This window comes from Tripterygium wilfordii, chromosome 3 (assembly GCF_013401445.1).
Source record: "Tripterygium wilfordii isolate XIE 37 chromosome 3, ASM1340144v1, whole genome shotgun sequence".
Taxonomy (NCBI): Eukaryota; Viridiplantae; Streptophyta; class Magnoliopsida; order Celastrales; family Celastraceae; genus Tripterygium; species Tripterygium wilfordii.
The window spans coordinates 7,965,877-8,026,824 of NC_052234.1; the positions used below are offsets into that span (position 1 = coordinate 7,965,877).

Here is a 60,948-nt window from a genome sequence, read left to right on the forward strand (position 1 = left end):
TCTTCTTCCTTTTTGAAACCTCGCAAACATGTATTTCACGAGATCTAGAATTCTCGTCGTTGCAACAACCGAATCGAAAAGAACCCAGAGGATAGAAAAATATCTCGAAGGAGTCTGATGGTGAAAAGAAGAAGAAATCGAGTAAGAGCAAAGCCATGGGAATCATGAACATATGTACACGACTAGCATAAGGATTTACCAGATTTACATCTTCAAGGTGGGGTCGGTGGGGATCATGAGCAAATGCTATCTTATACGACTAGCGTTGAGGCTTACCATATCTAAATCTTCTGGGTGAACTCGTGAAGCTCAATGTTTCTGAGTGGACCAAGGCAATAATCAAATTTTTGTAGACTTGCTTTAGGAAATTTCTGTGGTTGGCTATTGCTTGTAAAGTTTGGCATTTCTTTTGTTTTTTTTTCTTATTACATTGACAGTGTAATTAATTATATTCAAAGTGTAATAAGACTCTGACAAACTTACTACGCCACCAATGACAAGTTTAATCACAAGTGTCTTATTTCATTGACAGAGTAACATTTACATATAAAGTGTAATAAGCCTTTGTCAAACTGAATAAGCCAACACTGTCAAGTTTACTCACCAATGGCTTTTACAATGACAGTGACAATGTAATTAGCCACTGCAAGGTTTGATTACATCGTACAAAATGAAGAAAGTGCCTTGATTCGAGATCTCTTTTGAAAAATGTTGATTATTCCTATTGTTTGCAACTAGCTCAAATGGATATAGTTCCTTATTACATTGTCCTAATGGACAATGTAACTAATTATATTAACAGTGTAATTAATTAAATTCGATGTGTAATAAGAAGTCAGCATAAAATCCCATAAAATTTCATCTAAAATGAATTTCAATCCATACCAATGGGTTCACAATGACATTATTACAACACACATGAAAACCCAAACGAAGATCTGAAAGACCCATAAAAACCCAGACGAAGATATGAAAGACCCATGAATAGAGCTCTTCAATTCTTGCAACTATAAGCACCAACATGAATTAAAACTATTTAGTCCCTCTTTGGAGGTGAAGAAGTCATTTACAGAAAACCTAGGAAGAGTTTTGGGTGATTGATCCAAGAAGAACCCAGATTGTTGTAAATGGAGAGGAGTCACTTTTGGGAGGAACTAGGTGGATGGAACAATGGGAGTAGTGAGTCACTTGCGGCCGAACTCGGTGGTTTCAAGAACCACCTTGATCTTTTCTTGAACGGTCTCACTAGTCTCATTCCAACAACTTTGTCTAACATTTCTTCATTGGAATCTTTGCTTCTATTCTCTAACCAAATCACTAGGTCCATCCCAACTCAGCTTAGCTCGTTTCCATTGGCGTCAGTGGCGGTCAGATTGGTGGTTGGAGGTGGAGATCCGACGATGGCCATAAGAGAGGAAGAGAGAATGTCGTTGGTTGTGAGAGAGAGAGAGAGATAAGAGTGGTTTTACTTTTAAGAATAAGTGGTGGCTGATTTTTGTATTTTTTGAAAAACGATGAATTTGAAATTGCCTTGTTGGCATGCTTATGTGGCATGACACATGGTTATGTAAGTTTATGGATGTGTAGTGCTTCCGAAAGAAATTATAGTGAATCTACTGAAATAAAATTTTGATTTGAGAGACCTATTGCTAATTAACTCAAAAAAAAAATGTAGATCACACATCTTGCATATGTAAGGAAACAATATTAATTTGAAGCATTGACTAAGCTCTTGATGTAACTAAAATTCCTGAAAATTTACTCTTGCCAACTTGACACTTTCCATAAATAATTCAAGCTTCTCGAAAATTTACTTGTAAGCTCATTTGAGCTTCATGCTTGAACCATAGGTTAGTTAAATGATCAAAATTTAAGAATAGAATATCATGATACATATAGACTAATGTAAATGTAAATTTCCAATTCAAACAAATGTCATTTGTTCGCGTAAGTATTTATTTTAAGACAATTAAACACCGAACTCGGACAACATATAGGGCATAGCTTTTTAGTGATTAAACGTCAAAATTTGTCATTCTTTCCTTCGTGAAAAATGTTCATGATGATGTAAATACTGACTCTGTAAAATTCCAGCTTAATCGGAATTCATTTAATACAAAAATGATCAGTAAATTCACAACTAGGTTTAAACACTTCTAATGAAAACCGATTTTGCGCATGTTTCCAATTCAATCATGATGTAATTATATTCATCACATAGTACATATAATCAAATACCATAAATGATGTTTGATCATCAAAATCAAAATATAGAACCTATGGTCGATCAAAGTCCTCCAATACAGAATTCAGTACAGGCTGTGTGGCATATATAGACCGATATTTTGGGACTGACCTTTCAAAGTTTGATAGATATGACATTACCAAATAACAACCCTAACATCAAGTTTCAACAACAGTCAATAGTAGCATTCTTTCATATTGGTTAGTATTCTCCCTAGCCTAGTGGTCAGCAAGCCCTAATCGCTTTTAGATCTTGAATCAACTTCTCCCTGAAGGAGCTCTTGAGAATACATAGCCTGTTATCACAAAATAGGCAACTATCATGTATATAAACCTAAACTTCGTTTTGCTGCAGCGCACATTTGGCCCAAATATGCTTGGAATTCTCATCTTCTACATACAAATCCTTCAAGTAGTCGAACCCCGCAACTTCATGCGGTTGGTTTTTTTTTTTTTTTTTTTTAATTTCTTGTGTTGGGTTTACATATTAAATGACAACTGTATTATGGGCTATCTAATTCTATAGGGCCGAATAAGTAATCTATTAATTGGGCTCTAGAGATATCTATTGGGTATGGGCTATAATGTGTAGAAACCTAATACTAATTAGATTAGGGTTTGATGGGATTCTAGTCTAAATTAGTATATAAAGGTCAAGCCAAGGGTTGTGGTCCCCAAGCCAAATCACAAACGCCACTTGCGTCTTATCCTCTTCTCCCATTCAAGAGTGAGAGTTCTTTGTGTTTTCAAGAATATAAGGTGATTTGTCTGTGGAAGACTCCATCCATCTTTGTTTTGGAAACATGGATTCAGGTTTGTCTTCTCAACATGTATTCTTGATGATACAGCATGTTCCTTATTATATATAAAAGGTCTAACAATTGGTATCGGAGCGGGTTATGTTGTATTATTGAGTGATATTTTTCAATTTTTTTTTGATGATCTATGATTATGTGCATGGATTTAGAAGTCTGATATTTCAGAATAAATTGATTGAGATTATATGTTGCCAAAGTAACCTCTATGATGTAGATTAGTTTATTTTTTGGAATATTTAGATGTGTGTGTCATTGTTCATGCGGATGATAATCAGCCCAAAGGAAGGTTGTTGTTTGGCCAAATAATAGACATGCCTGTGGTAATAAATATCAGACAACTATTAGGATTTCCATGTGAATAATGAGTCAGTCCAAAGAAAGGCTTGTTAGTTGACAGGATTGGTTGTTAATATTTGATTACTGCACTGAGATTACCACTTGCAATTGATATTTCTGTCCAAAGACTAAATGTCAATGTTGTGCTAGGTATTTTTGAATTGTTTAATCATGTCAATGAATTTATTTGATTACTTATTCATGTACTGTGACATGATTGTGAGCTTGCTATTTTGTCTTGTTCTCAATTCAGTTAACACTTCCGCATCAACAATATCTGCCAATATCAATTCCATTCCTGTGCTTAATGGTACAAACTTTAAGAATTGGAAAGAGAACGTTATGATTGTTCTTGGTTGCATGGATCTTGACCTTGCGCTTTGGGAAGAACATCCTACACCTCTCAGTGAAAATAGTTCCACTGAAGAAAAAGTGAACATGGAGAGGTGGAACCGTTCTAATCGCACGAGTCCTATGATCATGAAACGTTCCATTCCGGAAGCTTTTCGGGGCTCTATGTCCGAAGGGGAAATTGCTAAGAAGTTCCTTGGGAAAATTGAACAACGTTTTGTGAAAAACGAGAAGGCTGAAACAAGTACCCTTTTGGCTAACCTTGTTTCAATGAAGTATAAAGGTGAAGGGAACATAAGGTAGTACATCATGGAGATGTCCAATATCTCTTCCAAACTAAAGGCACTAAAGTTAGAGTTGTCGGAAGACTTGCTCGTGCATTTGGTTCTTATCTCGCTTCCTGCACAATATAGTCAATTAAAAGTGAGTTACAACACCAAAAAGGATAAGTGGACTCTTAATGAGCTCACATCTCACTGTGTGCAAGAAGAAGATAGGATTAAACGAGAGAGGGTTGAAAGTGCTCACTTAGCAACTACCTTTAAGGACAACAAAAGGAAAAGGGGAAAAGAAGCTGCAGCTGGGACATCTAAACATAAGGGCCAAAAGAAACAGGATAAGGAGTTTACTTGTTTCTTTTGCAAGAAATCTGGACACATGAAGAAAGAATGTCCCAAGTATGCTAACTGGCGTGTCAAGAAAGGGTTGCCTGTGTAGCCGAAAGCCAAGTGATGCTGAAAGATTCATCTATGTGGGTGATGGCAAAACAGTTGAAGTAGAGGCTATTGGAACTTTTAGGTTATCATTGAAGACTAGCTATCTTTTGAATTTAGAAGAGACTTTTGTAGTACCATCATTTAGATGGAATTTGGTTTCAGTTTCAGTTTTGGACAAATTAGGGTATCTTTGTTCTTTTGGAAACAATAAATTTAGTCTTTTTCAAAATTCAAATCTTATTGCTACTGGTTCTTTATCTTTGTCTGATAACCTATATTTGTTGGATATTGTTGCCTCATTCAATGAAACCTTGCATATAAGTTCACATGGTACAAAACGAAAATTAACTGACAGGGCTTCCGTCTCTTTATGGCACAAGCGTTTGGGCCATATCTCCAAACAGAGAATTCAAAGACTTGTGTCTGACGGGATTCTTGATCCTCTTGATTTGATAGATTTCCAAGTCTGTATTGAGTGTATTAAGGGGAAACAAACAAACGTTGGGAGATTGGGTGCGAATAGATGTTCGGATGTATTAGAACTAATTCATACTGATATATGTGGGCCATTTTCTACAGCTTCTTGGAATGGTCAGCAGTATTTTATTACCTTCATAGATGACTATTCGAGATACGAGTATCTATATCTAATTCATGAGAAGTCTCAATCCCTGGATGTGTTTAAGGTTTTTAAAGCCCAAGTTGAAAATCAACTCAACAAGAAAATTAAAGCAGTCAAATCTTATCGTGGTGGTGAATACTATGGTAGATTTGATGGCTCAGGTGAACAACGTCCAGGACCTTTTGCAAAATTCCTAGAGGAATGTGGTATCGTCCCGCAATACACAATGCCAGGCAAACCTTGCATGAATGGTGTTGCTGAAAGATGAAACAGAACGCTTAAGGACATGGTAAGAAGCATGATTAGTCATTCTTCCTTGCCAGAATCCCTCTGGGGAGAAGCTCTAAAGACTGTAGTATATATCCTCAACAGAGTTCCAAGCAAAGCGGTAGCAAAAACTCCTTAGGAATTATGGACAGGAAAGAAACCTAGTATTAGGCACCTACACATTTGGGGTTGTCCAGCCAAGGCTAGGCCTTACAAGCCTAATGAAAGGAAACTGGACTCAAGAACTACAAGCTGCTACTTTGTAGGGTACTCCGAACGATCAAGGGGTTTCAAATTTTATGATCCCACTACTAGGACTTTTTTTGAGACTGGAAATGCAAGATTTCTTGAGGAGGTTGAGTTTGGTGGAGGAGATAAAGTTAAAGACATTGTCTTTGAAGAGGACTTTATTACTCTTCCTATTGCTGTTGATAATGTTCAGGCTATTATTCCTGACATTGTCATAAATGCAAATCCGGAATATCAAGACAATGTCAAAGAGCTCCCTGTACAAAATGAAGAAATTGTACCTGAAGTGCAAACTCAATAACCTCAGGTAGATGTGCCATTGAGAAGATCCACAAGAGAAAGGAAAAAATGCGATTTCGGATGATTACATCGTATTCCTCCAAGAGCATGAGTTTGACATAGGGGTAGTGGAAGATGATCCAATCAATTTCCACCAAGTCAAACAAAGTTCTAACTCTCAAAAGTGGATTGATGCCATGAACGATGGATGAAATCTATGAAAGACAATGACGTTTGGGAACTCATTGAGTTGCCTGCAGGTGCGAAGCCCATTGGTTGTAAGTGGGTCTTCAAAACCAAAAGGGATTCAAAGGGCAAAATTGAGAAATATAAAGCGCGTCTTGTTGCTAAGAGATTTACTCAAAAGGAAGGCATTGACTATAAAGAGACTTTCTCTCCAGTTTCTTCAAAAGACTCTTTTAGGACTATAATGGCACTTGTGGCTCATTATGATTAAGAGCTACATCAGATGGATGTAAAGACTGCGTTTCTAAATGGAGACATTAAAGAGACAATTTATATGGTACAACCAGAAAACTTTGTATTCAGTGATTCAAAGGACATGGTTTGCAAATTAAAGAAATCCATTTATGGTCTCAAACAGACTTCTCGTCAATGGTACCACAAGTTTCATCAGACAATTATCTCTTTTGATTTTGAGGTAAATAAGGTTGAAGATTGTGTGTATCACAAGTTTAGTGGGAGTAAGTTTATTTTTCTAGTGTTGTATGTCGATGATATACTGCTTGCAAGCAGTGATATAGGCTTATTGCACAAAACCAAGAGATTTCTGACTAAGAATTTTGAGATGAAAGATCTTGGTGACGCCTCTTTTGTGTTAGGAATACAAATATATCGAGATCGCTCTCGCGGTACTCTTGGGTTATCACAAAAGAACTATATCGAAAGAGTTCTTAATAGATTCGACTTGAAATTTTGTGCACCAGGAGATAACCCTATTGCTAAAAGAGATAAACTCAGTCTCAAACAATGCCCTAAGAATGATTTGGAACATGAAGAAATGCAAAAGATTCCTTATGCATCAGCTGTAGGAAGTCTTATGTATGCTCAAGTATGCACACGCCCGGACATTGCGTTCATTGTAGGGATGTTGGGCAGATTTTTAAGTAACCCAGGGATGGATCATTGGAGAGCAGCCAAACGGGTCATGCGTTATTTGCAGAGAACAAAAGACTACATGCTCACCTATCAGAAGTCAGATAATTTGGAGATCATTGGGTATTCTGACTCTGATTTTTCTGGATGCCAAGATAGTTTAAGATCCACATCAGGCTATATTTACCTGCATGCTGGGGGAGCTATTTCCTGGACGAGCGCTAAGCAGTCATTCACAGCTGTCTACTATGGCAGCTGAGATTATAGCTTGCTATGAGGCATCCAATCATGGATTATGGCTACGCAACTTTGTCACTGGGCTGCGTGTTGTGGTTGGCATTGAAAGACCACTTAAATTGTTTTGTGACAATAAGTCTGCTGTGCTATATTCCAATAATGACAGAAGCGATACGAAGTCGAAGCACGTAGACATTAAGTTTATCGTTCTTAAAGAAAGAGTTCAGAGTCAACAATTGTCTATGGAACATATTGGGTCAAACTCCATGATTGCGGATCCGCTCACCAAGGGTTTACCACCCAAAGTGTTTCATGAGCATGCAGCTTTAGTGGGGGTTTGCATTTATTTTTATTTAATTTTTTTTTGGGCACATTTCTATTTATTTTCTACAGAATAAAGTATGTTGCTCATATTATTGACTCTGGATGTTGTTCATGTTTGATCTCATAAAGAATAAAGTCGGACCAATTGGGAATAGGCATGTTTAAGATCATATTACATGTAATTTCCATGCTATGCATCCATACTCGATCTATGTCATTGAATGTGTTGGTATGGTGACCATTGATGGGTCTAGTTACGAATATATGTGTCCAAGGCCGCTTTGATCTCATACTGATATAGGAGATGGACCAGATTGTTACTAAAGAGATATTTCAAGGTAGATAGTTTATGGTGCGCACTCAAGACTACATGTGATACAATTGTCTCAGGAAACATATGTAAACCCAAGTGGGAGATTGTTGGTTTTTTTTTTTTTTTTATTTCTTGTGTTGGGTTTACATATTAAATGACAACTGTATTATGGGCTATTTAATTCTTTAGGGCCGAATAAGTGATCTATTAATTGGGCTCTAGAGATATCTATTGGGTATGGGCTATAATGTGTAGAAACCTAATACTAATTAGATTAGGGTTTGATGGGATTCTAGTCTAAATTAGTATATAAAGGTCAAGCCAAGGGTTGTGGTCCCCAAGCCAAATCATAAACGCCACTTGTGTTTTCTCCTCTTCTCCCATTCAAGAGTGAGAGTTCTTTGTGTTTTCAAGAACATAAGGTGATTTGTCTGTGGAAGACTCCATCCTTCTTTGTTTTGGAAACAAGGATTCAGGTTTGTCTTCTCAACATGTATTCTTGATGATACAGCATGATCCTTATTATATATAAAAGGTCTAACACATGCTACATTGATCGTCACAAGCGTATTGGTCCTCGTACTCAGAGCCTCCACTACTTTATTCAGCGCTCTAGACTTGTGTTTAATCACGAAATCATGAAAGATAATTTCTACAAGAAAGTTGACCATCGAACATGAATGGCACCCAAGTTTTTCTGATTTTTGATGAATTTTAGGGCTTGATGATCAGTAAAGAAGATGAACTCCTTTTGAATTAATTAATTTTCTCAATGCTTTAACTCCCCTATTACTGCATAAAACTCCTGATCATAGGGACTCTACTTACGTCTGGCATCACTCAGCTTCTCACTAGTAACTTCTCTTGAGATAAAACAGCATTTACGCCTACCCTACTAAAACCATATTCCACCTCGAATAATTTCTCAAAGCTAGGCAAAGCTAAAAATTGCACAACTTCTCTTTAATCTGCGTACAGCTAAGGTTGTACAAAAAATATCAATGTAACCGAATTGACAGATAAACGAACCGATTGATCGGTTATTTTCAAAAAAAATTACATATTCTTTATAGAACAGACCGATAAACGAAAATAACTAACCGTTTTTATCCCTACGTAAAGCTATGCTATGCTTCTCCACCTTAGACGCTATTGTTTATGGTGGGATCATGTCGAGGTAATCTAACTTAGGGTTTGGGATACCCTCCTCTTCCAAGCCCCTCATTTTTCTTACTTTTTGATACTAACAATTTTAATTTAAAGTATCAATGATTTTAAATTTAATATTGTATTTTATGTTGAAAAAAAAGAACTAAGTTCATTAAAGAAATGCATGAAAAGCCTGAATGGTTCTAAGTCGTTGGATGCAAAGTTGGTAACATATTATCATTTTTTAAAGTTCTAATAGCTAGTTTAATACATGATCCAGCAGGCAAAATTGGGTGGCTGGGACCTGCTCTAAAAAACTTATAGCAGGTCCTGCTGTAATGGTTGTAAAGCCATAAAAAAAAATTTATTAAAAATTATGAATGCGATTGGATCGAGTTTACGAATCCAACGACATATTTTTTGTCTCAAACAAAAATCAAATCGAACATGAAAAATATATGAAAATTTTGGGACCATTGAATATAAACCTAAAATATTATGTCTATCTTGTTATGAATTTGATTTTTGTTTGAGATAACAGATATACCGTTGGCTTCATAAACTTGATCAAAACACATTTATAATTTTATTAAATTGTTATAAAAATCTTAACCACCTCATTATTACTACAGCGGGGTACACTGTAAAAACTAGTACCCCTGAATCCGCAAAATTTTGCCTACTTTCTTCTTCTTTTTTTGAGATTTTTTAAAAATTATTGTACACCTAAGAGAGGTGTGTGTATGTATCTATCTATCTATCTATCTATCTATATATATATATATATATATATAGATAGATACATATATATATATATTAATTGATGAAATGTTAATGAATTAGTCAAGGATTAGGTTTAGGTGACATAATAATCAAATTTTATAGGGACTGCAGCAGCGGACTCTAAGTAGAAGTTAAACCAGCTGACACCATTAGAGATAACAAGCGTCATGAAGATATGTATAGACATGTTATTCCTTATAAAAGATTCCAAGAGCTAACACCATTAGAGAAATAAGCAGCCATGAAGATAGACATGTTATCCCTTATAAAAGATTCCAAACATTCTTAAAATACTAAAGTTATGCACCATAACCACATTTAATTAGAATGATTACTGATCATTAATTACATATATTATATGCTAAAAATTGCAAAGGAGAACAGCAATATTGTCCTAAAAATATAATTGGAATACTCTAAACAATCTTATTTAGGTTCTGCAGAACTTGTTTCTTAATATATATTTTCATCTAATTTTATTTGCGGGTGAAAATACTTATAACATTAATTATCACTTTCCTTACCACCAATTTAGCCATTAGATCCTACCGTTTTTCATTTTTATCTCTAAAATATCTTTTTTAATTCGTTATCTATTAATATACCTATATTATAAGATGTGTTTTCAATCTCTCTAGATTTTTTTACTAAGTGGAAACATTATGTTAATCTTAGGTCTAATTACGGTGTCACTAGTTCAATTAATCTCTTTGTAAGTGACCATTTGTTTCAAGTGTCTATTTTAATTTTATAATCATGAACTAGCTTTTTTCGCCTCACCGGTGCATAACAAAGAAACCCTTTGTCTATGTATTACCATATTGTCGATGCAGCGCGACGCATGCGGGGATGCCCTATAGGTGCTTACTCATTTATCACTACACTCAAATCCGATGTAGAGCGTCGCTATAGAGGTATGCAAGGGCCAACCCCCCTTTCTCATTTATCATTGCACCTAAGTTTCGATGCAACGTGTCGCTATTGAGGTATGCCTATACCAATCCTCGCTCATTTATCATCGTTACACCCAAGTTTCGATACAAGTCGCAAACTAAAAATGGACATCATAAAAAAAATAAAAACTTCAACCATGCATATAGAAGTGAAAACGGATATTTGTCGTCAGAATTTGGAATTGCAGGAATTTAGTTGTAACTCTCCAATAATTAGTTGCGTTTGGTGAGGCGTTTATAGGGTAGACTAGTTTTGCCAAATCTCCCCACCAAACATCTAATAAAGTGGGGCATTACTGCCCACAAAATGAAGCAGTAAGAGCAACCACAATGGGTTATTTTTAATGGCCCAACAAAAATCAATATTAAATCTCGCTTCTATTACATAAAATATCAAGCCAAGTATGTCTCCCAATACAACAAAATCAGCAAAATACATCTCCCAACACAGCTAAATTAGTAAAACACAAATTCCTATACATTATTCCTTCTTACCTAACATGGAGGCCAACAATATTCTATACCTCTATATTATCCACAACAAAACTACATCAAAACATAAAATCGTAATACAGTCACATCAACAAAACATTATCTCTCAATACAATCACATCAACAAAACACATATTTCAATATACAAAATCATATACATTTTTGTTGGCCCAGCAAAAAACTATCATTGTAGTTGCTACACCCCAAAAAGTTTGAGTTTTTTTTTTCTAATTTCTTTTGGCGTGGGTTCCATGCCTATATATAAATATAGTATTTATATTATATATTTATTTTAAAATTATATATAAATATTTATATTATTTAAATATATAATATAAATATATTTGTATTCATATTTATATTACAAAAAATATATCTACAATATAAAACTTTTTATTAGATATAATTTTTATATTTATATCATACATAGTATTTATGTACAAATATTGTATGCAAATATTATAAATTTTTAAATAAAAATTGTGCTTAAAAAATATTGTAAATTAAAAATACAACCAAAATTGATTTTACACCGTTTAACCGCTAACTACAGTAAAAGTTTCGCCAAAACTCACAGCTTATTTCACAGTTTTAAGCTCAATTTTTTTTCAACAGCTTAATAGTTAGCGTTGAAAATCAACACAAACGTCTTACCAAATGGGCACAATGTTGGTAACTGTAATTGGTGCCTCAATAATGGGTTGCTCCAGTGAATATATATTAGAAGCAGACATACACATACTTCCTAAAGTGGCTTGGTCACGCAATAAACAAATTGAACTTTCAGGAGCTTATTAGCTCTCATGGTACGTCACACACTCACACCAGCCTAGCCCAATCCGGCACTCCCGCCCACTAGTTATTAGCTCACCATGTACGTCACTGTATAACTGCCCCCTCTCCGACTCTGTGTGTATATACATGTAAACGAGCAGACGTAGCAGCCACACTCCCAAATCCCTAACCCAAATCGCAATTATAGACAAAACCTTTTTCTCACCTCATAACTCTTTCAATTTTTCTGCTAAAATGGCAATTTCACCGGAGAAAGAACATCCAAGAGAGACGTTTGGATGGGCAGCAAGAGACGCATCCGCTGTCCTCTCTCCTTTCAAATTCTCCAGAAGGTTATAATCTCTCTTCACTTAAAATGGCATTGCAATGTCGTTTGCTTAAAATCCCATTACAACTCGTCATGTTTGATTCACTGGAATTCATGCATAAAAACATATGGGCTCGGATATGATTCGGTATTCTCCTTATGTTGATAGGTTTGGTTTTGTGTATGTGCAGGGCCACAGGAAAGAAGGATGTGACCTTCAAAGTGTTATATTGTGGGATCTGCCACTCTGATCTCCACATGATCAAGAACGAATGGGGTTCCTCTATCTACCCACTCGTTCCTGGGTATGCATATATGTGTGTGTATGCGTGTATGTATACATATAAGTAACATCATCAAAAGATAATTACTCGATTAAATTGGTTAACTTTGTAGGCACGAGATTGTGGGAGTGGTGACAGAAGTGGGTAGCGAAGTAGAAAATTTCAAAATTGGAGAGAAAGTGGGGGTAGGTTGCATGGTGGGATCATGTCGTTCTTGCAGTAACTGCAATGAAAATCTGGAAAACTACTGTCCAAAAATGATACTGACTTACGCCGCCAAGTACTACGACAGAACCACCACATACGGTGGCTACTCCAACCTTATGGTGGCCGATGAACACTTTGTTGTGCATATTCCGGACAACTTGCCACTCGATGCTGGGGCTCCTCTGTTGTGCGCTGGAATCACAGTTTATAGCCCACTGAAATATTATGGACTTGACAAACCGGGCATGCATGTGGGTGTGGTGGGCCTTGGTGGGCTGGGCCATCTAGCAGTCAAGTTTGCAAAGGCTATGGGGGTTAAGGTCACAGTGATCAGCACCTCCCCTAATAAGAAAAAGGAAGCCACTGAAATACTTGGTGCTGATGCATTTTTGGCCAGCCGTGACGAAGACGAAATGCAGGTACTAATATTTAATTTATCACATATGAGTTATTGATTAAATGCATAATTTTTTTTTTTAAAACAAAAATGATCTTGGGTTGGTGTTGAAAATGTAGGCTGGCCTGGGAACAATGGATGGGATCATCGACACAGTGTCTGCAATGCACCCTTTGCTGCCATTGATAGGTCTATTAAAGTCTCATGGAAAGCTTGTTATGGTAGGTGCTCCAGAGAAGCCACTTGAGCTGCCTGTTTCTCCCTTGATATTGGGTAAGTGCATGTGATTAAGAATATATATGATTTAACTAATTAATAAATCATGTGAAAAATGTGGATAATTAGAAAGGTGGGTTGATTGGATTGGATTGACAGGGAGGAAGATGTTGGGAGGCAGTGGCATTGGTGGAATGAAAGAAACGCAAGAAATGCTTGAGTTTGCAGCAAAACACAGTATAACTTCGGAAGTTGAAGTGATTCCAATCGATTATGTGAACACTGCCATGGAACGTCTTCTGAAAGCAGATGTTAAGTATCGGTTTGTGATTGACATCGCAAACACATTGAAACCCATCCCCTAAATATATTTTGTTTTGTGAGGATAAAGAAGAAGGTCATTCTCCAGTTTTTGTTTGTGCACAAGATCGTCTGTGTTGCTGTATGGTACGACCCAATCATTTTGTTGGTCGAAGAATTTGTAAGGAATAAATAAATGTCTTCGTTTTATAATTCTGTTTGATAAGTAGTTTGATTTTATTTTTTTCTTAACTAGTTTAGGTTTTTTTTAATTTTTGTTGCAATTACCAATAGCTTCACGATTTGAAAGACTTATCCCAATAAGGACAGTTAGGAAAAAAAATTATTTAATTATAAGGCCACAAAACGTTGAATTATATATATGCACGTCTACTTTTATTTAGATTACAAAATTTAATGAATCCACATATTTTCATTGTAAGCTCTCCCACATTTCCTTCATACATGACATCATCAGTTTTGACTTTTTTTTAAAGTTCTCTCATACTTTCTCCATGCATAACATCATCAGTTTTGATTTTTTTTATTTTCTTTTAAACGAAACTTCAAAATAGTTTATTTTTCAAAATACAACAACCAATTTTTTGATAGTTCTATATTGGATTGGACATTGGGGTGAACGGTAATGTGCCTAAATTTTCTTCTCTCTTTGTTTGTTGACTACCCTTGGAGACAAGGGAATGATCCTCCGATCTCTAATTACACCAAATTTCAAGATGAGAACTATTTGCACCCTCATTTTTAATTAATTATATCCAAATCTAAATAATCCCGCAATTCAAAACATAAGAATATTGAGTACACCTCTTTTTGTGTTTTTTGAAAAATCACAATCTACACCCCACCTGTTTCCTGTTTTCCTATGCCATCTCTCTTCACTCTTCTTTGTCAATTTCACCGGTCCGGCGACTGGAATCTTTATCAGTTGCGGCAATTGGTCTAGGAAATGATGGGTCTCATGATCTGACAAAGAGAGATACTTACGTGTTTCAATAATGAGTTTCCTCCACCGCTCAAAGCCTTGGTTGGGCCATGACTTTGGCGTGTTGCGACAGTGTTGATTCTCTCCAGAGTTCCTTTCATGTGTGACATATGGAGCAGGTACCCTCTTCTTTTGGCAATTGTAATCTTTTTCACTAAATCAGTTTGGTTCGGCAAAAGACCATTTAGGGCTTTTCATAATATGAGATTCAATCTTGCTCTTGTCTTTGTGTGACATTGATCGTGCTCCTGTGTTGCTTGAGATCCAAATTGGCAAGATACGATTCACCTCAGTCCAAGGTGCTAATGCGTCACTCCATCGAAGCTGTTGTGGGTCGTTTCTGTCGAAGGTTAAGAACGGGTCTCCGACTTCAGGTAGGGGAAGAAGAACAAGAAATGATTTTATGATTGAAAATAGTAAGGTCAATGAGTTGTTGAAAGATTAGGTTTTTTACAAGGGTAATAGAGTGTACTTAGGGCTTGTCCGTTTGAGGTGTTTAGAGATGTTGGGTTGGGAGAGGTTGGAGAGTGTTGAGATTTTTAAATATAACCTTTGTTTTGGGATGTAGAGAGGTTTTGTTCCAACAATCTCGAACACCTGAAACAATCAAGGGTTGGGAGGTGTTCGGGATAAATAACTCCTAACCCAACACCCCTAATACCTTAAACGGGCAAACCCTTAATAAAATGAGGGGTGAAAATATTTCGTCAATTTTCAAAGACATTCTAAAGACAAGGGAATGTTCCTTTGAGATAAAAGGTTGAGTTGATGATGATGATTCTAAAAACAAAAATAACCAAAAATGTTTTGGTTTTCAATTTTTGATTTTGTTTTTACGATTTTGCCCTCGCATAGACTTGCTCTTTGCCTATCCGGCTAACCCCCAAATTGCGAAATAACAACCAGTCCTCGAGATCTCTTCCTCCAACGCCAACTGCACCTTTGTTTGGTTCTTTCTGAGCTCGCAAGGTCAACCTGAGAAAATTCTCAACTTTCTCTTTCTACTTTTCGGAAACACCTTTTGCAGATTCGTCAATATTTCTTTACCGATTTCTCGTCAATTCAAAAATCAATTCTTTTTATCAATACTAATTGATCATTGCATAAACTTCTAGTGGTCTTTCTTTGATTCTTCTTGCTTGAGTTTGTTTGCTTCGCTGTTTGGGAGTAATGGATGACATGAAAGATAAGATGAAGGGGTTCATGAAGAAAGTGAACACCCAATTCACATCTTCCTCATCTGGTAAATTCAAGGGCCAAGGTAGAGTCTTGGGATCCTCTGCTTCTCCATCACCATCAGGTCCCAATCACCCACTGCTCGCACACCAATCCCAGAAACCCGGGAATGCGAGACCGAGTCAATCATCTGCTTCAACCGCTACATCAAATCCAAGGCCGTTGCCGCAGAAAGCCGCGGATTCTGATCATCATAGCAGGCCCGGTTCTGTTGGGAGCTCAATTCCGAGCCGTCAACCTGAAAATGTGTTCGATCCATATGGCTCGCTGATCACTTCTGGAAAGAGATCAAAAAATGGGTATTCTTTGAACGTCTTCGAGTGCCCAATTTGTGGGGGATCGTTTAGGTCCGAAGAGGATGTTTCTGCACATGTGGAGGGCTGTGTCAATAACAACAGCTCAGCTGAGGAAAGTAATGCTGGTGTTGTTAGTAATGGGTCGGAGGCTAGAAGTGAATTGGAGGCTTGTGTGGGTGCTTTCTTATCAGGGAAGCCCCCAGTGGATTCAGTGGGGGTTGTGATTAGATTGCTGAGGAATATAGTGAGAGAGCCAGAAAATGTGAAGTTTAGAAAAATAAGGATGAGTAATCCAAAGATAAGGGAGGCCGTGGGGGAGGTTGTAGGAGGGATTGAGTTGTTGGAATTTGTTGGGTTTCAATTGAGAGAGGAGGGTGGAGAGATGTGGGCAGCAATGGAGGTTCCTACAGAGGAGAGAATTGGCTTGATTAATAAGGTAATACCTTTACTGGAACCAAAGAAAGAAGAAGAGCAACACAAGGTTGAGAGCTCACCTTCTGCTTCTCCAATTGGGACAGAGGAGTTAATTGAAACAAAGAAGGTCGACAGGCAGGTATGTTAATTGTTGGTTGCTTCTGTTACTTACATTATATTGCAATATTGCATCATTGGTTGATTCAATATTGTTATGATATACTTTTGTGAACTCGTCGAATTATTCTGTAATGTCATATGAATAGCATTTGAAGATGTGAACAATGCCCACAACTTTTGAATTGATGATATAGATCAAGGATTGCTTTTCATTATTAGATGTTGCTTGATGACCATGTAAAGTGAATGTTCATCTGTTTTACGTCATTGGCATGCACGCAAATTTTGGGAATAGGGTAGTTCCTGAGGAAATGATGTTTCTTCTATTTTTCAAGTCTCACATGTGTCTGTATCCCCAACAAGCCTAGAGGAAGGGCAATGTTGGTCTACTCCTGCAGTGGGCTCAAATTGATGCCTCGTCATGTAGGTGTTTGTGTGTCTAATTTCATTCAAGTTTGTAAGTTGTAATTTTTGTTTCTTGTTCCCCTCGGTATCCCTTTTGGGTGGCACCCGCATGGTGCCTCGCAATGAAATTCTTTCTTGTTCAAAAAGGAAAATCTCATTAAGCCTATCAATGTAAATGAGTTATTGCAGGTGATATTCGGATTAAATCAAGTATTCTATTATTACAAAAATGGAAATTAGTGGAATCCAAGTAGGAATCTAGATAAAGTCAATTAGAGAATATTGGTAAAGATCAGCAACTTATGCGAATCTAACTACCAGAATAGGAAATTTAAAACCTTTACCGATCAGGATGCCTCAAAACTGTTACTTCAGTTAATTTTTTCCTAATATCATTGAAAGCCCTAGCATCCACAAAAGTCCATTCCAACTCCCTTGAATAGTGTTGCTAGAAGACGAACCATCATTATTAGGAGTTGCTTCATGTTGTTCTCGTCTATCACTGTTCGATTCACCTTCTTCATCCTTGTTTCTTTCAAATTTACAACAATCCTGAAATTCTGTACGTTTTCTTAGTTTTCTTTCTGGTTGTGACTTGTGAGTCTTGTGACTTAGCTATGGTTATCCAACTGGCTGTATGAGAAAGTATTATTTTTATCATCCAAGGAATATATCAGTGAGATTTATGTTCCTTAATGAGTTCTTTCTGTGGCCTTGTTGAGTTCAATTTTTTTCATTAACCTGAGTTTTCTGCTTGTTTCTTTCTTCGAGTTGTGTTTCTCTGATGTACATTTTTGTTTATATATTCTAAAATGAGTGTTGCTATTGCCCACCCGTTCGCCAATATTTTCTTCCTGTTTCTGCTTTGATCCTCATCTGTGGTTATTGCATTTACTCTTATTAGTTATTGGTCAAATATGCACTGTTCTTTATATGTTTCACCTAAAGTTTACGTTAGAACTTCGTTATTGTGCTATGTATGTCATTTTGGTCTTTCCTTTTGGTTTTGTTAGACTCGGGTCTTCTTCTCTGTACCTGAGAGTGTAGCAGCTAAAATCGAGCTGCCAGATTCTTTCTATAAGCTTTCGTTAGAAGAGGTTAAAAGAGAAGCCGAGATGAGAAAGAAGAAGATGGCTGAATCTCAACTTTTGATTCCCAAGTCACTCAAGGAAAAGCAGGCAAAAGCTGCCAAGAAGAAATATACTAGAACTGTTATCCGTGTCCAATTTCCTGATGGGGTGGTGCTTCAAGGTTGTTTTTCACCATGGGAGCCAACTACTGCTCTCTATGAGGTCAGTTCTCTAGCGTCACATGTTATTTAATTTTCTTCTCTCGTGCTTGCTTTTCTGATGCTTAGAACCACTGAAGTAGCTCCAATCAATGCAATATGTTATTTGCTAGGAGGTATTATTCATTGATAAACTTTTCAGCAGTTGGTAATTGTCAGAAATGGTTTGATCCCTCGTCACAAATTATTCTCTCATTTTGTATTAATTGATTTCGTCTCACATTTCATACAAATATTCTCAATGTATATCTAATCTTAATTTTGACAGACACCTGGGTGCCGTTGGATTGAGAATCTCTAAATGTGGATTTGCTGTCACAGTTCATGATAAATACGCTGTTGTGCAACTGAAGATGCAAGGATGCATCTCATTGAGATTGCCCCCTATCTGCAAGCTAATCTGACCTAGATTTTGAGCCTTATTTAATTTAAAGTCGATAAAAAAAAAATCTTAGTTGATGCTATCAATTATTCTTGCCAAATGTCTTTTGGTGCTCAGTAGCTAGCACATGACCTTGCATTAAATAGACCATTTCAACTCATTGTCATTTTACTTTCACGTAGTGGCTTTTTCTCTTTCTCATTCACAAATAACAGTAAATACCCCCGCGTCATTGATTTTTTTCTTTTGTCCATCATTAAAGAGTTTTGAACTTCTTAATCTCTTTTACATTAGGTTTGTGTGTTATGCCTACTTGTGGAAAGAAAATTACGTTCATACTCTTTGAGGCGTACTACAATACTAGATCTTGTGAACACAGGTGGTTAGCTTATACATTTTTCTGTCAACGAATTGATTTGAGTCTTTTTGTTCTCTTCAGTTTGTGAGCTTGGCACTCAAAGAACCTTGTTTGGAGTTTGAGCTGTTACATCCTGTAGCAGTCAAACGGCGCGTGATACCTCATTTTCCTGCAAATGGGGAGAAAGCCACAACACTAGACGAAGAAGATTTGGTTCCTTCAGCACTGATTAAGTTCAGTCCCATTGAAACAGATTTGATCGTCTTCACCGGACTTTGTAATGAGCTCCTTGAGATAAGTGAACCACTTGTGAGTAGTTCAGCAGTTGGTCCAGTGTAAGTGCCTTTGTTTGGGGAGTCCATTAAAGTCTTCTGCTCATGCCTCCTATTCTTGTTATAGTGTTCAACAGAACCATAATTAGGTCTGGTTTATACACATTTTTTACCTTTTTTTATTCTAGTAAACAGATGTACACCAAAAGAAGATTAAACCTCTCTACCTTTACTGGGCACCTCATCAGGGCTCAAAGGAGAACTCACATTTATTTTTTCCGAGTGAACGGTTATGAAATTGTTGGTTGGAATAAATGAAGCGGGGTAATTGCTTCCTTTCCACGGTTGTGGTTGTTTTGATAGAATGCTTCTTGTTTTGAGCATGCTTGTTTTGTACGGACAGGATTTTATGGAAAACACCACCAAGGGCAGGGCCATGGTTATGTATGGATTTGTGGTATTGTTTCTTTGATGATTGTGATTTGAATTTTGATAGTTCGGGAAAACCGAACGTACAAATATTGGTCACGGTCAGTTTGGATGGCTCAGCAAAGTTAGCTCAGATGATCTGGATCTACTAAGATGACACTCATGTGTATGGTATCTCAAAGAGTTCTCGAGTTCGAGTCTTCCCATCCTTTTCCCCTATATTAAAAAAAAAAAAAAAACTAATGCAAAAAAACCACAGCTTATGTGATAAAGACGCACATGGGCTGACAAACCCCGTGCCAAATGGGGAAGAATCTTATTGGATTGGTGACGAAGATCCAAATGAAGCCCAGCTCTCCATGTGATTAAAAAAAATAGAGCATGTGATGATCCAAAAAAGAAAATCCTCGTGAATTTTCTTTTTTGAAAATGACACGTAGTCCATCAATTTGGTAGCCCATGGGAGTCTAACAGGTTAATTCCATTGATTTAATCAATGAAATAGTTTTATTTTCCATCTTTTATTCTAAAATTCATTGTCCAAAATTTATTGTTTTAATATAGATTTTATTGTTTTTTAAAGCATCATCTAGAATTCATTGTTTTAGTTTTGAATTGATTTGTTTTTGAAATTCCATTGAAAAAAACAACGGACTTAAGATTTACCAGATAAAACTCATCGATAATGGATGTTGTTAGAAAGAGTTTTACGTGCTGATTCTGAATATGTAATTTTTTTTAAAATCTAACATGTATTTTGAGAATTAAATCGTTTTAAAATTTCGTTTAAAATATTTGGGCTACCATGTGATACCTAGCACTACTGTTTTTTTTAAGCATGTAACATCATCTCATCTGCTGGACCTAATTCAACCAGCTCTCTCTCTCTCTCTCGTGCTATCCTAATGTCTGTTGATAAAGAAAGAGTGAAACAGACTTACCAAAAAAAGAGTGCAACAGACATCTCACCAAGCGCCAGGTCGACAGTAACTGCTTGGCGAGTTGATTATCTTTCTGGATTTAGATCGTAAAGAATTTCGTCTAAGGTTTGAAGTTCGATTTAAACTGACGCAACTATTTCTAAGTGTTTTGCTCTAGACCTCCAACCAATTAACTTGTCGGACATGTTTACGCGTGCCTAAACTAACCAAAATTTGAATTTAAAAGATTGTCCAAAGAACATGCCTACCTCTCGATTTTTTTTATAAAAAAGGCAAAGTTGACGATAGCTCTTTATGTTCACAGATGTTTAATGCTATAATAATATAATTCAATGACACTTATTAATCTAATCATGTTTCAATGGGATAGGGGAGGCTGGAATTAGTCCAGCCAATTCCATCAAATCTCCACCATTCAATGCATGATTGCATTGGATTTGACAATACAATACCCCACCATTCAATGGTGTAGATTTGATGAAATTGGTGGAATAATTCCAGACAATCTTTTTCCTGTTTCAACAATATTGTACAATTAATGTTTGTGCTCTCGTGTTGTCGACCCACCTGTCGTTAACTATCACTAAAGCCAGTCACCAGTGCTACACATTAATGCATATATTACTGTGCATTTGTTGTAAGAGTGCTCCATGCCACCCACTACAAATTGGATGATTTGAAACATGTTTGAATCATTTATGCCATTTTTAAAATTTTTTTTTTCTATCAAAATTTTAAATTCATGTGGGTCCAACATTAAAAATAGTTATTTTTTAAGTTATATACACCAATCAATATGACACTACAGAATCCCTGTAATGTTTTTGCCACTACGAAACTTATGAGTTCGGGGCTCTGCAAGAGACCATCTACTGCAGGAGTAGCCGTAGATCTAATTGGGACTTGATTAAATTTTAATAAATTATAAACAAACAATAGATGTAAAGTATTTAGTGTGTAGATCAAAACATCATGTGGTTTTTTAAAGAAAAAAAAAACTAAATTCATTGACAAATAAAAATAAATAAAATAGGTTTTGATCCAACGATAAAAAATGTTTCATATTTGTATCAATCTTTTGTCAACGAATTTTTTTTCCCAAATAAATACACAATGATGATCTAAACACCATATAAACTTTATATTTATCATTTTTATACAATTTTTAAAAAAATATTGGTGGCCAAAATTGGCCTACTGTCGGCCCTGCAATAGATTGTCTAAATGCATATATGACCCCTCTTTTCCGACACTTAACCTAAGGTTCTTTTTTAGTTTCGTTTAGGTGTCGAGTATGGATGGCAACGGGGAGGGGTGGGGTTGGATCATGGTCGCCCTGCATGTTGGGGTGACTTTTACGCTTCACCCTTGTCCCTGATTCAACATCTTTGAAAGTTGAAAAATTAAATGCACTGATTCAACATCTTTGAAAATTTGTTGCTTCATGTTGAGTGTTCCAAGGACAACGGTTAAGGATTCACCATAAATGTCATGTGTAATAAATACTTTCTCACTTAATTTTTTAAACTTAAAATAAAAAATTTTCAAACTCCAAAATACATTTATATCATTTATCCAATGCCCTAAGACCATTAAATAACATTTTCGTTTATGCCCTAAGAGCACTAAATAACATTTCCCCTTTTTTTTCATGTTAAGGAGGTGCTCTTAGGGCACTGCTTAATCATTTATTTTAGTATTTAAGATTTTTAAATTTACGGTTTAAAGTTTAAGGTTTCAAATTTAGAGTTTAGGGTTTAGATTTGGGATAACTAATAGGGTGATAATATAGTGGGGAATCTCTCTGAGTCCAAACCATATGGATTCAGAAGTTTTTGAGTTCGATTTTCACTGACAGCAATACCTTTGTGATCACACGTTGGGCTTTAACCCAATTTATCATTTTGTCAAGTGGAAAATTTCCGTACGCCCTGACAATTTGAGTTTAAGCCCGTAGCATATGTCCAAAGGACAAACTATAGTATGGTATCGTTCTCAGTTAAAAAATTTAGATTTGAAATCTAGGATTTAAATATCTATTTTTTATAATTGTAAATTAAGAAATTAAGGGTAGTTGTTGAAATTAAAAATAAGAATTTTAAATATTAAAAGGTATTTGTTTACAATTTCTAGTACAAGATTATTAATGAATTATTATATTTGAAAAGTTGTTATGCCATGTGTTAGTTGGAAAAAAAAAAACATGCCATTGATGGTTGATTTATTGTTTTAATTTATTTTTGCAACTTTCAAAATCCATAGGAGAAGCTCTGATGTCTAATTAATTTGCATCTTAATCAAGAGAAATTTTATTTACACCACATAAACTACTAAGTTTACACAACTTTTTGATTTTTTGATTTATATATATATATATATCCTTATTTGGAATTACAAATATACCCTTTATTAAAAATAAATATTAAATATGTATTTACATATTATACTAGAAACTCATAAGTTTACACACAAATTCTCTCAAAAAAGAATTCTATAGGCCAAAAACTTTTCAACGCAAGATTTATTAAAGAAGTGTTGAAGATGAAAGATAACGATTCACAGAAGGATTATACGAATGACTATTAGCTTCAACAACTTGAAAAGAACATTGTCGACTATACAAAGAATGGTGATGGCGTAGAGGTAAGTTTTTTAGGGTTTGTCTCATATACGAAACGATCAACAAATACCCTCTGATTATTTGTCTAATCCAATTTTATGAGTCTAAATCAATACAAGTTACCAATATATTTGAGAAAAAGGTTTTAAGTTGGATTTGAGTTTGGGTTATTGTGGTTTTTTGTTCGTCTAGAACTCTGTCTGTGTTGTGACATATATGCTCGAGCATGGGTTGAGCAGTTGTTAAGCGTAAGGAGCTGAAAAAGCACAAAAAATATAATTTATTCATAATCCGATCTTATTTCGATAAACAAAACGTCAATTCGACCTAAAAACATAAGCAAAAAGGTGTATAATAATAATATGCGCATCACATATCAATATCATCTTACCAATTTCAAAGTCAATTATACCCGTTTTCTAGGTATAATGTTATCAAGTTTGAAGTAAATATATTAGTTTCAATTAAGGATGGTTTAAGGGACTTCTGTTTTAGCAGTGTTGTCATGAAATTTTATGATTAATTATTGATATCTTTCTTGGAATAATGTTAGATTGGATGTGGGTATAGTAGCAACTTGTTCCTGTAAGTTTTATGGTAAAAAATTCTAAACAGCAATAATGTGGATGAGAGCTTTGTGCAGTGATTTGGCTTAACTAAATCTAACATTTTGAATTTTTCTGATTCATCTTGTTGCATAGCAGTTCAATTTTGACGAAACAATCATTGTCAAATACTTGACTGAAATACAGAATATAATTTTAATTCAATTGATTAGATGTGTAAACTTAACACTTTGTTAATCATAATTTTATAAATTAAGGGTAGTTTAGGATATCCATTAAATATTTGATGTGAACTTATCAAATATGGATGTAAACTTATAAAGTAAAAAAATGATATAAATTTAATACTTTAAGTGGTGTAAATAAAATTTCCCCTTAATCAATTGCAAATTGCTCATAAGCACTTTTTGGACCACGTCGATTGCCCACACACACACAATATATATATATATCGTCTTTGTCATATTCATATACCTTTTAAATGTGATCTTTTAACTTTTCCTTTTACTCTTGTGTGTCTTCTTTCCTTAGAGTATTTACATTGGTATCTCTTAATAGATTGTCTATTTTATCTACAAAATGTCACTTTTTAATAATTTACAGATTCTCTATACAACAACCACTGCATCGTTATCTCTATTCTAAAACTCTACAGCATTAAAATATTAGTTTCTTCTTATTTTATTATTCCTTATGTATATTATATCATTTCAAGTAAGAATTAAAATGTTTACGAAATATATTATAGTTTATATATTAATTTTAGACAAAATAATTAATATTAATTATAAATAAAAATATATTAGTACAAATAATTAATGTATCTCTTAATGCTTGAATATTTTAATGAAGAATGAATATTTTAATGAAATGATATCCGAATAAAAAATTGTTATGTAGAAAACCATCTGGGCAATTTTTTACCAAAAACGAGCCAATATAATAGTATTTTTTTAATCCTGCGCCAGAGTTATTGACAAAAGTCGGATGTATGAATTTTATGTATTTTGGACAGATACCAATACAAGTGCGATTGGATGAAAATCTGTACCGATCTCTCGCTAGTCGCTATTGTAGCAACAGACAGTGTTTTAGAGTAACCAATGCAAGTGCTCTTAGCAAGTTTGTTATTCGAGTGTTTGATTTTGTTACTTTAAATATTTGAATTCATTTTTAGAATTAAATTTCATCATTAGTTTTTAGAGGGTTCGCATTAGTGTCTCTTTATCAATTCTCTACTTTACGTCTCTATCTATTCATGAAATACCACATTTTCACAATTTACAACATCTCTAATCAACAACAACTATATCAGAGTTTTTTGTTGTGCCATAAAAAAATTATATTAGAGTTTCTATTATAATCACTAGAACATTAAAATATTACTTTTTATGTTTTCATTGTTCTTTCTTTATCTTTTACAATTTCACATAAAAAAATTATTGAAGAATAATAATAATATTAGTAATATATTACTTTTAGAAAAAATAAAATTAATTAAATAAAAATCAACATCTTTAAAGTCTTGAAATTTGGGTTGTAAACAAGCAAAACTTTCGACATTTTACATGTGTTGGAGCTACTTAAAAGTTCATTTAAGGATCTTAATAAACGAGTTTGAAGTTTGAACAAGATATTTGAGCTCGTTTATATTGTTCATGTATATTGCAGTAGACAAAATTTATATTGTTCGAAAGATCCAAAATGGACTTCTAGTATGATCGGTTGGAGCTCCTTTGGATATTCGATGTTTTAATTCTGAAAAACAAAAGTTAGTTTGATTGCAAATACTCCGACGCTTAAATTAATCTCAAGATTAATTATCAACAAATAATCACAAAATAGTGTTTAAAAAATTACCTTCATCACCACTTTTCTTTTTATAGTACTGAATGATCTGAATGTTTATTCCGCTTAATCTTACCAATCTGTTGGGATTGTCATGAGCCTACTGACCTAAGCTTGGTCAACACGCCTTTACACCTAGTGAGATTTTGACATGTGTTTGCAGTCAAATGATTTCTTATTGTGCAACATCACTAGACCGAGAGACTATACATCAAATGATTGACTAAATCAAACAACCCAAGTTAGCAAATGCAGAGAAAACAAGCAACAAAATGATAAAGGACGCAAGATTTACGTAATTTAGCTAAAGCCTACGTCCATAGGAAGCAGAGATCTATTTCATTATTTTTGAAGAAGATTACAAGTTGAGAGACTCACCCAATATAAGGAGAAACAAGCTCGATCCCTCTGGATACTATCTTACTCTCTCAAGCGCTCTCTCTCACAAGAAACAATACGGAGAATATTACAAAGACAAGAACTCACCTCACTCAAGACAATCAGAACCCAAGAGCTGCTCTGTCAACTATTTATCTCCAGGATCCTCTCACTCTCTTTTGGAATTTTCTCTTGTGTGGTGAGCGCGCTCTCTCCTTTCTCTCAATTTTGGACTGTCACTCAATTGGGTTTGTCTGTCCGGACAACATATATCATATTAGACCTACAATTGCAAATTGAGCTAAAATACCACACTCCTCGCATATATCTTTCTTGAAATAGCTTAAAAAAAAAAAGACAATAAGTTTTGTATGATTTATGATTTTTTTTTTGTGAAAAACATTTTTTCTGCAAAGCTCAAACATATAATAGAAGAGAGACAAATATTTTTATATGAAAATAATATATATTTTACCTTTCTTTGCAAATGAGTCGCTGATTGAACGACAATCACAGTACATGTAAGGGATCATCCACCAATTAAATCGTGAGTTCGAATCCTACTCCTTCTCAAACCCCTGTTTCAAAAAAAAAAAAATAATGTCAAGTTGGTAGAGAATATTTGTATTTTTGTCGTGCTTTTATGTGTGATAACAAAACTGTCACTTTATTTGAAAATAGATGATGTATTGACAAGGAGCATCATATAAAATGTGAATTAACTCTAAGTGAATAATGATATCATTGTAGATAAACCACTAATGATGGAACCTAGATTTTCATATCCTTTTGGGTCCCATAAACACCTCCTCAATGTAATATGGTAGACTTAATGTGGAACATATGAAATAAAATATTAGATGCACATGTTTTGTTTAATAAAGTAATGAGGAATTCTAAAATGGGGTCCTAATTTTTAGGATTCATAACATTTTTTAAAAAAAAATAGAAAAAATATATTTGTATTTTGACTGGTTTTATGAATTCAAAGTTATATTTTTTATTTGAAACAAAAATCAAATTCAACATGAAAAGTGGATGATAATTATGAATTATTAGATATAAAATGAAAAAAATATTTCATACACTTTTCAGGTTATATTCGATTTTTGTTTCAAACAAAAAAAATATCGTTGAGTTCGTAAAACCGATCAAAATATAATTATATTTTTTAAAAAATATATTTTGAACCCTAAAAATTAAGAACTCATTTTAAGATCTCATAAAAAATTTCTCATAAAGTAACATTGGTTACTGCAGGATATTATATGGAGGACATTGAATTTTTTACTTAAATTCTTAATCCTATTGTTATGTACATGACACCACAATAAATATGGGGCGGTGGGGTGTCTTATCTCCCCAAACGACTTTTGTTTTTTGGGCTTTTATCTCCACCACCAAATTTATTTATTTATTTATTTTAATTTTGTGCACCATTCCATTCATTTGTATTTTTTTTTAAAAAATAGTAGATATAAAATACAAGTGATTTTAAATTTATTTCTGCTCAAAATTTTTTAAAATTTTATTACAGAAAATTAAAAATTGTTATTTAATATTCATCCGACGGTCCATATTTATTACTAACTTATTTGCAAAAATGCACCGAACTTACCCCAATTATCCGCGGACATGTTTTCAACAAATGTAGATGCAGATGGAGCCAAGGTAGGTACAGCAACATCCATTAATTGATCTTCTATCTCGTGTGTCATAACCCTTCGCCCGTGTGGGATGCATTATAATTTATTTATATTTTGAGGTTTTAGTAGAGATTGAGATTTTATTTTATTTTTTTTGCGCAAGGCCCCACACAGACACAGGTAATCCTTAAATAATCTCATCTCTCTTGCAAGAATTGAAGGTCGTGTCGTATGTGGGTCAGCCAACGCCAATTCTCTAGTTTTCTTTTTATTTCAATCTATGAGATATTTTGTCTAAACATTTTTCAAAACAAAAATAAACATAAAATCTAAAGTTATATGGTAAGAAACCGTGCGGAATCGTACAATGTTACGTGGCATTTACTGAGTGGAACACTGCACCTCGTGACTCACCTTCTTGTTGTGCGTGACAGCTTTATTGACAGCTCAATTTTTTCAAATTATTTAACACGTTCCCAATTGTTTTCCTTCGTGGATCTAGTCAAAATAGTGATATATATATATATAATAACATATTATGTTGGTTCACGACTTTTGGAAGAACATACTGAAATTTATTCAATTCTAATGCCAAGAACATAACAAAAATTAAATACGTAAGATAATAGAAATCAACTCTTAACATAGTTTAAAAAAAAATCTATCAACTCCTCCTGTTGTTTGGAGGAGGAGGTGAGAATCCTTTTTCTCCACTTCCTTCTCCCCTGTTAATGTTTCCGTCTCCTTCTTAATGTATTTTTCTCATGTTTTGAGTTTGAATAAGCTTTTATTCAAGATTTATTTTCTCCAACTTTAAATCTCCTCTATACGTTGTTGATCTTCAATCATCAGCATTTCCAGTATGTTCTGGCAACATATATTTGACCAATAGAGATGAACTCTCAAATTTGAGGGAGATCGGCCTCTCTTGTTGAAGGAAAAACCAAAATCCTTGATCTTGAACCATGGTATTGTTTGTTTGATGTTTTTTTTTTAGTCAATGTAACCCAACGTAGTCCAATAGTACAATGTTGTTCTATAGTTTTTCGGTGTAATACGGTGTTGTCGTCTGATGTAATACAATGTCGTCTAAGAGTGTTCATTGTTTGTCTTTTTTTTGTTAGTTCTCATGTAATCCATCTTTATGGTAACTCGAGTATCTTCAAACCTCAAATTCTCTTATTTTTTGGGTAAATAAGTGTAATTCAGTACATAACCTTAAAAAAAAACTCTTAACCTAGTTGATTAGGATTAAGCCTTCACTTTACTATTTAGAGATCATAAATTCGATTTTACTCAATTTGTACGTGTATCTGAGTGTCTAAGCAAGTACAAGGAAATAATAAAATTTTGATTTTGTTGCATAAAATTAGGGGTAGCACAAATCGGTTCGATTCTGGTTTGATTTTAAGTTGAACAAAAATACGTGTTTACGAAATATTTATATATCCAGACTCTAACCTGTATTGAATTTTGGACATACTTAATTGACCAAACCCGGATTGATTTAAATTCGAATAAGTAAATTGAATGATAACTTAATCCGAGCGAGGGTTCGGACAAGTAAATCAAACTTGAAGGATCGATCACTTTATTACACATGGTTAGTCAAAGTATATGATACTTTCTTCTCATCTTTCCTTTTCTTTTAATGTTTGGAAATGAGGAGATAGATCCCTAACCATCACATGATCTCTTAGACTTATAGAACCACAATTATTTTGCACATGGCAAATAATTGGACCCTTGTGGGTCAATAATCCTTTTGTGGCTATTAATTAATCTCCAAATCCGTGTGCCAAAAGGTTTAAACCAAGAGATATGAGAAGGTTAGTTGCTTCATTATTTTATATGTTAGGGTTAATTAATTAATTAGCACAAAATAAAGAGAGATTAACAATGCATAAACTAATGTATAAATGCTCAATATATTAGTGGAAATTTTTGTGTTTAGACCCGGACCCGTTTTTAAAACAAACAAGATTTTTATGTTTGGATTCAGACTCATTTTAAACTAGGCAAAAATTCTTTGTTTGGATCAAATTGTCGTACATATAATTTATATTCAAACTTATTTTAATCTGAATTGAACAAATTCGATCATCCGCACAGAATAAAATTTTGTCCGTCCTACATAAAATTATTAAAATATCAAGAAACGAAACGAAGCATGTTAATATGTTATCATCAAGCTCGTGGTCTCGTATCAAATATCACGAGCCGAAGCCGTGATGTGAGAGTACACGTGTCGGGCGATAAATAGATAGACAGTACACTTTGCTCGGTACCACCGACAGGTGGGTACGGAGTCGAGGTAACGTCTGAACCGTTAATTAAAACGCTAACGGAAGCGGACAGTTACGGGCCCAGCGGGTCGTCACTCGTCGGAAAGGATATATTAAAGCAATTGACGGTCAAGATCTTATAAACTCCACATTCCATAAACGCATATCTCCTCCTCCTCTCCTGCCATTGTTGAAAGCTTTTTTGGTCTCTCTCTCTATAGCTTTTGGTGGTGGGTTTGGGGGAAGAAATTTATCTTGTTAATTTATTGCTTGAGGTGGGTTTTGTTTGAATTTGGGGTTTGAAAGAGAGATTGGAAGGTGAAAAATGGAGAGAGATTTCTTGGGTTTGAGCTCCAAAGAGCCCCAGGCTGTGGTGAAAGAAGAGGTTCATACTGATGGGTACAAGGAGATAGGTAATCATCAAGCTCTTCTCATTAAGTGTGTATATATATGTGCGCGTGTGTGTGTGTGTATGAAATTGCTTGGCTCTAGTAATGCAAATTAACTTGGATAACTTTTTAGTTGAATAGGTTTTGGAGACTTGCGGATTTTAATAGATCAGTTCAGTATTATAATTTTAGTAAAATTTTCTTCATAGTTATCTTAGCCCGCATAATTGGCTTTTGTTTGGTTGAAATGGAAATTATTTGATAATGGTTATCTTCATTTATCTTTACTAATAGTTAATAACTTAATATAATCCAATTGTTATTTTCTGCGCATTAGACGTGTCTACTTTTTACTTCCGTAATTGGGCTAATGATGTTTCTTATGAAAAGTATTTTTTTTTTGTTTTATATTTAGTCATTTAATAAGAATATAGCTTTAGGATTCAATTTCCATATGGATGTGAGAATCTCTATTTGGGTGCATGCAATTGCTTTATCTTTGGTAATTCTGTTGATTATGTGTCAGCTGGTTTTGGAAATTACTTTTAGGGTAACCAATAAGAAAAATTTTCATATGTGTTTGTGGTTCAAGGGCTTCAGCGAAAGAAAGTTTTTTTCTCCCCTTATTTTTATTACTTGAGCTTAAAATTTAAGAAAATTTCCCCTATTTGGTAGTTCTTAGACTTAAAATTTGATTGTATTACTAAATTGATTTTTATCAGTTTCTCTGAGTTAGTTTCCAACTAAAATCAGATGGTGATTCTAAATATGGGTTGTTTTTCATTCTGTTTGGATTTTGAAGGAGTTGCTAAAGGCCCTGTGACACAATGGCCATTCACAAACAAGTTCTCTGCCCTTCCTCATTTTATGTCATTTAAGGCTGCTCAAGATGATAAGACAAAGAAGATTGCGTCGGATGCTCTGATGTCTCCTGCATTCATGGCTAAATCAAGTGCAGATGCTTATTGTCCCGGTCAAATACGTTCTGGGGCAGAGAACCAGGTATTATTTCAATACCACTTCATTTAGTACCTCTTTTTGGTTCTGTGGTTATGTTAGCACAATCAATTTGAAAGTTGTCCAAAAAATCTTATTGTTTCATAATAACGATTTTACTTTCATGAGAATCTTTCTTCCCCTTTTTTGGTTTTTTTTTTTTCCCTCTTTTTAAATCTCAAATTTCACCTATGTTCTTTCCTTTGGAACAATATGACGGATTGTTACCTCTCAAGGTCCTATAAAGCATATACTTTGATTAATGATTGTTTTATCATCAAAGCCCCACTCCAAATAAATGTCAACTGATATTGTTATTATGTTTCCCCCTTCGGTTTGTACTATATAGAAAGCATTCAATCACAATAGGCAAGGTGTGAGACATTTTTCTGTGACTGCTTATCCTCCGCGAAATGATGTGAATTCTGTGTATCGTCCTCATGATGTGAAGATGTTTCCAGTGTCGAACAAAACAATTTCAGTCTCTCCAAGCATCCCTTTCCTCAATAATGGTTTTCCCATTTCTGGGCAGAACTTGGCTGGCAGGGGCATGAAGCCACAGTTACTGGGAGGAGTTCCAGTTACTACTCTGCATTCAATTATTCCCTGTATTGGCTCTGTTAATGAGATCTCTGAACCACGGTAGATTATGTTCATGCTTTGAATTATATTATATTCTTCAATAAATATCGTATGAAATGAGAATATGTTCCTCCACCTTAATGTTTCTGTTTACTTCAGTAGTGCCAAGGCCTTCAACTCTCCTGCTCAATTGACAATATTTTATGCGGGCGCTGTGAATGTATTTGATGGCATATCTCCTGAGAAGGTTTTCTCTCTCTCTCTCTCTCTTGTGTGCGCGAACTTGCACTTGCTATGTTGTTGAAACCTAACTACTTACTAGTGTGCATCTTATCCAGGCTCAGGCTATTATGCTGTTGGCTGGGAATGGGGCATCCATGGGACAACCAAAGATTCAAGTGCAGGCCCCAATCTCAACTCCAGCAGCAGGTGATGGTGTTCCTGTGAATCACCTCGTGAACGCAGCACCAAACTCTGATCTTGCAAGTTCTATGTCTGTCTCCTCACATAATGGTGCTCAGTCAGGAAGTGGGTCTACCACCACTGAGGAAATAAAACCAGCTAAAATTACCGGAGATGTAACACCTCCTGTTATTGTACTTGAGCCTCCCAGAACGCTGAAAGCTATGGGTTCTGTTGCTGCAACAACCATGATAGCATCAGGTATGGCCTTGTATTCCTTGGTGGTAGTGCTAAAGTATGTGCTGCTTTGTTAAAAGGCTTCTGATTTTGAAAATTTTGAAGTTGCTTTGATTTATGAACATGCATTAGCATAAATTAAATGTTAAAAATTTACTTTGAGTTAATGCATAAATTAACGATGTAGGCATCAAAAGTTTTCGTGGATCGGTTAGCTCAATCCGGAATGAACATATTCATCTGCATGCAATGGGACATTGGTTAAACTAATGGTCATAATAGTTTGTGTAATTGACAGTAGAGTTTCTCATGCAGCTGTTCCACAGGCTCGGAAAGCATCGTTGGCTCGGTTTTTGGAGAAGCGCAAGGAGAGGTTAGTTATATTGACCCAATATGTGATTTTCCTTTATTTGTTGAGGGAAAAGGTAATCAGGATTACATCACTTTGAAATCCTTAGATATTACCGCCCTGTTTGTGTCTAATTTGTTTTAGTTTCCCCACTTCATTTCTTCACACCAATTGAAGCAATCTAGTAATATTAAGTCAAATCCTTCCACTGTAACTGAAGAAAACATAGGAATATCCATTTGTAGAGCTTGTTCTTTGACACAGAGGCACTTATTTGTACACGCAGGGTTCTGAATGCAGCACCGTACAACCTCGCCAACAAGTCTCCAGAACTGCTGGCCATGAATCCATGAGTTTCTCTGCAACCTGTGCAGCAAGAACTGCTTTTCTCCTGGCAAGGAAAGAGGAGTAGACTAGATCCCAATGGAGTCTAAGTAGAACTCATTAATTGAAACTGTGTAGCAAGTTCATATTGTAAGCACATCGCTTCCATTTTTATTGAAGTGTCATATATATATATATATAGCCGTGTACTGTTACTTTTTTTGTTCTATCTTCTCTCTTCAAGAACTTGGATCCTTGTTTCCTACTTTATGATCTTTTAATTAAAATTTGTAGCCATTAAAGCTTGAAAGCATTATTATAAGACCTGTCAAACATAAACTATATGTATAATTCTTCTGTTCATGCAACTCCAAGAGAATTTCTACCTTTTTGATTTGTTGCCTCATATTTCAACCAAATGAAAAATAAAAAAGGAGCAAAATAGTTCCATCCATCCGAGGATAAATCTCATGTTTTCCTTCTGTCAACAATTTTTAAGCTCTGTGTTTCTGTCTAAATGCAACACAAATTTTTTGTTGGCCAGAGAAGAAAATGACCCTTGTGGATTCTTAGATTTTTTTTTTAATTGGTCATGTGATCACATCAAGAGTCATTGTTTCTGAATTCTTAAAAAACAAAGAAAGGAATTATTGGTTCTTGAAAACTTTAGCTATTCAATATCTGAATGATTATCACTAGTTCTTGTCATTGAATATAAAATACATGACATGAAAGATAAATACCCCTTCACAAATCTATGAGCCATAGCTGAAATAATATGTTAGTAAATAGAACACAAATGAGTATTCTTTTTTTTTTTTTTTAAATATGTAGAGAAAGGTAGAATAAATACATGACATGAAAGATACATATACCCCTTCACAAATCTATGAGCCATAGCTAATATAATATGTTAGTAAATAGTACACAAATAAGTTTTCTTTTTCTTTTTCTTTTTCTTTTTTAAAATATGTTGTGTAAGTAGAATTCTCACACAAATAGGGGTGGCAAAAACAAATCGGTTCTGAACCGATTTCAGGTCGGACAACATAACGTATTTACGAAATATATACATGTCCGGACCCTAAGCCGAATTAAATTTTGGATATACTTAATTGACGAAACCCGGATTGGCTTAAAATGGAACAAGTAAATCAGACAATAAGCTGATTCGGGTTAGGGTCCAGACAAGTAAATCGATCAAGATTTCTCTGGTTGGACCCAGACTCGGTTTTAAATCAGACAAAAATTTTGTATTTGGACCCAAATTTTGGACATATAACTTATGTCCAAACTTCGTTTAACCCGAATCGAACAAATTCGATACTGGACAAAGTTTTGTCACCCCTATACACAAAGTCGAAATCCTAACAACATGAGTGTGGTTGTCCTCTTATAATATGTTGAATGATTGAGATTTCATTAACAACTATCACTATTTTTTTTTCCTCTCTTTTTTACAATTTCTAGACTTTAAATGTAGTTAATTCTGCAGATTCTGGTGCAACGCAAAACAGGCAAGAAAACAAATAACATTAAAAAAAAAGAAAAAAAAGATTCGTTTTTCATAGTTGGCAGTTGGTGACCATCATCAGTCACGTTTAAAAGAAGTGAAATAGATATTTGGCCCACCAACCCACTTGCCTGAGTAACGTAAATTTGTTGTCTGGACGGATTTGTCAAACCAGGGTACCCATCTATCCAAATCCATCCATCTATCTTTCCATCAATCAGCATAAGAGATTCTTTCTCGGTTTCTCCTCATCACCACAGAATTTCGTGGTGTTGGGTCACTTTTGAAGTAAACATTGTGAACGTCGATATTTATTATAATGGGTCCTATTTGTTCCCTAGGAATAGGATGGAGTGGACAATGAGGGCACCCACTGAGGTTACTAGTCATCATGCTTTCATGATTTGCCATTGCCAATTACAGATCTTGTGAACTTCACTCTACCAATATTTGGTTAAGGTTCCTAGGCATATAGGAAGAAGCTGTTTTTTTTGGGTCTGTTTTTTCAAAATTGTCATTGGAATACAAGTGAAAAAGTTGAACAATATAAGAAACTGAGATGAGAGAAAAAAAAAAAAAAAAAAAAGAAAGAATATCTTGTCTGAAACGGACATATCCCTGCTGTGTCCGAACACAGTTTGAAAAAGAGATGCAAACACTGTTGCTTAATTAAGAGGAGCGAGGGCCAGACCATTTTATTGTCTTAAAAACTAGTGCTCTAGCGAATTGCCCAGAAACTTACCTGGAGGATGTTGCAACTGGCGAGTCTATATTTCTCAATACAGTTGGATAGTTCCAACCCTCCATTAACATGCATTGTACATCAAGGATAAACTTACAATCAATGTTAAATACAAAATACAAGTGTCTTTTGCATAAAGGACTGTGTCCGGCTTTTGGTTGACTCAGGGAGTACTTCTAGATGATTAGCAAGCTCACTTGCTTTTGAGAAAGTTACAAGGGAATCCGGCATGGTCCTTCTGGCTTCTGCACCAACAGTGGACACGAGCTTGGGAAATTAAAAAAAATGTACCGAGTCTTAACATGCATTAATGCGGGGGGGGGGGGGGGGGGGGGGGGGTACTCATTCTTATGTAAAAAGCTCTAACTACCACTTACATGCAATGATAAGCTTTTGAGAAATGCTTGACCTGAACAGTCAAGAGGCATTCTGGACCAGCTTTGGGTGTGTAGCAGCATATATTGAAGAATTCATATCCGGTGTTAAGTGAGAAAGAAGATGTGCTACATCTGGACGAAGAGTTTCAGCTGCTCTCCCAAAAAGAGCCAGGATCTCTGGTCTGGGCTTGCTGTTAGCTTGAACAGGCCCTCCCTGCCCTTCATAGTGGACAACGTGATGGCTGAATAACACAAGGGTCATAGAAATTTAAGTGCTTCAGAGGTAAAACTAGAGGAAATATATATTCTTTCTTCGACTAAAGGCTGAATGCAATCTTACAGGAAATCAATGAGATCTGCTATCTCTGATGCCTCAAAGGGAGTTGACGGCTGAGAGCTCCTCCCCAAAACATCCACCATTGTATCTAAAAGAAGTGCTAGAGTCTGAAATGAGGAAGGGTAAATTTCAACATAATTTAGCAAATAGGGTAACAAAAAAAAGAGAGGAGGAAACACTTCTTGTATAAGCTAATCTAACCAGGAACAAAATGCTCAAGACATAAGCATAGAAAAAAATCGAGTCAGTTTAATTATTAGAGGGCAAGCCTCGGCGTATGTTAACGTTTCGACACGTGACAAGTTTAAGCCATAGAAACAGCCTCTCTGCAATAATGTGACAAGATTGCGTAATTGGTGGTGCAGGATGATTGTACATTGATACCATTTTCTAAAATCTTCTTTCATCCAAAGAATAAGATAAATGCAACATTTTTTCAGCGAAAGTAGGAATAGGAACAGGAAGTGGAGCAATTTAGGCAAATAAGAAGATAATTTTTTCTTGATAATTTTCCCTCTTCTTAATGTCTTGTCTAGGCTGCATTACCACGTCCATCATTGATTTCTGACACGGTAAAGATCCATAAGCATAGAACCGAAGCTATACATAACATGTTATTTTGCATGCACAAACAAGCCCTGGGAACAGAGTCACCTTGTTCTTCCTCTAAATAACGAGGGATCACCATCAGAATTCTCTTAACTTGTGCCTAGATTCTTCTCAAAGATCCCAACTTTTTTGAGAAGATTCTTGGTTAATATCTCAAAGCTAGATAGAATTTAGCTATTTTTCAACAACATAAAATAAATAATCATTTTGAAAGAAAATTCACTGCTCATACATCCTGGGGAATTCCTGCAATCCTACAAGAATTCTCTCTCCATCTTCCTCCCCAACCCCGCTAAAAATCTCCTAACCAAAAAATAAAGTAATAGCCCTTTTATTAGCATAAAAACAATAAACACGAACAATATATCCCAATGCCGCTTCTGTGAAGAAGTTGACTCATAGTTAAAAGCATAAAACTTATAGATTATGTACACTGAAATTGAAAACCTACAGTTACATCTTAACACATCAAAACAACAGAAACAATACAATGAAAAACAAAACCAATATAGCCTGAATAAACTCTTAACACATCGATGGATGAGAAATAATGATAACATCAAATCAATTACACGATGGCCAAGAATACACAAGAAGAACCACCACCGTGTGCAAGCACCACCCATGGTAGCTGTTGAGATTTGTTACTTTGTTATTCAACCTAATAAGTTAACTTGTTGGGTTGGGGCATTTCACATCATTTATACATATTCTAATACTCTCCCTCACGTGTGGGTTGGGAAATCCGACAGCCCAACATGTGCATAACAAACGAGGCCCAACACTATGGCTACTCTCACACAAAGTCTCACTTGGGGCAACAACAAACACACACAAAGACCCACACTTCAGGCAACAACAAATGGGGTTTGGATTGCAGAAGCAAAGGTGGGAACCCAAAACCTCCTGCTCCGATACCATGTTGAGATTTGTTACTTTGCCATTCAACCCAATAAGTTAGGTTGTTGAGTTGGGGCATTTACACATATTCTAACCGTAGTTTTACACCTTCAGATATTTTCGTTTGCCATTGCACACAAAATTTTGTTTCAGCAGCGAAGAAACAAAATAAATATAACAGAGTCTAGCATTGTGACATTGCATTTGATAAATATGAATAGAAAAAAAAATACTAAAAAAAGATGTAAGAACGATTGACTTTCTGACCTTGTGAAAGAGAGAATGAGCATTAGCAAGTCTTGGTAGCAAGGGACCCATGATACGAAATGCTATTCTCAACATTGCAATTGATGTAACTGGCCTGAGATGTTTGATGATAACATGCGTCCCTTCTAACCATTCTTGTGGGAGGTTACTGAAGAAAGAATGAAGCAATGCAACTATATTACCTGACAAAATAAGATACAGAGGGTCAGGTGTTCAAAAAAAGAGACAAGAAAATATATTAGTTGACTTAATTGAAAACTGTTGAATAAGATTTTTGGAAGAGTGAATACAAGCTTCAAATCTCTAAATGATAGCTTACATTCAGCTTATCAGCTACACATTGTTTAGTGATGAAATCTGCATCCTATTAGGTTATTATTCATTTATTCCAACCCATACTCTGTTCAGGTTCTAAATACTACACTGCATAATACTTAGTTTGCTGCAGAAATTCTCCCTTAATATATTAAAACTTTAAGCTCCTGAAAACAGGAATACCGATTTATTATTAGACTTCAACTAAAGTATAATTGTTCCTGGGCGCAAAAGCATTGTAAGGTTAACTAGAAAGGGGAAACAATTGCTACAGAGAATAGCATACCAATAGCAGTTGAGGTATCATCCTGAGCAGCCCAAGTTGGATCTAACAAAGCATAACCAACAGCAGAATCCAGCTCCCCAAGTGACCTTTTCCCATCAGTGAGCCACCAAGTTTCTTTTACTATACGTGCTGTCTCCATGTACAGCTGCAAATGGAAATCAGGAGGGAGCTGAGCCAATAGAAGCCCACAAGCTTGGATCAGTAAGCAAGAGAGTTGTTGGCATGTATAACCACTTCGCGAAATGAAGTTAGAGGTGCTAATCCCAGGGACTGCAGTTGATCTGCTTGCGTTCATGGAATCGGTACTTCCTCCCGAGGGGGATGTTGGTAAAACTGAACCTTGCCCAACACCACTTGGAGTTGCATGTAAACTACTGCTTGATTGAATCAACGTTGGTTGTATATTAACAATAATTTGAACTAGGCAAGATACAATTTGGGAAGCTGATACTGGCAGTGAGAGCAGTTCAATGACTGCTGTATCAAGAACTAGCTGAGTATATGTCCCCGGGTCTTGGATTTGATAAAATGCTTTTTGACCCTCTGATGTATTTGTTTGACCTGGCTGGAGTGTTGCAGGATTTTTGCTATGTGAAGCACGCACTGAATTATTTGAAGCATCAACCATTGAACCAGATTTTGCATTGCTACTCAATGGTGGTATCACATTAATAACAAGACCCAACAAAAGAGTTGCAAAATAGTCTGGGGGTGGACATACGACAGGGTTTTGCGAACTGATATGCTGTGGGAATGACTCGGAAATTGGGATCTGAAACAAACTTCATGTCAATAAGCCAGTTGTAGGAAAGATTACATTCTGAATGAAAATTAGTAATGAAAGGGAACATTGAAGAGAGACAACACCTTGCCGATGTCGAGTACACTCAATATCCTCACTATGAGTTTCCCCGGAAGATGACCATAGAAATATGCAAGTATATCACGAACAAATGTGAATCTTAGAGGGTGGTATGCTAGAAATTGAGAATACATGGCCAGAACTCGATCAGCTGGCTCTACGGCATCATTTTCAATAAGCCTATAAACAATTAAGGGGATAACGGGAAGCAAGCGTGCTGCAATATCATCAAAGAACGTTGGATACCTGCAAACCTTATATAATCAGTGCAAATTTCATCTTGGATTTGTTGATCTCGTCATAATTGTCATTTTTTGTCATAATCTGGTCAATGCGAATCTGCTTTTTTACTTCAATTTTAAAGAAACGTGGATTAAAAAGTGGAGGCTTTTAGTTATAATTAGATTGATAACCTTAATATTAGCACAAAAATCAGTTCGCACAAGGAACAAATAAAAGTTTAGCAGATTTTGTTTTTTGAACAGCAATAATTTAACAGATATAACCTTTCCTTCCATGAGAGATGATTCCCAAGAGCCTTCTGCAATTCAAGACGCTTAAACACTCCTGAATAAAGCCAATGCTCTGGGGGCCCACTATTCATGCAAAATAATTTAACTCGTTGTTGAAGCTCCGGCCGGTCAAGTAGACTGATCTGCGACATCATACGTTATGTCATTGACACTTTAGTACCAACACAACTCAAAAGCATCGATTCTTAAGTCTCCAAAGAAGTTCATGTGACCTAGTGGCGGCCAGCTCCTTATATATGCACAATTGCACAAGGTACAAGGTTCACTGCACCCCCGGTCCCCGCCAACACTCCACCAAAAAGAATTAAGAATAGAAAAGAAAATAATATAATAGTATCCTGAATAAACCAAACTCTATCCCTAAAAATATATATTTTAGTGTCCTGACAGCTAAAATCAAGAGATACCCAAGTCTCAGCACACCAAACAAGTTAAAATCAGACAGGATTTTGAATCTATCCAATATCAACAGACTTCTTCAATTTCCAAACAAAAACCCCAAGAATGAAATAGACGACCATATAATTTGCATGTGAATAACCATTTTGAATGAAAAACACAGATCAATATAATACGCCAGAAAAAAACAAACTGAGCTTCTTAAATAGCATACCACAATATGTAAAGCATGCGGATCATCATCACGATCAATAAGTGCCAGCAGTAAAATATCCACAGGTAGCAATTCATGAGTCCAAGCGAAAAAAGTGAGGTTTGCACAAGTTCTTAGTAAAATGTCCTGAAAAGATGAAAACTACATGAAAGTTCAAAAATAAACAAGAACAAGGATCTCCCCACACAGATAGTGGAATACAACCAAGCACCCAAGGGTAGAACCTGTAAAGAATGTCCATGTCTGAGTTCCATGCTAAGTTGATGAAGAATAACGTCCACCATTGTGTAGATATTAGCTGTTACTTCTTCAGGAGAGAATTCTCTCAAAACATGTGCCTGAACCCACGCCAGGGAAACAGATTGTTTCTATGAGTTGTCTTGGGAAAGATCTAGCAGATTTGCATAAATTAATATCGTAAGATCCACCAACAGAAAGAAGATGCCAAATCATACCAGGTTTGCACTGTTAATATTTTCAGGGTGTCCGTGCATCAGTACCCATGCACCAGCACACAGATATCGTCGATGCTGAGGAAAACTATGACTGATATATGTCACGACATATGTCGGATCAGCAGATGGTGAGAGCAGCTGGTTGCATTGATTAATCACAGTAGTTTCAGCCTACAAGAGGAGAGCAAATGAAATAATATTCAATCAATTCTCAAGGAGATTGAACTAAGAAAATTTGGTGTAAGAAAAGCTATATGAAAGAGCAAAAAAATCAATAGGTTCATTCCCTCCAAAATTAAGGTGGTCCAGATCTCACAAGTTTCTCTTTACGAGGCTTATATGGGTTGTTACCAATAATACCATACTCATCTATCCAGGTAGAATTAAATTCGAAACTCGTCTTTAGGTCATTTTATGAGGGAGGAAATGCTCTAGTGTTACTATGACATGATGTACATGCGTCTAAAGATTACCCCTGGACTATAATTAAAAAAAAAAATCAATCACAACCTATTTCCGTCTCCACAACAAATATATTTATTGTCATTATCATCATCAATAATCATTGAAGCCTTTATCTCAATCAAATGTTGACTACATACATCCATATGAGTAATTGGTGAGTGTTAACATATTGGGCCCCTTGTCCAACCCCTTAAAAGGCCTATTAGGAGGTAGGAGGAAACCCTCATTTAAACCACACACCAGCCCTCTTTCCAACCGATGTGGGATACTCAACATCCCCCCTCACGTGTGGGTTGGCCCAACTCCGAGAAGCCCACCACGTGAAAGCCCATCGCGTTGGACTGGCTCCGATACCATGTTAACATATTGGGCCCCTTGTCCAACCCCTTAAAAGGCCTATTAGGAGGTAGGAGGAAACCCTCATTTAAACCACACACCAACCCTCTTTCCAACCGATGTGGGATACTCAACAGTGAGAATCAATCACTAATCTTCTTAATCATTCATTCCACAGTATTTGAATGATTAAATTTGGCTCCACAATAGGTTAGGCTTTTGGGTGAAATGACAATTTGACATGCTATCAAAACAGAGGTCATGGGTTTAAGCCCTAGCTTATGTGTCCACCTACCCATTTCTTAAGAATTATCTCCTAATGTGGGCTTCGTGTGTCCCTAGTATTAGACTTTGTTAAATGTTCACGTGTTGAGCCTTCCATTTGAAGGGACTGTCTGGCACACAGGTGAGGGGTCAGGGGAGTGTTGGAGTGTATTTAAGTTATCAAATTCGCCTCGACCCAATAGGTTAGCCTTTTGGGAGAAATTACATGCTTTTAGGATTAGTTGATGGTGTAGACGTGGACTTTATAGGATTAGTATAAGGAAGACATGGACTCTCATCCACGTAGCCTATATTGGGTGAACCACATAAAATCTTGTGTTTCTGTTGTCTCTCTTCTTAAATCTTTTTGCTATTCGCTTTTATTTAGGAAGGTTAATTCCTAACACAGACGTCTCTGTCTCGTAGCTCTCAAAGCCCTAAAGAAGTTGAAAGTGTCCCCATTGATAATTATGGAAAGAGAAGTCAAAGACATCCACTTTTTAAACTGCCTCTTCCAAACATCATTCATATTTTTCTCCACATCAAGATTGTAAATGATTCTTTTTTTCTTACTTTCGAGCTGAACATCAACAATTCATTGGAAATCAAAGCTTCATCTTGCATAAGTCTTGGGGTAAATGGATAATGCTCAACTCTTTCATAAGTGAGCCGAAACTAGGCCTAATTTAGAGTGCTCATCAGGCACATGATACTATCATTGCAGTTATTGATATTGCCAACCCGCTTACCATATGGATAAATATAATTTCGAATCCTTTGGCGATGCATCATTCCATATAATTACATATCCCATATTTATTTATTTATTTGGTAAATTGCTTTCTGCTTATTTTGTTTCAGTGTTACTTAACAAAAGCCTTTTAATTATAATGCAGTCCTAGCCAATCACATGCATGAATTATGTATCAGAAAAACTTCCAAATCAGAACAAAATAAAAACGAAACCAAGAAAATAGCAGCCTCACGATACATATATCGTAGGTCGATTAAATTTCAAAGGAAGAGCATAGGACGACTATAACTTACAAGTGATTGACAACTCTAGGTTTTTTTACTCTTTTCATTCTAAACTCCCAATCAATATGTCCATTCATAGCCCCCCCCCCCCCCCCCCCCCCCCCCCCCCGGGGGGTGTTTTCACCACTACATACCTAATCCTGCTTACATTTACAGCCTTCTTTGAACTGTCTTATTTATAATAAAAACTACACAAATCTCATTCCTTTTATTTCCTATAAGTCAACACAAATTCTCAATCTACTCTATTCCATTTTAGTCTCTTACATACAATTTTTCCTCTCAATCAAATATACCTATTAACTCCATCATTTCATGTTAAAGGTCTAATTTTCCAACAAACAAAACATTTTTTTAATTGTACAACGACCCATCCAACTACGTGCAGCCTATTTCCTCCATGATCAACCATCAACAAAAGATACAAATCAGCAGAGCAGATCTAAGATAGTAAAATGGATGCATCAAAATAAGGACACTGGTTCTTAAATGCACCTGCTGCCATGCTTGAATAGGTAGGACTCTCTCATCTATCCTCCCCATCAAGGCATCACGCAGAAGTGGAGGAAAGTAGCGTAGAGTCTTCTCCGACCAGGCATGCTGACTAGTTGCCAGTATTTGGTCCAACATTGCTTGGAGGTAAATCATCTGATCGGCATCAGAAAGCCCACGAGTTTTAATGATGATAGCAAGAGCAACTATAGTTATTCGATTCAGAGTTTCAGTAAATTCTGTAGGACCCTGCAAACATGATAAACACAATTATTAGCTTAATCTAGCTTTAGGGAAGAAAAAAAACCAAAAGAAAAAAGAATTTCAGTGTGTTGACCCAAGCCTCTACCTTCCCTTCTCTTTTCACCGAGAAAAAGTCTCTCAATGACAAAATAAGATTCATGCAAAGGTTTTCGGCCAATCTAAATACTCGATGGTCTCCGCGTTTTCCTTTCAATGTTGAAATTATCTTTGTTACATCATACATCAAGGATTTGCTCTTTCCTTGGTATCTACAATAAAATAAGAAATAAGATGTTATTATACATCGTGATTGGCCAACAAGTTTAGTGCGAGAATTGGAGCTGAAGCAGCAACCCTTCCACTCTAGTTAAAGTTCTCATATTTGTAAAGCCACTGCATTTAGAATTACAGTTCTAGAGGCAAATCCATGGAATTACATTTTAGGCTAAAACACCTTACTTCAATTCCATCGTGAGAGGTCCAGAATCTATGTCCAAGTTTGGAATGGAAGCAATGAAAAACATAATTTATAAAATATGGGGCGTACGAAGCATGGAAGCAATTGCAAATATAGCAAGAAACTTAGCAACAATTTTTTTTCGGTAAGTAAGAAACTTGGCAACAATCCAATAGAGAACATCAGAAGGAATGACAAAGAATCATTCAGAAAATTTCATTGAAATTGTAATAGAAAGTAAAATAAAAGCGTCCTATATGTGATAATGTACCAAAACTATCCTATACAAGTCCAAATAGATTTCAGAACCTATTAGATGAAATTTCAAATAGTTTCCAGAACACGTCCCTTAATATTTTTATATGGTTCCCCAAACATTCTAGACGTTTCTTTTTTAAAAATAAAATAAAAATTACGTTTGGAATGGCTTCAATAACATTTCCTCAAAAAGCCAACCCAATCTCAGTGTCCCATTTGAGAAGAAGATTTCTTGCCTAGGACATTTCCTAAACTAAATTCAGTTTCCTATTAACTATGGTTCAATATTAAAGTGCAAGAATAAAAAAGTAAACAATGCACTCGTTTTATGGGATCCTCTACATGTCTTAGCTGTTATTATTTTTCTTCTCACATTAGACTATTAATAAATCAGCCACATTAAAAATTATTTTGTAGTGCCCTATGTTTTGGAATTCACAGTTTATTACGCATTAATTATAATCATCCTCTAATGAATCATAGTCTTAAATTAGCTTTTGGTTCAACAAAATGCAGAGTTCTAATGAAGGATCTTCCCCTCCCCCAAATTCTTCTTAAGATGCCAATGTTCATGTTTGTGTTTAAAACACAAAGACAAAGAAACTAGCATTTCGAACCCAATTACTTTCAAGTCTTCTTGGTGCTGTTGCAAAAAACTTATTCAGTTATTCTCCATACAAAGAAAAAATTAGATGAATATTTCAACACACTGAGCTTGCGGTTTCCATGCCATAATGATTGTAGTAAATGCTATGTTCTAGAGTATTTTGATGTTTTTAATATGAGTGTTTATCTCTTGCCTTGTACCTCGGGTGGCACCCCTTTGATGCTATTACCACATCCACCAGAACAATATCAATTCTTTCATAATCTCCTTAAGCTATCAAGTATGTTGGCTTTCAAGAAAATAAGCTAATTTCAATACTTCATCCAAAACCATCACCACATCAAGAGCGAATTAAATACACTAGCCTGGGAGTACAGCAAAGTAAATACACCAGCCTGGGAGTACAGATAATTACCTATAGAGCGGAAGCAGTCGATAGTTGATAATTTCAAGCACCAAAAGAGTTACACTAGGCTTGCTCAACAAGGATGGATTCCTTTGTGCCAAATGCTGCAGAAACATTCTTGAGGTACAATACACGTTATCAACGAAAAAAATGGAATCGCGAAATACATTTCAAGTTAGAAAAGGAGAGAAAAAGAGAAAAAAAAAACCAATAATGAACTTCAAGAATCTCCAAGGGTGTCAAACTTTATCATGAAAACAATATCCAAAAAACAAAAACTTGACAAAATAAGTGCCAAAGTCTAGAGTGCTCCCTCCGATCAGCACAAACATATTACAGTCAAATCCCGAATGTAAAAGCATAAGCATGCATCAAAATGGTTTAGTTTTCATAAAGCCGCCATACAATCATTATTACACTGCACAAGACGTATAAATAATTTAAACAGCTGTTACAGACCCCAATTCTACTGTTATCAAAGATCTTCAGATTTCAGGACATATAGAAATAGTGTGCTGAAGCACAATGAATGAGTTACTTAGCTCTCAGCCGACAATTAGTTTCAAGTCAAGGAATGTTAATATATCAGAAGAGTGTAAAGTTTTCCATAACACGAGAGCAATTACAGAACTGATAATCAGGTGAAGAAAATTACATTGAAGTGTGAGCGGAACAAGGAATGAGGTGCAAGAACCAGTAGTCTAGTATATGTCTCAACCATTGCAATACTCGGCACAATCTGAAATAGAGAAGCAAAAGTAAAATAAAATGAGGTAGGCTCTTCACCCATAAAAAAAATTAAAATTAATTCATCTGAAGCATAATATAGCACTAGCATTGTATGGTAATGGTAATAGAAAGTACGTTCTCCATGCTTCTTAAATGAAAAGTTCATCAGAAACAACATGTAAAACACTCTATGTGACTATGTCATGTCATTAGATCAAAATTATATAAGCAAACGCGTGTAAGATATACTACACCCATAACAAGATACTATAGCTTAATAGAAACTTACATAAGTTATTACAAAATTGTTAGAGGAGAGTCTATGGGTCCGTTTGATAGACAATTTTGATAGTAGTATATATGGTAGCATATATTGTGGTAGTAGATATGCTGGACAATAATAGTAGCACATATGTTGTCTAAATGATTGGTAGTGTTTGGTTCTACTTTTGTTGGTAACATATATATTGGGTAATATTATGTGACAAATTACATATAGGGGTATTATGTATTTTAGTTGTAAGAAATGCAAATATAAATAACAATTAATAAAAGAGGATAGATTGGGGATAAAAGTCAAAATGGTCTCAAAATTGTCCCTCCCATCACCATTTTCATTTGACAATAATATTGTCTCAATATTGTCTAGAAATTCGTGTCAGAAAATTGCTGTTTGTTTGACAACTACCATATATGCTACTAACTGCAATATGTGCTAGCAAATATGGCTTGCCAAACGGGGCCTATGTTACTGTCTTTTTTATTAGAATTTCCCATCACACGATTCCAGTACAAATCTATCTAACTGTATCAATGCTGATTCTGATTTTGGTACGCATGGTCTATAATTGATTAATTCGAAAGATTTTTTAACAGAATTTTTGTGATTTATTTCTAATATTATGTCTTAAAAATTGAAACATGGACACAATGAATCAAATATTCAATGTTGCAGCAAAAGAATCACAATCATCAAAACCTTTGTCCCAAGACAGGTATTGAAACTATAACGGACCAGTGGTCAGATATGAAAAACAGCAAACTAGTCTTAGTCCCGATTTGGAACTTCAAGTTACGGCTCCAACCGGTTTTTAATAAAACTGTAAGCCTGTGTACCTGACCACAATAAAGTGTTTTTTTTTTTTTAAATTCAAATATTTAATTTTAAGCGGTTAATGCTATTGACTATCCGAGCCGGTTTAAAGCAAAATATTGTCAAATTATTGGTCTTTTTCGAGGGATTACTAGATCAGCCTTTCACAAAGAGATCATCTGAAACAGGTTTCAGATGTTCATGGCGATGGAAGTAAGAGATTCAAAGCAATAGACGAAGTGATGGGTAGATTGTTCAAAATTCATAAAATCCACCCAATTGTCCTGTAACGATTGAACTCAGAATGCCAATGGAGAATCAATGGTCAAAGATAACAGGATCAGGAGCTGCTAGAAAGTATTAGGGCTCATCAATCAACACGTGGAAGTATGGATGAGAAAAGAGTGCCATCGGAAGACATATATCAGAACTTAGTCAGAAAACTTTGAAGCATTTCACAAGCTGGTTGGTATCTTGCTGGAAGGTATGCATGCAACTGTACTCTTTACTTGAAACAAATTGTGGAAGGAGTAAAAGAGAGGAGCCAAGTAAGAATGTAAGATACAAGAGTTCAGTGAGAAAGCCAGCAATGGTGGAGAGCTGTGATTTAATATCGCGACAAAATTATATCATGGAATGTCAGAGCGCCCACGATTCTATTAATGAAAAATTGGTAGGAAGATTTCTTCGGGATTGCAAAACTGATATGGTATGTTTACACAAACGAAACTAATTGAATCTGTAATGACCGTATGAGATCATACGAGGAATTGTCCACTTTTGGACCATTGGGCCTCATGATTTTACCCTTAAAAGGCGCCTCACAAAGTTAAGGCCAAACCCATATGCATATAAAACAAACCCACTCTTCACATTCTATATGTGAGTCTCACAATAACCCCCCCCCCCCCGGGCACCAGAATTCAAATCTTTGACGTTCCTGTTAACGCCCTACTCACTTGATCCATGGCCTTTCCACAGGCAAAGGATCCCCCAATTGGCTTGGAGACCAGTGTCGTAGTTGCTCCAGCACCATTTGTAGCAACCCGACCCAACATTGTGAGGAAATGTCAGTTTTTGGCCCATTAGGTGTTTTCACTCAGAAGACGCCTTGCAAAGTTAACATCAAGCTCATACACATATAGTATAGACCTATAGAATTTCCTTAAAGGGTGTACTTACACCAAACCCCCCATGCACTCTTCCATTTCGTCCACCCAGATTTAATCCTATTGACTACACTCACATGAACCTTTCCATCATTGTGAATCACAGAACCAAGAAGTTAAATCCTGCTTTCAATTACTTCCTCCTCATCTATTTTAATAGGTTCCTCATCCCCTATCCTACCTTTACTAAACTTACATTTCATATACTCTCAGTCCTACTTATTCAAAATCCTTTAGATAAGGCCTAATATGATCTCATCCACAAAGATAATATCACCCACAAATACCATATACTGAGACACCTAAACTTGGATATGCCTTGTCAGCTCATCCATCACTATAGAAAAATAAGATAATACTCAAAGTCGATCCTTAATGTAGACATATTGTGATGAGAAATACTTCTATAGATCCTCCACTTATTCTAACCTAGGTACTGTTCATTTCTGCATTACCCTTCACCGCATTGATATAGCTAAGTGATACTCTTTTATTTGCAAGGGCCACCACATCACCTCCCTGGCAAACTATAATCTAAAAACCTCTTCAAATTTTTTCTTCATCAATTCTGTCATATTCAGTGGGTAAGCTGAAGCTGGAACCTAAGCCCTAGGCCCCAACCCAAATCAACTGCATGAATAAAACCCAAAGATGTTTTTATCATTCTTAGCAAGACCCCCATGCACGAGATCCAAATTTCAGAGTAGTTTTTCAGGAAAAAAATTCCCACGAAAAGAAACACAAAATGAACTAATATCCCACCAAATTTCACTTTTTTTTTTTGGTTCTCTGTTGTTTTCTATCTTTTTCTCTGGTAGATAATATTATTTTTAGTTATTAGTTTTTTCTGGCGTGAAGGAGGATGTGAACCTTCACCTTGTTTGAAATCCTAAATAGTGACTACCACTAGGCAAAGAGTTTCTTGTTTATGTTGTTCTCTCTATGTACTCTCCCTCTTTGGGTTGCACTCACTTAGTGCGCCTTCCTAAAATTCTATCTTGCATTCAAAAAAATGCAGAAAGATGACTCGTTTTCAAAACATCATGTCTGACTCCTTATAGAGAGGAATTAAAAAAAAAAACTAAACATAATAGGTAACGCAAGTAGTACCTGCCCAGCAAAAATAGCATCCTCCATTTGGTGCATTAACTTTGTCAAGAGGTTGATTGAGAGACCAGATAATAACGACATCGGCAATGGGCTTACATCCCGCATCACCATTACCCTTTCATTTGACTGCATATTTGATCCTGTTAACATTTCCGGAACTCCACTGGAGGATAGCCAATTCATCATTGTTTCACAAGCAGGCTGTGCCATTGTGTAAGACACAACCCAAAACATCCCAATTGATCTACTATCCAAGTTCATGTAATCCATCATGCGCTCCCCTAAATGAAAAGCAAACAAAGTTTTAATAGAAGTAGAAAAAAATCTGAAGGCAGGAGTTGGCATAAAATTGTATTCAGACTGTAAAACGACATATTCAGAAGCCAATGAACTCCTCTGAGAAAGGCTCTTGAAGCAAAATAATACATACACGAGATGAACAATTACAAAAAGACGAGGCTTAACAATGTGTAGCAATGGAGATTTTGTAAAATCCACAATGAAAGAAGGTGACGAAAACACGACGTTGATCTTAATGAATAAAGCCACACAGTAACCAAAATGAAACCACTTCAATCACAATATTTATTATGTCGCCCAAACTAAATTTGAATTAGATTTAAAACACATCTATGACTCCTACTTATTATGAAGCATGGAACCCGTGTTGTTAGACATGTTTTCATTTCAATAGCAACTATGTCCAAAATCAAATTTTCACCAACAACATCATTTTGACCATATTATGTGCAAAGAGTAATTATGCATTCATCCTTTAAGATAAAAGTTGCTTTGTTTTTTAAGTCTCTTCAATTTATCTCTTCCCAAAAAGGAGCTCACATTGTCATGAGACTCATGACCAAAGTTACATGTGATGAATATAAATAAACCCCCTCTTTCTATTCCTCCTAACCCCAAAGCCTACCAGATATAGACAAAGCATTCCCTAAACGAGTTCCTTGAACACCCTTGCACATCACTAAATGGCACGAGATGTTCTGATTCACTCCAGGAGAGACCACAACCATTGGCATGAAAATGCTCACCAAGGTTAATCATGGAACCCCCATTCGCATCTCCAAATATAGTCATTCTATTTTAAAGTGCATTCCTCGATTAGCTTTTGGGAAGAGAAATTAGGTAAGAAGAAGAAGAAGAAACTGAGTCAGTGACAGCCTTCTAACCTCATATTAAAGTGTTCTTGTGAGGGACTTTAAGCAATTAAGGTTAAATCAAGGGTTTTGGATGATTAGAGCTTGAAATAACTTGCTATTAGGACTTTAAAATAGAAGAATCAGATCTTGAATTGCAGGAAAAGTAGAATGAAAGAAAAGATAACTTAAGCACCACACCTAGGGTTCCTCAGCATCACACCAAAGGATGTTGCATCACAAAATCAAAAAGCAAATGCTTGAAAGTAATCTCAAAGGTAATCATTTATCATCGTCATCATTTTTGAGAGGTTACATCCATATTCTTTAAAAACTTCCGTCAAACAATACTAGAATTCCTATAAAGGCTTAGACCTGGTAATTCCCAGAAAGTTTATTCAAATATGCACCCTTGATTTATAGATTGGGATGTGAAGCAGCAAATTTTACCAACAAGCTGGTAACCACTTGGATGCCCAGAGAAAAAGCAAGGGAACTGTTAATGTTATGATCTGTCCATGTCTGGAAAAGGTAAAATACAACAGGGAATACTTTATGAAAAACCATAAAACCAAGGAATTGGCATTTATAAATGGTACAAAGATTAAAAAAATGAAAAACCCTTTTGACTGCATCCTTTGGAGTTTTTTCAGATTCTAATTTTAGCGAATTGAAGAGAAGATACATTATGTGCAACACAAGCAAAAACACTATATCTAGAAATATTTGTGGATAATATCTCATTTGACAGAGAGTATCAACAAAAAATATTGAAGTATATAAGGAAAATATCCCCAGAAACAAATTAAATGCATAAATCGCAAGTAAGAGTTAAAATTCAAGCCAGGGGGAAAACATAAAATATGCCTCACATTAATCAAGTTACTGTTGTTTTCCTCACCAAAATATACATCTTTAAAATACTTTATATGCACTCTGCAGTTACAATGAAAATTTGAAACTAGCTGTACCTTTGTTAACTTGCCTCCACCATTCATCAATTTGCTTTCCTTTCTGAAGCTGCTCATTATTTAGATGTTCTCTGGTTGATGTGTTTAATGACCAAATACGTAGGTTTTGACAGCTGCTAATAAAATCCAGAAGGATGTTCTGAGGATTATTTGGATCAGAGCTTCTTTCTTCCCTGTGAAATGATAAGATCTTTCTGGTTGTCTCCACCTACCGACAGAATTGCAATGCCTATGTTTTAGTAATTTCAAGGTTAAATAGTTTACTTGAGAACTGACAAACAGATATCTGAGATGAAAAATAGATATGCCAAGATGAATTTAAAATTTAATTCCCACAGCAGACCATCATAGGAAATATAAATGTCTTCCTAGAGACCGTGAAAGAATGTATAACACTGGATATAGGTAACAGGTGGAAAAAGAAACACAAAACTAAATCAAACTTGTACATTTCAAACACGAACCTTTCTAGCATCCGTATTCAAAGCACTCATCACCAGCTCAACCCTGATGATCTGTGCAAGCATCCAAGTTACATGATTTGTTCGAAGAATATGGTGATCGCCATCATTAAGGCGTAAAACCAGTTTGTCTATAAAATCAACGAAATCAATGCATCCACTTTTCACAAGAAAAAAGAATGCATCCGAAAAGGTCAGCCACTCCTGCCAGCAATTAATCTCTGCAGTGTAGGACAAGAAAAGGTAGATTAGAAATTAATTTAATGGTATATAGAAACTGAAAACATTCTGCAGTCGCCATAAAACCAATCACATTGGAAGAAATAGTTAAATGATGGTAACTCGACTATCATCATCAAAGTCTTCACTGTCAGCTATATGAATCTATATGAGAACTTGTGAGAATTCACCACATTCTCCTTCACCATTCATTACTATTCAAAGCTACACTTTCAAGTAATCCTATAGAGTGCAGGTCCTTTCTTATCACCTCCTCCAAATGCATTTTCCATCTCTCCTTATTTTCTACATCTGTAGCCAAGACTTTATTAACTACATATTTTATAAACTTAACATTATTTAACTCCCTAGTTTCCTTCCTCGTGTTTGCTAGTTTAAAAATATCATTTTCCCGCTCCTTTGAGTATGTCCTGTTATGTAGAGTTTTGTAAAAAGCCCTCTCCTGTAATCTTCTTCACGTCCCTTTTAGCCAATTTACAATCTCATAACTATCTTCATCCCTCCCTCTCATTTTATTATTTTCTAGAGCATTCCTGTCAAAGAGAAAATTATGGAGTTAAAGGATACAAGGGTAACATTTAATAGTACCACTTAAAGGGTAACAAATCTCTGTTAATTTGTTTGGATAAGGCGTGTAACTGTTAACTTGACATCAGCTTATTGTGTTTTGATATGAGGATAATTATCAATATGTATGGATTAAAAATAAATTGTATGTAGAAGACAATGTAATGCTTGAAAACAGATGCATGACAAATCAAATAAATTCCTTGAGTTATTAGGAGACTTTAGTTTTCATTACTAAAAGTGGAAGTCTTTTACTTGTTTTCTTAATTTCAGTAGGATTAGGTTGCTTGCCCTATATCTAGGAGGATTGATTTTGTGTGCATATATGAACGCATGAGGTGTAGAACTTGTCATTAACAACTTTCTACAATAGAATAAACTTCATTTTCACACTCAGAGGCTTTTCTCTGTTTTTTCAGGTGTATTCTAGATCTGTTTGTGGCAGATTCCAAGTTTTTAAGTGCTAACATAGCTTAGAATTTTTACACCTTCTACTGCGTCAAAAACAAGGAACCAGTTTGACTAACTAGAGTAGTAACTCCCATTGCTCTGCTTGGATATCACTTAAGCAAGTCTCGATCAACTTTCTGTATAATTCATCTTCTTCTTTGCAGGTTAGACAGAAAAATATTGTTAGCTAATGGTACATATGATAGACACATACTGATGTCTTCAACCATAGTCAAAGGCCAAAGTTAGTGCACACTCCTCCAATCACTAATACGGTATTTAAGAATCAGATAAACATATTACAACAAATATAATGATAAAAAATAATATTATAGAAAGTGTTAAGATTAGTTACTTTGTTATTTGATCGAATATGTATAAATGATATGAAATGTCCAAACCTAACATGCAAACTTATTGGGTTAAATGGCAAAATAACTAATCTTAACATGGTATCGGAGCATAAGGTCTTAGGTTCAAAGTTCAAACCTTGATTTCTGCAATTTAAACCCCCATTTTTATTGTTGCCCCAAGTGTGAGCCTTTGTGAGAGCCCCTAGTGTTGGGCCTCATTTGCTGTGCACGCTTTGGGCCGTCGGATTGTCCAGCCCATGCATGAGAAGAGTGTTAGAATATGTATAAATGATGTGAAATGTCCTAACCCAACAAGTTAACTTATTGGGTTGAATGGGAAAGTAACTAATCTTAATAAGTTAACTTGTTGGGTTGAGGCTTTTCACATCATTTATATATATTCTCACATTATTCAACCCAATGAGTTAACTTGTTGGATTGAGGCATTTTAATTATTTATCCACATTCTAACACCCCTTCAAGTGAGGGCTAGGCTATCTGACGACCCAACACTAGGGCTACACTCACACAAGGCCCTCACTTGGAGCAACAAACAACACACATAAGTTAACTTGTTGGGTTGAGGCATTTTACATTGTTTATACTTGTACATTTTCTAACAGAAAGAATACATTGAATCCTTAAAAGAGTTCCAAAAATGATAACATGTATATATAAGGAAGAAAATATTGCCTGAATTTGTCTGCTTCAGTAGTTCGACAATTCTATCAATCGTTGCCTCACAAATCATGTTAGAAGTGAAAACAGCACCAGGAGTAGGCCCTTGAGTGTTATTCTTGTAACAAGGAGCCACAAGGAGCACACGCTTCCACCAGTCAGGTGATGGAGTAGTGCGAAAAGCATGACCTATACAACGTAAAGCTCTTTCCCAGTCCAAACTTCCCTTCTGAATAGAGTTTGCAAGATCCTACAAAACAATATAGAAAATATATTTGACAAAAAAGTTTTTTTTAAAAAAAAACAACAAAAAAAAAAACCTTAAACACCACCAAAGTGGAAATTTGTGTATGCACGTGCCTGCACATATGCCTCTGTAATCTGTAATTGCCATAAGCTTACCACTTTTATATGAAGAAGGCGTGAATTTCAAACAATAAAAAGGTAGACGTTTTCAACAAATAAACAAAACATATAACACATATAAAAGCTCAAAATAATGCATGCATCTAGATTTAGGTTTCACAGCCGCTCAAATCAAGGAAGTACATCACATCAAAATTTCCAATTAGTTAAGCAAATTCATATTGCAACATCAAGAATTCTTTTAGCATCATTCCGAACATGTCCCGCCTCTGCCAAATTCTTCGATATACAAAGGAGCGGAGCTTCCCCCCAAATCCTTAGGTTCCATAGCTTTTCTAGTTTGAATCTTCTTGAGACATTTCTGAAGTTAACCCTTCTTAAAATTTGCTTTAAATTTCTAGGTTCTTATCATAAGAAAAATAGCATAATCTTCTAGATTTCATTTATGGCCTCCATTAAGCGACTAGTCAGAGTAACATATCAATCACATTCTTACTTTTCATCTTTCACAACTTTGTGAGGATGAAAATGCTTTCTTCTCTACCATTCAACTTTACTTTATGTCTTTATCAATATTAACCTAAGCCCACCCCACGTCAATCATTTCCTATAACATAATAAGGATTATAATATATTTTCTATCTTCCTAGATCTCAAATACCCACTTGATCTCCAGTAGAAAAGTAGAATTATTCTCACTAAACAAAATTATGTTTTCATCCTATCAGCGTATTTATACATTATAAGTGACTCTATAATGCAAATTGCTATATTAAGTTATTAACCATAGACTTTAGACCAGTCGTTTTATCCTCAGCCATCCATTGACATGTCAGAACCCTTGCCTATTTATCACTGCATTCTGCAACTTCCCTTTTGGGCAATCGAGTCTTCATATATGTAGGTTACAGTAAATATGCTGGCAAAATCTCAGACAGCTTCTCTCATATGTCTTCAACATAGGAAAGGGAATGCCTGAGACCAAAAAGCACCACAAGGAAGATCTTACACCAGCAATACCGCAGGCAAAAGAATTCCAAGTATTAATTCAATCAAATTATACTATTTAACTAAAACGGAACATTACTCTCGCAGAATTAGATGAAGAGTACTCACCTCTCCATGCAGTGGTTCTCCAAGTATGCTTGGATATGTAATTGGTGAATAACGCAAGTTCGCTACCGCTTCAACAGAAATATTAGGAGAAAGAAGCCGATGAGTCCCAAATGTGGGGCAATGAAGGTGCTGATCTAGCATTTGCATATGCATAGCCACCATATCTCGCCTCCGATGAATCTCCAAGATGAGTGTAAACAAGGCTTCATCATCCGGTATGTTCTCTACAAACTGCACGCCATTGCGCAATAATTCGTAGAATGGCACCCGGCATTTTTCTTCATCAACCAGTAGCCAAATAACATCCAAACAACCGTGCAGCCATTCAATCAGTGCCTTGTCAGGTCTGCTGCACTTTATTGCATCAGGTTCATCAACTCCCTGCAGTCTGTGATCCCAATTGTTCAACCAATTTAGCATATGGTAGAAAACATCAGCATGAGTGACTGGTTTTAAATTATATTCAAGACCAGTTAAAATAATTTTGCAACATAGTTGGCGTAGACTACTTATAGCACTATCCCTAATGGAAAAATTGACTCTTGTTGCACTCAGTTGTCCAGTGCAGGAAATATCAGGTGATTTAACTGGAGATAGAGTTCCACAAGATGATGGTTCAATTGCTGATTGAGCAGGCGATCCAATTCCAGGCACCAAGGGCAATGGAGAAGTAGGATTTGAAGACTGGAAATTAGAAGAGTTGGGGATTGTGCTTGATGATGGCAGCATTCCTGACTGTGGTAAGCTTGTGGATGAAATGGTTGGCATTGCTTGATTCCCTTGACCAACTGAAATTTCTGCTGTCGAAACTGAAGATAGCAGGGACGGCAAAAAAGTGTCCCAGTTAATGTAACCAATAGTGCATAAGCTTCGTAAGGCAAAGAGAAGAAATTCAGCTCGTGGTGCATGACCACTACATTGCACAACCAAAGATATAAGAACAGATTCTGTCACAGCACGCAATTGATCTTGGTCCTGCAAAATATGATACAGCATAAACATGTAAAGCTCTTTGTGGAATACTATTATTGAATGAAATAAAGCTGAAAAAAAACGTAAGAAAGAAAGCAGACGGAACACAAAGCCAAAGAGTGATCTTAATTTAGTACCTACCAGGAACTGGCCCTGAAGTCGCTCAAAATCTATAAGAAACTGCTCATTTCGAGGAGGGAGCTCTCTGTTAAGAGCAACCACGCGCTTCTGTGCCTTGTTCCTACATATAAGTACATACCAGAGAAATTACAACAGAGACATTTGAAAACTAGTCAAGGAATCAGCAAAAGCAACTTCTTTTTATATTCTAAAAAAGTTTATTAAGGGAAACACAAAGAGGGTGCAAGCCAAATCAGGAAGCAATAGAAATATTACAAGAAAAATAAAAAAGCAAAACAGAAAAAAAATCAACAAAATTAACAACTAACCAGGATTAGGCGACACTTAAATATTTAAACTGATGTCATGAAAGAAATTATAACAATACCCAGATAAACCATAATTTTGATGGTGAATTGGCTTTCCTTGATTGCATTTTCATCCAAACAAGAGGGACGCCAATTGCATTGGTATTTCATTCCTTGGCTCTAATTTTGAGCACTTTTGAACTAATATTATTTACATACTGTGAATCCCTTAATATATTTAGATACTTCTCTTAAGGACAAAAACCTTTGTCCCGTTTATTACTTTATTATATCTTTGAAAGAATATCTACAGCTTTTTGTGCGTCGATTCTAGTTCAACAGTAACAAATAAATTGTAAATGCAAAACACGATCAACTGAAGCAAGCCTCACAGCACCAAACTGACTTGCAATTTCACAACAGAGAATAAACACTATAAAATTGACCACAACAAGGAAACATCCAATATGTGCCCATGCATATACATCTATCGCTAGAAGAAAGGCACTTACGGTGGTTCTCGGACTAAATCATCGGGTTTTGGGCGGCTGCTTCTCTGCAGGAGAATATCGAGACTGTGCCTTAACTCTAATTGATTAAGGAAACAGTAAAAGAAGTAAAATTCAGAAATAAAATATACTAACTCCTAAGTAGAGATTGAAGAGATCAGTAATGGCAGCTCGCGCTGGGTGGAACTGATAAGCACGCGAAGTTGCTGCCGCCCCGACTCTTTGGCTTTGATCCATCTTTGTGCTGCTTTCAGTTCATCTGTCCGATGACTGAACGAGAATTTCGGTTTGGAATCGACACAAGTGAAGAGATACCACTGCGCACAGAGAAAAGTGGGTTGGTAGAGGACCCGAAATGCTTGCTGCTGTGGACGAGAAATTCAAAACGTTTCATCAGAGTTATCGGGCAAATGGTAAAGTGGGCCTGGGGCTGGGCCAGGGCTGTTGTCTTTCTCTGTCCGAATTGGAGCTCAAATTGTCTGTTCAATCTAGCCCACTCTTAAGTAGATTGTGACTCACCTAATAAGCCCGGTCCAGCTCAGCATCTCCATTCTCCCCTTGTCTGTATAATTGGTCAAACTGGTCAAATACAGCACCAAAAGTAGAGATTTTGATAAAAGTGAAGGTGCATTACTATCTTCTAGGATCTGAAAAATTCAGAGGCTCTCAAAAAGTAGTACATATGTGCCATTTTTATAGCACATAAAGTTACTCTAAAATTATTTTAATAATATTCATCCCCTCTCTCCAAAATTCTCCTCTCATCTCTCGTCTTTTTAATGTGAAAACTTAATATTTTAATTTAATAGAGATTTAAAATAGAGATATTGATAGTCTGACCGCAATTTTGGTTGAATAGAAATGATGTAGATTAAGAAGTGGTATTTGAATAGGTAAAATAGAGAATTGGTTAAGAGACACTGACGTGAATTAGCTAAATACTTAATATTGATTCATGTATATAGACTTTGAATAGCCAAAGTCTTCAAAACGTATTTATAATATTAATTATCATGTCTAAACTTTTGTCGTCAAAATGTTGTATAAATATGTGATTGTTGTAAATAAAAGAATTTTCAATTTCAGGATTTAAAGCAAGAGAGAGTAAGAGACAAGAAAGATAGTTTGTTTATTGTTGCAGTGTTTGCTCGTATCATTTACAGAGACACCTTGTGTCTATATATGGAAAGAATATCAACTATTTTCTCAATATTTCCTCATATTGTAATAATATTGTCACTTCTTTTTTGCATATGGGTCTCTCATATTTATGTTGTGGGGCATCCATATGTGATCATGCATTTTTGAGTGATTTATAATACTCCCCTTTGAATGACCACATACACGAAGAATGTGCCTCGTTAAAACTTTTCTAAGGAAAAACCCAGTGGGATAAAAATCTTAGTGAAGGAAAAGGAGTACACCATTCTTGTATAGCAACTTTGTGATACCAGTGAGAAGATTGTCTCGTTAAAACCTTGCCAAGAAAAAATCCTGTGGGGAAAAAAAATCACTGATCGAAGGAAAAAGAGTACAATCCATACCACTGTATTCACGTCTTTACTCCCCCTTATTCAAGAAGATCTTTGAGCTGTTGCATTCCAATGATATAGACCAACTTCTTGAATGTTGCAAGTGACAGTGCCTTGGTGAATAAATCTGCTAGATTATCACAAGATCGAATATGTCAAATATCTATATCACCACTCTTCTGAAGGTCGCGTGTAAAGAAAAATTTTGGAGAGATGTGTTTAGTTTTATCTCCCTTTATGTATCCTCCTTGGAGCTGTGCTATACATGCAACATTGTCTTCATACAAGATTGTTGGAATACTCTTAACTGATTGCAGTCCACACTTTTCTTGAATATGTGAAATCATTGATCTTAGCCACACACATTCCCTACTAGCTTCATGAATTGCAAGTTTCTCGGAATGATTAAAAAAAGTTGTTGAAATTGTCTGCTTCACTGATTTTCAAGAAATAATAATATTTCCATAAAGAAATACATAACCAGTATGAGACTTTGCATTGTGAGGATCAGATTGATAACCAACATCTACATACCCAATTAACTGAGACTTTGGATCAATTGAGTAAAATATACCCAAATTGGTTGTACCTCTCAAATAACGTAGAATATGTTTAATTCCATTCCAGTGTCGTCGAGTAGGAGCATAACTAAATATTACCAGTAAATTAACAGCAAATGCAATATTTGATCGTGTACAATTGGCTAGATACATCAACGATCAAATTGCACTTAAATATGGTACTTCTGGATCAAGTAATGGCTCCCCCTCATCTTGAGGTCGAAATGGATCTTTCTTAACATCAAGTAAACAAACTATCATTGGAGAGCTCACAGGGTGAACTTTATCAATATAGAATTGATTCAATACTTTTTTAGTATAAGTGGTTTGATGAAGAAAGATATCATTGTTCAAATGTTCGATCAGAAGACCAAGACAATATTTTGTCTTCCCAAATCTTTCATCTCGAATTCTACCTTTAAATAATCACTAGCTTTAGTGAGCTCTTCAGAAATCCCAACTAAATTTGAATCATCAAGATAAACAATGATTATAACAAATCCGAATTCTGACTTTTTAATAAAAACGTATGGACAAATCGGATCATTTGTGAATCCTTCTTTTTTTTTTTTTGATAAACTGACTGATTTTATTCAA

General features: G+C 35.5%; 4 protein-coding genes across 7 annotated transcripts; 3 read left to right on the forward strand and 1 right to left on the reverse strand.

Moving 5' to 3' along the window:
- Positions 1–12,122: 12,122 nt before the first annotated feature.
- On the forward strand, positions 12,123–13,939 carry LOC119995270 (probable mannitol dehydrogenase). Its single transcript, XM_038841731.1, has 5 exons — positions 12,123–12,376; positions 12,543–12,656; positions 12,748–13,261; positions 13,359–13,512; positions 13,615–13,939. The coding sequence occupies exons 1-5, from the start codon at positions 12,279–12,281 to the stop codon at positions 13,818–13,820; spliced, it is 1,086 nt and encodes a 361-aa protein (XP_038697659.1). The 5' UTR covers positions 12,123–12,278; the 3' UTR covers positions 13,821–13,939.
- Positions 13,940–15,646: 1,707 nt separating this feature from the next.
- Positions 15,647–19,869, forward strand: LOC119995465 (plant UBX domain-containing protein 2). Its single transcript, XM_038841976.1, has 3 exons — positions 15,647–16,843; positions 18,243–18,521; positions 19,339–19,869. Exons 1-3 carry the CDS (start codon positions 15,929–15,931, stop codon positions 19,594–19,596), a joined length of 1,452 nt encoding a protein of 483 aa, XP_038697904.1. The 5' UTR covers positions 15,647–15,928; the 3' UTR covers positions 19,597–19,869.
- Positions 19,870–30,370: 10,501 nt separating this feature from the next.
- LOC119995372 (protein TIFY 6B-like) lies at positions 30,371–33,840 on the forward strand. 4 transcript variants are annotated; one of them, XM_038841851.1, is made up of 7 exons: positions 30,371–30,655; positions 31,434–31,633; positions 31,977–32,269; positions 32,369–32,456; positions 32,548–32,872; positions 33,164–33,221; positions 33,484–33,840. In XM_038841851.1, exons 1-7 carry the CDS (start codon positions 30,568–30,570, stop codon positions 33,548–33,550), a joined length of 1,119 nt encoding a protein of 372 aa, XP_038697779.1. In that variant the 5' UTR covers positions 30,371–30,567; the 3' UTR covers positions 33,551–33,840. The 4 variants fall into 4 exon arrangements, with proteins under 4 accessions (XP_038697779.1, XP_038697780.1, XP_038697782.1 ...); XM_038841852.1 differs by having other exon boundaries at positions 32,372–32,456; XM_038841854.1 differs by having other exon boundaries at positions 32,160–32,269; positions 32,372–32,456.
- A 1,859-nt stretch (positions 33,841–35,699) lies between these two features.
- LOC119987655 (mediator of RNA polymerase II transcription subunit 23) lies at positions 35,700–58,496 on the reverse strand. Its single transcript, XM_038832575.1, has 22 exons — positions 58,395–58,496; positions 58,263–58,306; positions 57,464–57,563; positions 56,351–57,325; positions 54,884–55,118; positions 52,584–52,801; positions 52,120–52,327; positions 49,998–50,278; positions 46,552–46,635; positions 45,906–46,000; positions 44,275–44,437; positions 43,929–44,174; positions 41,331–41,501; positions 41,100–41,213; positions 40,876–41,001; positions 40,236–40,384; positions 39,735–39,975; positions 38,868–39,639; positions 38,267–38,448; positions 36,494–36,597; positions 36,154–36,395; positions 35,700–36,021 (listed from the first exon to the last, which is right to left on the reverse strand). Exons 1-21 carry the CDS (start codon positions 58,494–58,496, stop codon positions 36,194–36,196), a joined length of 4,812 nt encoding a protein of 1,603 aa, XP_038688503.1. The 3' UTR covers positions 35,700–36,021; positions 36,154–36,193.
- Between the last annotated feature and the right edge of the window lie 2,452 nt (positions 58,497–60,948).

Coding starts and splice junctions, on each gene's coding strand:
- LOC119995270 (XM_038841731.1), top strand. CDS start 12,279: ATGGCAATTTCACCGGAGAAAGAACATCCAAGAGAGACGTTTGGATGG. Junction 12,377..12,542: donor CCTTTCAAATTCTCCAGAAG/GTTATAATCTCT, acceptor GTGTATGTGCAG/GGCCACAGGAAAGAAGGATG. Junction 12,657..12,747: donor ATCTACCCACTCGTTCCTGG/GTATGCATATAT, acceptor TTAACTTTGTAG/GCACGAGATTGTGGGAGTGG.
- LOC119995465 (XM_038841976.1), top strand. CDS start 15,929: ATGGATGACATGAAAGATAAGATGAAGGGGTTCATGAAGAAAGTGAAC. Junction 16,844..18,242: donor CAAAGAAGGTCGACAGGCAG/GTATGTTAATTG, acceptor TGGTTTTGTTAG/ACTCGGGTCTTCTTCTCTGT. Junction 18,522..19,338: donor CAACTACTGCTCTCTATGAG/GTCAGTTCTCTA, acceptor TGTTCTCTTCAG/TTTGTGAGCTTGGCACTCAA.
- LOC119995372 (XM_038841851.1), top strand. CDS start 30,568: ATGGAGAGAGATTTCTTGGGTTTGAGCTCCAAAGAGCCCCAGGCTGTG. Junction 30,656..31,433: donor TGATGGGTACAAGGAGATAG/GTAATCATCAAG, acceptor TGGATTTTGAAG/GAGTTGCTAAAGGCCCTGTG. Junction 32,873..33,163: donor AACAACCATGATAGCATCAG/GTATGGCCTTGT, acceptor TTTCTCATGCAG/CTGTTCCACAGGCTCGGAAA.
- LOC119987655 (XM_038832575.1), bottom strand. CDS start 58,496: ATGGATCAAAGCCAAAGAGTCGGGGCGGCAGCAACTTCGCGTGCTTAT. Junction 44,175..44,274: donor CGGTGAAAAGAGAAGGGAAG/GTAGAGGCTTGG, acceptor TCATGTTTGCAG/GGTCCTACAGAATTTACTGA. Junction 41,502..43,928: donor CTATTCAAGCATGGCAGCAG/GTGCATTTAAGA, acceptor CTCCTCTTGTAG/GCTGAAACTACTGTGATTAA.